The sequence below is a fragment of the Phocoena phocoena genome, chromosome 6, assembly GCF_963924675.1.
Source record: "Phocoena phocoena chromosome 6, mPhoPho1.1, whole genome shotgun sequence".
Taxonomy (NCBI): domain Eukaryota; kingdom Metazoa; phylum Chordata; class Mammalia; order Artiodactyla; family Phocoenidae; genus Phocoena; species Phocoena phocoena.
In genome coordinates, this window is record NC_089224.1 from 28187219 (window position 1) to 28259307 (window position 72089).

General features: G+C 42.2%; 1 protein-coding gene and 1 non-coding gene across 2 annotated transcripts; both read left to right on the top strand.

Moving 5' to 3' along the window:
• Positions 1-224: 224 nt before the first annotated feature.
• On the top strand, positions 225-37863 carry HSD17B3 (hydroxysteroid 17-beta dehydrogenase 3). The gene is made up of 11 exons (XM_065878836.1): positions 225-500; positions 4505-4551; positions 20811-20886; positions 23166-23273; positions 24288-24355; positions 25822-25857; positions 28749-28783; positions 29865-29946; positions 30575-30640; positions 33809-33958; positions 37594-37863. The coding sequence occupies exons 1-11, from the start codon at positions 347-349 to the stop codon at positions 37702-37704; spliced, it is 933 nt and encodes a 310-aa protein (XP_065734908.1). The 5' UTR covers positions 225-346; the 3' UTR covers positions 37705-37863.
• LOC136125277 (U6 spliceosomal RNA) lies at positions 19518-19619 on the top strand. The gene has a single exon (XR_010656039.1). It is a non-coding gene; the product is annotated as a U6 spliceosomal RNA (small nuclear RNA).
• Positions 37864-72089: the final 34226 nt, after the last annotated feature.

Here is a 72089-nt window from a genome sequence, read left to right on the forward strand (position 1 = left end):
ATCTTTTTTAGCTTCCAAATTCAGGGAGGGAATGCTGGGCTGCCATTTTTCTTTGTCCAGCCTTTATCTTTCTTTATGTCCACTTCTTCACCAACTCCCCTGTGTCACAAAAGCCCAACAGTGCTGTAAAGATATTAGAAACAATATTTTATTCCGAAGCCTGTGAATCAGAGGATTGTGTAAAGAAGTTACTCCAATCTGAATGCCTCGACACAGTGACGCGTTGGAATGTGCCCAGTGACTCCAGAAGGGGACTGACTGACACTCCTCCAGAGCAGTCACGCTCGCGCCTGGAGGCTGTGAGGGCCCCAACCAGGTCCAAAACAGCATCTGCTGCGGTGCCATCATGGGGGAGGTTCTGGAACAGTTCTTCATTTTTGTAGGGCTGCTGGTGTGCCTGGTCCATCTGGTGAAATGGGTGAGATTCTCCAAATGTATTTTCCTGCACTTCTGGAAAGTTTCGCCAAGGTCTTTCTTGAAGTCAATGGGACAGTGGGCAGGTAAAGAAAGTTTTCCATCTCTTGTTTTTTTTTGTTGTTCTTGCTTATTATCACTTAGGTCTCAAAAGATATATTGTATCTTTTCCTTTTGAGAGCAAAGATGTAATTCCTTTGGGGTATTTTAATTTGGGAGGCTGGAAGGCACGAATGAAATTAGGATTGTCTGAGAAATGAGGTGTGGGGCATCAGGAGGATAATTAGGGAACAACGTGACTCAGTCCTTGCCTGTGTGCTTCTCCTCTCATTCTCACTAGTTGGGTTTTCTTATTTTTGGAGTTTCTGATGATACAAGTAACAGATGCTGCAGGAAATTATCTATCCTCTTCTTCAGATTTTCAAAAGCCCAGGGTGCTTCCATTTTCTTAAAGGGTGTTTCAACATTCTGAAGTCCAATAATTTAAATTCATTTTATGAAAAAAAAATTTCTCTGAGCCCTTTCAAGAAGTGAGGGTAATACAAAATCAAGGCAATAAAGATCTCTGTGGAGACATGTTTTTAAAATGGTTATATATGGAATCTGGGTCTGGTTTGTGTCCCAAGTAGACTGATTAATTGCTGCCTCCCAATGGGATTTAGCTCCTGGAACTGCCATGCAGAATTTCAGCTCCATACTGAGTTTAAGGTGAAGGACGTGAGGCTATGGTTTCGGCATCTCCTTGAACGAGATGCTAAGTTTGCATTTCAAAGTTGGTGTTATGTGCTGGTGTCAGTCTATCAATAACCAATACTGTGGTCGGGCTGGCCCTTGTGGTTCTTACTGTGATTGCAAGGTGGCTTTCAGCAATAACCATCAGGACACTTTAAAAAAAAAAAAAAAGGTTTATTACTTTCAGGACCTGGAAATTATGTAGGACACCTGGTGCCACATAGCAAGGTCATGGGCGCAAAGAGAGAGAGAGAGTGAATGGGCCTGGAGTTCTGCTTTTATTTTATTCTGGGGTGGGGGCCTAGGGTTTCACACGCTCACTCTTTAATGGTGAATTTAAAACATAAAAGCAGGAATTTAAAGCACAGGAAGAGAAAAAACAAGTGGTCCAAATGGTCAGTTATTGAAATCAATCAAGATTTTTAAAACAAAGGAACCTCATTTGGGGGAGATGGCCTGGCTTTTTACATGATGGTGTGGCCAGCATAGCTTTTATTAGAAATCACCATCTTTAAAGTTGATGCCTCTTTGAAGTTGATGCCTCATTGGCAATCAAAGTCAGGCACTTGCATTACAAAAAAGAAAAAAACAAAACCAAAAACCCAACTGTCAGGTTTTACACTACAGTTGGGCACCAAGAAATCCAATGATTTTAAAAAAAATAAGAATTTGTGTGGCTTTAGACATACAATGCCAGGCTAAATAGGAAAGATTGTAAACAACCTTATAGGGCTGCCAGATAAAATACAGGATACTCAGTTATATTTGAATTTCAGATAAATAAAGAATAATTTTTTAGTACATGACACCCCCAATATTATGTGCAACATTCTTATACGAAAAAATCATTTGTTGTTTACCTGAAATTCAAGTTTAACTAGGCATCCTGTATCCTTATTTCCCAAAGCTAAAAAAATTACTATTTGAAAATTGTTTGGCATGAATAAAATGCGTTTTTAACTGTTGCTTGTTAATCTGGGGAGAGAGAGAGGGGGAGAGAGAGAGAGAGAGAGGGAGAGAGAGAGAGAGAGAGAGAGAGAGAATATGTGTGTGTGAGCACTCCCTCTCAGGGCAGTATGAGGTCTCCAGTGAACTTGCTAAGCAGTTTGAACTTGAATGTTCTGGATCCAAATACTCTGCATCACACAGATCCAAATGCCTGTGCTCTGAGGGGCTTAGAACTCTGCCCATCAGTGTACGGCAAAGCCCTTCTGAGGACACACATTCTAAAAGAAGTGCATGTGCGGTCATATGTGGTTGATTTCCTAATTTTGTCACTGGTATTTGTTGTTGTTTTTTTTTTTTTGGCTATGCTGGGTCTTCCTTGCTGCGTGCAGGCTTTCTCTAGTTGCTGCGAGTGGGGGCTACTCTTTCGTTGCGGTGCGCGGGCTTCTCATTGTGGTGACTTCTCTTGTTGCGGAGCGCGGGCTCTAGGCATGCGGGCCTCAGTTGTTGCGGCACGTGGGCTCAGTAGTTGTGGCTCGTGGGCTCTAGAGCGCAGGCTCAGTAGTTGGGGTGCACGGGCTCAGTTGCTCCGCAGCATGTGGGATCTTCCCGGACCAGGGCTCGAACCCGTGTCCCCTGCATTGGCAGGTGGATTCTTAACCACTGTGCCACCAGGGAAGTCCCATCACTGATATTCTTTATAGATTTGTGACCCTAAAGTCAGAGCCTGGGTTCAAATCCTGTAGTCATCATTTTTAGCAGTGTGGCCTTGATTGGGTTAAGAACTTTCTCTCCCTTAGCTTCCTCAAATATAAACTAAGGAAAATGATGTTCCCTGAATTATAGGCTTGTTTTGAATATCAGATGAGATGGTGGCTGTGGGGTTGCCCATCCACATGCTCTTTCTGCATTTCTGTAAGCCGGACACGGAAGAGCTTTATTGGACCTACAGTGCCTATTCCACTTTCTCCCTGAATTCCAGCAGCCTCATCTGTCACCCTCACCTAGACAAACTGATGCCTTCACATTCCCACCACCCGCCATGAAGAAGCTGCTAGTGGGAGCCCTGGTGCTCTGGGGTGTCAGAGCCAGAACCTCAGTCCTGGCTTGGAAGCTGTGTTCCGAGGCCTGACCTGGACACTGGGGCAGAGGCAGCACTGGAGACTTTGCTAGGCACCGAGGAGGGGGTGGAGGTGGCCGGGAACCTCAGGAGCCAGCTTCCTCCCCTCTTCTCCCTCCAGTCCATCTCATGCTGTGTAATTTAACTTGTAAATAATAAGGTCTAAGTGACTAAAAACAAAACCCAAAAATATAATGCGCGGCAGAAAGTAAACACTCAGTAGGTACCAGCCACTTATTGACGTTATCTTGACTATAGTTCAGGCCTTGTACTGGGTGATTTTGAGGATGCCTGTAATGGAGGGGAAGGTGAGGCAGAAGACAACAACCCTGAGCAAAATACCTCTACAGAGTAAAACAAGTCATATACGTGGAGTCACTTAAAAGTACCCAAATAAACAAGTAAAATCACTGGTAATAAGTAAATTGAGGGTACTTCTGCCCGAAGCACTGCCTGAAGCTTTTTTAGCTTGGTCTGCTCTCCCTCTCAAGTAAACTAAATGTATACATAGCTTTTGTACACACTTTTGGAAAGCATATCCTCCGATTGTTGGTGCAAAGGTAAACTGCAGCTATGTATATACTGAATTGTACTGTGTTTTGAAACTGTGACATTCACATGAATGACGTTTACCCTAGAGCTCAGTCATTAAATATGTATGTGCTGTTGGCTATAAAAGGACTAGAAGGCCCATCTCATTGTTATCTATTAATCAATAGATCCAGTGAGCACAAGTTCTTTAGGTTCCTCATGTCACTGCATCCTCTTTTTGTATTTCTGTATTTTCCTCTTTGTTAAGTTCTCTATCTTCAATGGGCTTTGATTGCTGCTGTCCTGTGAGAGTGAGGATAGGAAGTGGGGAGAACTCAGCTTTTAGTAGGAACCTTGAAATGTCCTTACAGTGATAATTGGGTGTGTGGGTAGAGAGATAATAGCATACACTGCTTGTCCTTGATGAATTAAGGCTTAGAAATGTCTAAGCCCTTATGGGGTCTGAATAAAATATTCGCTGGCTAATGTTCTTTGTTTCATTTTGGAGCATGTTTTTCATAGCCTCACCAACCCTTCCCCCCAAACCCCATCCAAAAAAAGAAAAAAAAGCTTCATTTTGAACATTTAGTGAAGGGAGTCAAGGCTGGAAACGTCACAGTTGAGCGGAGTAGGGCTGGAGAGCAGAAGGGCAGTGCTTTGGAATATTGTGTCCTAGAGAGTAGGCCTGCAAGAACATGTAGCCAGCAAGAAAGGGGTTTAAAGATTAATTCTATCCTTTAAAACCATTTCTGCTTTTTGCAGTGATCACTGGAGCAGGAGATGGGATTGGGAAAGCTTATTCATTCGAGGTAAGTTGTGTCCCTGGAGACTTTCTCCTCCCCTTTTATTAAACACATCATAGTCACATGACCCCATCCCAAACACTAGTTTTCTGATTATAAAAGAAATGGACATTCCCTTATGAAGGAAACTATTTTCTATAAAAAAAGAAATTTAAAAATCATAATCTCACCGCCTGGCTACCTTTTAAAAAAAATACAATGATATTCAAAGGTGGCAGTATCTCCCCTTAGGAGTTGTTTTAGGAATTTATGGAGACACTGTTATTTCCTAGGGTAATTGTACCATAAGCATTTATATACTTAAAGCAATAAAAAAATTATAAACTACTTTCCTTTTATAGCTAGGGCATATGTTGATTTAAAAATCATTTGTGTAGGTAGGAGATATGTATATATATAATTTTCACTTCAAGAAGATTAATGGGCATTAAAAAATATAATATAAAGAGAGAATCTGATAGGGCTGAGGGTCACTGGAGTGTGATTAGAGTCCTTGAGTGTTTCCTTCCAGGGTTTTTGTTTCTCTGTAGATAGATAGATAGATAGATAGTAGGTAGTTATGCTTTTCTAAAAATGTGTTTACAGCATATGTAGTTTTGTATGCCATTATTATTAGCATTATTACAAGTTTGACATTTTCACTAATGAAGTATTGTTTCCTGGAATTCCTATATATTTTCTTTCTTCCTTGCGCGTATTATACTAACCTCTAGAACCATGTAAAATACAATAGAAGAAATAGAATCCTAGAAATTATGAGGATGGCTGTTAAAAATCAATACCTTAAAAACATAATGAAAAGCACTTCAATTATGAAAACTACGTTCAACAATAGTGTAGTACTCATGTGTTTTCTTGTTCCTAAAGGCCTGTGTCATGAGAGAGGTCAAATCATCTTCTGTGAAATGAACATTGCAAGGTATATTGGAGGTACCTGATAGAAACTTCTGGTTTTCTTTTTAGTTAACAGAGCTGAACTATACCACTTAAAAGCTCCGAGTGCTGGTCTTTTGGGTCTACCCCCCATCCTCCATGCTCTGAAGATAATTTCTTTGGTACTGACATTCTATTTCAACTCTGTTTTTGTTGTTTTCTTGCAGCTAAAGAGTTCATCTTTGCTCTTATCCTAATTTGTATATAGGAACTTTCTGATAATCAGTAGTGCCCAACACTCAGTAGATGAGTGGTTATATTTGAGTGTTGAGGTTGGAGAGACCATGTGCCAACCCCTTTCCAAAGCCTTGTATCTTCCATACCCCAAATCAGAAGGAAAGCTTTTCTAGCTATTTGTGTTAAAACTATATCACCTCTTATATAACTGTTTTTTCACCTTAGACCAGTTTTCTGGAAAGGGTCTTATCTTTCATCCACAAGATCCAAGGCCTTACCTCTCAGTTCTCTGGAGAACTCAGGTTATTTCTTTATGATTTTCCAGATTCTTTCCTCAAATTCATGCTGACCTGATATACCTGTGGCCCCCTTGATATCTTAAGACTCAGACACTTTTCTTTCTTCTTAGAGGAGACCCATGTGCGGATTCTCCTTGGCAATTCATTTCCTTACTCTTTCCAAAAGCAATGGCCTGGGGGTCAGGAGCTATGAGTTCCAGTCCTCATTCAGACACTAACTGTCTGCAGATTTTGGACAAGTTACACATCCTTTCTGGGCTTCCAGGTCTTTATGAGCACAAAAGATGTCTCCTAAGAGCCTTCAAATTCTAAATTCTGTTTCTCTTCTAGACTAACTCTTGCTTTGCTCTTCTTGTAGAATCTTATTCTTTGTTTCCTTTTGTTCTTTTCTAAGGCTGTGTTAAACAATTTTCTGGGATCCCTACCTTTCTTTCATGCAGGATTCCCTCTCTCCCAGAGAGCCTGTTCTTTTCTCCCTGCTAATTGCTGCTTCAAGGAAAGCAGTTCAGAGTCTGGAATGCTATGGATTGTAATGGTTAAGAATTCGAGGTTGGGAATGGATCAGATGTCTGTTCAAACTCTGCCTCCAATATGCTCACTGCAGAATTTCCACATCAATAAAATGGAGGTGATGATAATTCCATCTGGGCTTTTGTAAAAGTTAAACGGGATGAGACGGGCAAAATGCTTTGCATAGAGTAAGCTCTCCAAGTTTAGCCACTATTATTGGATATTTAATCTGTGTTTTCTTTCCCATATATTGCTTTTTTCTTTCTCTTTTTGAGAAAGAAAATGTGTTGTACTTACCCATATTTTTACTCTTTCTATTGTTCTTTCTTCTTCCCTGATGTTCCAAGATTTTTTCTTTTGTTATTTCCTGTCTGTTTAGAGAAGTTCCTTTAGTTGTTCTTCTACAGTAGCTCTGCCAGTGACAAATTCTCTTTGTTTTCCTTCATCAGAGACTGTCCCCATTTCCCCTTCATTCCTGAAGGATAATTTTGCTGACTATAGGATTTATAGTTGACAATCCTTTCCTTTCAGCACTTGAAAAATGTTGTGCCACTTCCTTCTGGCCTCTATGATTTCTGAGGAGTCTGATGTTATTCAAATCATTTTCCCCTATAGGTAAGGTGTTGTTTCTCTTTCATTGCTTTCAAGATTTTTTTCTTTGTGTTCAGCTTTCAGGAGTTTAGTTATGTTTCTTGGTGTGGGTTTCTTTGGGTTTATCTTGTTTGAGATTCACTCAGTCTCTTGAATCTGTAGGTTTATACCTTGTCACAAATTTGGAAATTTTTCATTCATTCTTTCTTCAAATATTCTTTCTGAATATTTGAGCTGCCTAGCCCTCTCCTCTTCTTCTGGGACTCTAATGACACAAATGCAAGACCTTTCTTATAGTCTAGTGGGTCTCTGAGATGCTGTTCACATTTTTGCAGTGTATTTTTTCTCTGTTTAGATTGGGTAATTCCTGTTGTTTTATCTTTAAGTTCATGGATTCTTTCCTTGGTCTCTCCATTCTGCCATTGAGCCCATCCGTTGAGTTTTTAATTTCACTTTCTGTATTTTTCAGTTCTAAAATTTCCATTTCACTTTTCTTTATATCTTCTATTTCTTTGCTGAAATGTCCTATTTTTCATTTGTTTTAATTGTGTTTGTGATTGCTCTCTGAAGCATTTTTACGATAGCTGCTTTAAAATTCTAGTCAGATAATTCTAACATCTGTGTCATCTTGGTGTTAGCATTTGTCCATTGTTTTTATCTTACTCAGATTGAGATCTTCCTTATTCTTGGTGTGAGGAGTTTTTTTTTCTTTAATTGAATCTCGGACATTTTTGGTTTTACGTTATGAGACTCTGGATCATATTTAAATCTTCTGGTTTAGGTCTGTACTGACATTGCTTCAACAGGGGGAGGAGGGGGTGCTTTTTCCTACCAGGTGAGGTAGAAGCCCAGGTTTTCCACTTGGCCTCCTTTGGGGGGTGCTGCCTCCTTGTTACTGCTGGATGGGTGTAGGAGTTCTGGCTTCTCATGAGCCACTCTGGATTTTTGAGGCAAGAGTGCATGCTTACTGCTCCCCACAAGCAGTACTTGGAGGAGGTGGTCTCACTAACACTGCAGTGATGGTATAAGTCCTGAATCTTCACTAGGCTTCCTCTGTCATCATCCCAGGGGAAGGAAGAAGGGAGAGAGCAGAAGGGGTGCTCTGGCACTGTCAGGTGGAAGTGGAAGTTCAGGTCTCTGCTGACATGGTGGGTGGGGTGGCTGGGATGAAAGTCCCAGCTCCCTGCTCATCCTTCTCTGATGCCAACCTGGCAGGGGGTTGGAGTCCTTGTTGGGACTCACCAGAGTGGAAGTGTCAGCTCCCCACTCAGCCTTTGGAGGCAGGGGTGGCAATAGGAACATAGATTTTTTTTTTTGAGTTGTTTGTCTGGAGCACGACAGTTATTGTCTAAAGTTTTCTGCCTTGCTAGGCTGCCATGTTTTGGTTCTTTGGTTAGAAAGAGCAGGCTTTATTGGGACTTTTTATGTCTGCACTGTTGGTGTTTCTGAATATCCAGCTTCTCCAGCAATAAGTCTGGGATATATGAGGCAAAAAGAAAACCCAGGAGACTCACCACCGGTTTCCTCAGGTCTCAAGGCCCATAGCTGATCTTCTCACTATCTTTTGGAGTCTTTTTATATTTATTTTATGTATTATGTCCAGGTTGCATGTTTTAGTTGCATTTCATGGTAGAAATAGGGACTTTTACTCCAACTTTCCAGTAGCCTATTCTATATTACATTTTAACCTAATCTGTATTTGTATTTAGAGTGGCAATAGTGACTTTGCCTCCTTTTAAAGGAATTTCAAGCATTATTGGAAGCAGCGTGAAACAAATTGTGGAGAGGGATGGGCTGGAGGAGGAAGGACAAGAATGGGCCTGCTCTTCATGCCTCTGAAGCCTCTGTTTCACTCTGTATTTCACACCATTTCCATTCCTTTGGCACCTGAATTCAAGCCCTTTATTTTATTTACTGCCACACAGAAGAAGCCCTGTCTTCCCTGGCATTCCCACCACCTGTTATAGATTAGCAGCAACAAGCACCTTCCTTGACCTAGGCCCTAACACACAGCAGAAGGAAAATGGTCTATTCATCACAGCAGCAGCCATTCTTCTTTTAGCACAGTGCTTGGCAGGGAATTCTGGGAGAGGGCGTGCTTCTGGGGCTTAATTCCCTGAAGGGGGGTGATGGCAAAACCCACGTATGGAGCCTGTCAGCCTGGACATTCTAGAAAGAAGATTGAGCCCAGCTCAAAAGGACAAAGGGAACATGCTGGCCCAGACAGCCAAGTGTTCTCCATGTCCCCCTCCTGGCTCAGACCACTTCACATGGAACCTTTAAAAAGTCTATGGCTCTTGGGCTTCCCTGGTGCCGCAGTGGTTGAGAGTCCTCCTGCCGATGCAGGGGACATGGGTTCGTGCCCCGGTCCGGGAAGATCCCACATGCCGCGGAGCGGCTGGGCCCGTGAGCCATGGCCACTGAGCCCGCGCGTCCGGAGCCTGTGCTCTGCAACGGGAGAGGCCACAGCAGTGAGAGGCCTGCGTACCGCAAAAAAAAAAAAAAAAAGTCTATGGCTCTTGAGATAAATGGCACAATTCAGGAGAGGCTGGAAGCACACAAGGCAGAGAGCATCCTTTGTGTTGAAAATGCAAATTGTTTTCCATTTAATGGACAATCTCCCCCTCTGGAGGCTGATGAAGTGATTTGTGACTTAATTCTTTAGCCATCCTTTGATAGATTCCCAGACTGAAAATGAGGGCTGGAGGTGGGGGTGGGGAATTCTCCAGGAGAGAAAGAGAAGACTTCATGATATCATTGGCCTTAAAATGGGACAGTTCTTATTTTTTTATCTTTTAATTTTCTATTTATTTTTAAAGTTTTAAGATAGAGTTTATTTTTTAGAGCAGTTTTAGATTGACCACAAAATCTTGCAGAAGGTACAGCGAGTTCCCATATACCCCTGTCCGCACACACACCCCAGAGTGGGAAGTTTGCTACAGTGAATATACACTGGCACGTCATTATCACCCAGAGTCCATAGTTCACCTTGGGGTTCACTCTTCTTGGTTTAGTTTTTCCGTGGTGGTTGTTTTTCAGGGGAAAGTGTGTTACGGGCCCAGCTGAAGATGAGTTTCTCTTAGAGAACCTGCTTCCCACCTTCTCCTTTGCTCAGTCTGGTCTGAATGAAGCTTTCTTTACCTAGGGTCAGTCAAAATTGACACAAAAGTCTTTGAGACATTTTCTGTGGCTTATTTCTTTTTTCTTTTTTTTTTTTTTTGCGGTACGTGGGCCTCCCACTGTTGTGGCCTCTCCCGTTGCGGAGCACAGGCTCCGGACGCGCAGGCCCAGCGGCCATGGCCCACGGGCCCAGCCGCTCCGCGGCATGTGGGATCCTCCCAGACCGGGGCACGAACCCGTGTCCCCTGCATCGGCAGGCGGACTCTCAACCACTGCGCCACCAGGGAAGCCCTCTGTGGCTTATTTCTTTTCCATAACTGTGTTCCAGCCAAAATGTCTGAGTAAACTTCTTTTTATGTCATTTAAAAATATACTAGGAAATCAACTATTTAAAGGAACAACAGATGCAGAGTATCACCCCTAATTACATTCTATGTATGTCTAGATATTGACTGATTGTCTTTTTACAAAGTGAAACCTCACTAGATAGGATCCAGGCCCGGAGTGGGACTTGTTATAACACTTTATGGCTGAAGATCAGCTGTTAGACTGAATATAAGTTACTTTAAAATACTTCAGCATGCATAATATGATATGCACGTAAAAAATGCAGTTTTAAAATTTTAAACAGCTTCTTGAGATATAATTCATGTACCATAAAATTCACCTGTTTTAAGTGTATGGTACAATGATTTTTAGTAAATTAACCAAGGTTTTCACCATCGTCGCCATCCAGTTTTAGCACATTTCCATCATCCTAATAAGATCCTAATGAGGTCACTCACAACTGGTCACAGTTAATCCCCCATTCCCGTCCCTAGTCCTAGGCTGCCACTAATCTTTTCTGAACACTTCATATGAATGCCACCACACAATATGTAGTCTTTTGTGCCTGACTTCCTTCATTTAGCACAGGATTTTTGAGGTTCGTCCATGTTGTAGCATGTGTCAGTGGGTTCTTTCATTTTTATTGCAGAATAATATTCCATCGTATGGATATACCACAATTTGTTTATTCATTTCCTAGCTGATGAATGTTTGGGTTGTTCCCATTTTTTGGCTATATAATATGCTGCTGTGAACATTCTTATGTGCTTGTTTTCATGGACATATATTTCCATTTCTCCTTTTTTTTTGGCTGCATCGGGTCTTCGTTGCCGTGTGCGGGCTTTCTGTAGTTGTGGCGAGCGGGGGCTACTCTTTGTTGTGGTGCACAGGCTTCTCATTGCCGTGGCTTCTCTTGTTGGGGACCACGGGCTCTAGGCGCACGGGCTTCAGTAGTTGTGGCACATGGGCTCAGTAGTTGTGGTGCACGGGTTTAGTTGCTCCACGGCTTGTGGGATCTTCCCAGACCAGGGCTTGAACCCGTGTCCCCTGCATTGGCAGGCAGATTCTTAACCACTGGGCCACCAGGGAAGTCCCTCCATTTCTCTTGGGTAGATTACCTAGGAATGGAATACACCACCACATCTAGAGGTGGTGTGTGTTGAGTTTCTTCTACTTGCCCCTCGGGATTCACCCTCTGCCCCTTCTTCGCCCTGCTGTGTGCCCTAGGAGGCTGCCTTGCACCAAGGGCCTCAGATGGCTTCTGGTTTCAGTGGGGTTTGGTGGGGGTTGGGGGATACTGGCAACAGGTAAGAGAGAGAGAGAGGAGTGTGAGGTTGGGTTCCTTTCTGCTCTCTCCCTGTGGGCTGGCTGTATCCCTCTGCTGAAGGCCACAGCTCTGTCAGGCAGCCCTCTCCACCCTCTGGTTCTGGTAACTGTTCATCCCCCAACCCTTTCAGGTTCACAGGTGACAACAGCTCTGCCCTTATTAGCTCCAGAATCTCATGGGTTCTCTACACATTAGTCACACTTTGTAAATCATCCTTTTATTAAACTCTCTTCTAGTTACCCAATTTGAGTGTGCTGTTTTTGCCAGGACCTTGGCTAAATCCAGGTTTTAGTTAATTTTTAAAGATGCTAAATTAGAGTTCATCAATATCTGTGCTTTAGCTAACTTGACTTTCATTAGAGGGTTTGCCCCTTAGCCTAAGAGACGTTATAAATAATTTTCCTGAGGAAGTGCCTTCCAAGATATGTGGATTAGCTAGAAATATTGTACAGGTACTTCTGCCCTCCTGTGAACAAGGATGTAAAATCTGTGAGCATCGCAGAGTGGTGTTCCTTGGCCTTTGACTGATTTGGCCCCATGTCCTGCTGACAGTGGAGGATTCTCTCACCTTACCCTGCTAGAAGTTTGACTGCCCCCTGCCCCCAGAACATTATCATATCTGCCTGGGATGAGCCTTCACAGACTGCCTAAGGGACAGAAAGCTGGGACTCCACTGAGCTATAAGAATAGGTTCATGACTATCTTGATGCCAGCTTACTACTGAATGTTTCTGTTGGTAGGATTTGGTCTGAGGCTTGTTTAAATCTTATAACATACCATCTGCTGGCTGGTTGTTGGGGAGGAGATCTGTAGCCAAAATCTATCTCTAATTACTGGAGGCAACAAGAAAACCCAGTGATTATGAACAACCAAACAGGCTTGGGTAAGAGAAAGACATAATATTTAATGCCTCCCAAGGTTCCAGCCATTCAGGGTTCTAGTCAGCTCTGCCCAGTCCTTAGGAGCATGTGCAGCTGCTCTGGTCTGTACAAAAAGCAGCCCAGCTGGCCCCAAGCAGCGCCAGCCCCTCTGGCCTCCCAGCTCATCTCAGCCCCAGCTAAGCACTGTACAGCCCCATACAGCGTCTACTCACTTCACATCCCCAATTCTCTTTTAAAAAGCACTGTTACCTCATTTTCCTGTATCTATTTAGCTTCCTTTAGCTTCTTTTTTAAAATTAAACTCTTAATTTTGAGATAATTATAGATTCATATGCAGTTGTAAGAAAGAATACAGAGAGATCCCATGTACCCTTTACCCAATCTTGCAAAGCTATTCTACAACATCACACTCAGGATATCAACATAGATACAGTCAAGATACAGAACATTTCCATCACCGCAGGGATCCCTTGTGTGGCCGTTTTATAAACACCCCCACCACCTCCTTCCTCCCTCCCTCCCTCCCTCCCTCCCTCCCTCCCTTCCTTCCCTCCTTCTTTCTTTCATTATTTCTTTCTTGACGTATAGTTGATTTACAATGTTGTGTTACTTTCTACTGTTCAGCAAAATGATTCAGTTATACATATATATATATATATATATACATTATTTTTATATTCTTTTCCATTATGGTTTATTACAGGATATTGTTTCCAGTTTGGGGCAATACTTATAAAGCTTCTATAAACATTTGTATATAAGTTTTGTGTGAACGTAAGACTATTTTTTCTGGAATAAATGCTCAGGAGTGCAGTTGCTGGCTGGTATGATAGTTGCATGTTTCGTTTTTTAAGAAACTGCTAAACTGTTCCCCAAATTGTTTGTACCATTCTCACCAGCACTGTATGTGTGGTCCATTTTCTCCACATCTTCACCAGCATTTGGTGTTGCTATGTTTTATTTTAGCCATTCTGAGAGCTGTGTAGTAATATCTCATTGGGGTTTTAATTTGCACTTCCCTGACGGCTAATGATGTTTATGTATACATTTTTAATTCAAAGAAGTATAAGGAAGAAAACAACAAAAAGGCCATCATCTCTTTGCCCAGGTAATTTCCGTTAAAGATAAAATAATACAGGCATAAAATGAGAAAACTCAAGCAGCACCGAAAAGCATACAAAGGGAAATAAAGGCCTCTCCTCCCTCACCCCTGCCCTTACCTGGCCCTTCTCTGTAAAGGTCACCAGTGTTCACAATGTCTTGAGATTCCTTTCAGAAAAGGTAAAGGAAAACCGTGGCTATATTCATACTTACCTGTTGACATGGATGTTGATAGTACAGAGTAACTTCAGTGTAACAATCCAGAGACTTTCCTGATTAGTGGGTGGCTCTGTCCAGTTCCTTCTGTCTTGCTTCTTGTCTATCTTATAAGCCTTTGTGCTACTCTTCAAGGTTGGAGCTGGGTCATAAGCATGGGTGTGTCCTGCAGCCCACTGCCAGCACTCAGTCCTATGGCCAGACATAGGGCAAGAAAGGCCAGGAGTGTCATCTAGTCACATGCCCAGGAAGAAGGAAAGTAATTTATAGTCTCCTAGCAGAATTTACACCTGTATGTTTAGTTTTTGCCCACATGAGCACAGATGGGATCCTGCTTCACACACCATAAACCCTCTTCTAAACTTTGCTTTGTCCATTAAATAATGTAATATGGAGATCTTGCCACAGCAAAGGCATACAGATGGCCTTCATTCTTTTTAATGGTTTCAGGGTTATCCTATCCCAGGGATGTACTGTCTCTTTTATCGGCCTCTTAGGGATGGGCACTAGGGTTACTTTTTGTTTTTGTAGTTACAAATAATGTTTCAAGACACACCCTTGAAGATAAACTTACACATATCCAAGTATACATCCCTATCAGTAAGATGGCAGGCTCAATGGGTATGTGCATTTAAATACTGGATACCATTGCCAGATGGTCCTCTATATGATTGAACCAATTTTAACCCATCTTATATTACTATAAATTTTAATACTTATATACATATATATTTAAACATCATAAAACTTACTTTTTGTCACTTTAATATATATAAACATGCATTCTTGGCTATTAATGCCCACAGAATGCTAGAAGCAAAATATATGACTAAAGATTGTCTGGTTTAATTGCTCCATATCTGGGCAATTCTAGTGCCACCCCCAACGTCTGGGATGGTATGGATGCTACAAGCTCCAGTGTGACAGGCAAGGCAGTTAGAATGCTTCTCAAGACAGCACTCCTGTCAGTTACAGGTAATGGCACAGTGTGGCCCCTTGCATTAAAATCCCTTGGCTTAGCCCAACCCAAGAAAGAAACAACTGCTTTGCTCTATTCTTGAATATTATCACACATTTACTGTCAACATATGATGGTGTCTTATGCCATTTCAGCAAGGAAATTCTTCTTCCTGATGTCTAAATTACCCTAAACTACTCCAGCTGCACTCTAGGCTTATTCCCTTTCACCTTCCCTTAAATGAATGCATCAGCTTTTAACTATTTTTATGTTTCCTTGGATTCATTGCTTTGTTCCTGCGTGTCTTCACTTCAACCCTGTACTTTCTGAACCAGGCTTTGAGTATCCTAAATTCATTGTAGTATGTCATGGTTGTGTGCACATGTGTGTGTGTGTGTGTGTGTATGTGAGAGAGAGAGAGAGAGAGAGAGAGAGAGAGAGAGAGAGAGAGAGATGTACCAAACAAGAGTGTACATAATATCTAAGTGTGGTTACAAAAAAAATTAAAATGAGGACAGTGTCTCCTATCACCCAGCTTAAGAAACAGGGCATCACCAGTTTCCTTGAAGTTTGTCGTATAGGCACATATGTCATGCCTTTGTGTTTCCCCTCCTCACTCCCACAGATGTCAGCGCTATTAAGAATGCTGTGTTAGTAATTTCCTTGCTTTAAAAAAGTTGTTACACATGCGTGTATCCCTCAACAACATTTGGTTGCCTCATTTGTTTTGAACTTAATATAAATTGATTCATATGTCTTCTGTAATCTGCTTCTTACTGATCAATATTGTGCTTTTGAAATTCATCCATGCTGACGTGAGTAGAACCTGGTTCATTCATTTTCAGTATTGTATAGTATTCCATTATATAAATTGACCCAATTTAGTTATCCATAGTCATTTAATTCACAATGGCAACAGATAAACATAGGACATTGGTGGCAGGAACAGCTAAGTTTCCCCCCAGATCCCTATTCTCCCATTGTATAAAGTTGTAGCTAGTAAGTGGCTATCCAGCCAGGGAACTTCCCAGATTCCCTTACATATAGCTGGGGCTTTGTGACATTTTTCCAATGAAATCAGGCAGAAGCGATGTGTGTCATTTCTTGGTCAAGGTGGCTGAGAGAGGGGATATATCTTCTCTACCCTCTTCCGATCCTTGCACTGGCTGGATATCAACAGCCAGGGCAATCTTAGAAACCTGGTATTGAAGGTGGAAATGCCTTTCTCAGCTGTGGGTCCTGAAGGACTGTGTGGAATAGAGTCTGTTATACAAGACAAAAACCAAACTTCATTGCGTGAAGCCACTGAAATTTTGGAGTTATTTGTTACAGCAGCTTAAGTTATCCCAACTAATTTAAACTAACAAGAAATGTCCAAGATTTACATGAAGAAACTTCTAAAAGTTTTAGAAGAATGCATAAGATCTGAATAAATGGCATATTACGGATAACTGATTAATGCAAAGATGCAACTTTTCCCTTAAATATCTCTAATTTCAATATAAAACGTTAAAAAATATAATCTTATCATTTACTTGGAAAATTAAGAAGGTAACACAAGAACATTTTGAAAGAAAATAATAAATCATAGGGACTTCCTCTATGAGACACCAGATATCAAAGCCTATTATAAGATTATCAGAAGTGGCACTGGCACAGAAGTTAACAAATAGGCCAGTGGAACAGAACAGATAGATTAGAGACAGATCCACGTACATATGAGAATTTGGCATAAACATTTCACATCAAGAAAAGATGGACAAATAGAAAAATGCTGCCAAAACAATGAGCCACCCATTTTGAAAAAAATAATGCTAGATGATTTCAACCTCACACTATTCTCAAAAATAAACAACAACAAAAATAAAAAAACTACAAGTGTTACAGGAAAATGTATTTATATCCTTGAAGTTAGGGAAAATCATAAAGGAAATTTTAAAAAAAAATAAGGAAAATATTCACAAACTTGGTAACATTAAAATTAATATTATGTAATGTATGGAAAGAACACCATAAACAAAGGAGAAAATAATTACTGCATATATAGTAGGCAAATAATTAATACCAAGTATATGTAAAAATAAAGCTCCTACAAACTTATAAAAAAATGACAACCCAACAGTAGACTGGGCAACGGGTATATTCTGGTTATATCCAGACAAAACTATAATTCAGAAAGATACATGTACCTCTATGTTCATAACAACACTATTCACAATAGCCAAGACATGGAAACAACCTGAATGTCCATCAACATATGAATGGATAAAGAAGGTGTGGTACATATATACAATGGAATACTACACAGCCATAAAAAAGAATGAAATAATGCCATTTGCAGCAACATGGATGTGTCTAGAGTCGCAACATACTAAGTGAAGTAAGTCAGAAAACGACAAATATCATAGCATATCACTTGTATGTCTAGAGTTGCAACATACTAAGTGAAGTAAGTCAGAAAACGACAAATATCATACGATATCACTTGTATGTGGAATCTAAAATATGACACAATGAACTTATTTATGAAAGAGAAACAGAATCAGGGGCACAGAGAACAGAGCCGTGGTTGCCAAGGGGGAGGGGGTTAGGAGAGGGATGGATTGGGAGGTTGGGGTTAGCAGATGTATGCTTTTATATACAGAATGGATAAACAAGGTCCTGCTGTATAGTACAGAGAACTATATTCAATATTCTATGATATGATATGTACCATGTCTTCTTTATCCATTCCTCTGTCAATGGGCATATATACAATGGAATATTACTCAACCATAAAAAAGAACGAAATAGTGCCATTTGCAGCAACACTGATGGACCTAGAGATTGTCATACTGAGTGAAGTAAGTCTGACAGAGAAAGACAAATATCATATGATATCAGTTATATGTGGAATCCAAAAAAGTATGAATGGACTTATTTACAAAACAGAAATAGAGTCACAGATTTAGAAAACAGACTTATGGCTACCAGGGGAGAAAGGAGGGTAGGGAGGGATAAATTGGGAGATTGGGATTGACATACACACATTACTATATATAAGATAGGTAACTAATAACGACCTACTGTATAGCACAGGGAACTCTAGTCAATACTCTGTAATGACCTATATGGAAAAAGAATCTAAAAAAAATAGTGGATATATGTATATGTATAACTGATTCACTTGCTGTACAGCAGAAACGAACACAACATTGTAAATCAATTATACTCCAATAAAAATTAAAAAAAATAAACATACTGGGAAAATTTAAAAAAGAAGATGCACTTAAAAGTTCATTGATGATGAAGGAATAAACAAAACGTGGTGTAGGCATACAATGCAGTATTATTCAGCCTTGAAAAGGGAGGAAATTCTGACACATGTTACAATGTGGATGAACCTTGAGGACATTATGCTTAGTGAAATAAACCAGCCACAAAAAGAGAAAAACAAAAAACAAACGAACAAAATATTCTATGATAAACCATAATGGAAAAGAATATAAAAAAGAATTTATATATGTATAACTGAATCACTTTGCTGTACAGCAGAAATTAGCACAATGTTGTAAATCAACTATACTTCAACAAAAAGTTTAATAAAAAAGGGTATATGCAGGTAATTCACATATAAACATAAAAAAAAATCAGTCCCACTGATAGTTGGAAAAGTGCAAAGCAAAACAGTAGAGAGATGTAATTTCTTGACTTTTAGGTTGAAAAATTTGCTAATATAGTATATGGGCCAGAGTGTGGAGAAGTAGAAGCTGTATTTTTGATGGTACAGTTTTAAGGGAGGATATTTTGCCAATACTGTGAAAATTTAAAAAGCACGTACCTTTTAACACAGCAGTTCCACTTTTCCTTGGCTATCTACTCTGGGAATTAATTCACTTGTATATACAAAGAGCAGTATTGAAGGGCTTTCACTGTAGCAATATTGGTAATAGGAAAACTTCAAAACAACTTAAATGCTCACCCAAAAGTGAACTATAGAGCACTATGAAGCAATAAAAATGTGGCTCAGCATATGGACTGATGTAGAAATAGATACAGTACTTAGAGATGAGACACATCATTAAGTTAAAAAGACAAGCTTATAATGCCATTTATAAAGTGTGAAAAGAAAGAAATCCCACAAAACAAACTTCTATTTCTGTATGTACTTATAGATGCATGTAGATGCAGAGAGAAAGTTAGAAAGGAGGATCAATACCAAACTAAAGACAGCGGGAGCCTAGCGGTGGTGGGGAAATGGAACCGTGGGTGTGGCTTAGTGACAGCTTTTACAGTGAGAATGTACTTGTGCATTTAATAGTATAATTTAATAAATCAAAATAGAAAAAGATGTAAATGCTGAGGCTTCAGCTCCAGAGATTCTTAATTGGATGGTTCTGGTGGGAATTGGTGTTTATTTTTGACGTCTTCCTGAATGATTCTGATACCATAGGTTTGAATATTGGCTATTGGAGACCATATAGTAAAGTCTTCAATTCAGCTTCTTATGTGTTTTCTATAATAGAACTCCTTGTTAAAAGCTGGCATAGTGCTTGTTTTGGAAACATATACACTAAAACTGATGTGATACAGTGAAGATTAGCATGGGCCCTGTGTGAGGATGACACACAAATTGTGAAACATTCCGTAATTGTGAATCATTCCCTATAGGTAAATTTTATGTCATGTGTATTTTACCACAATTTAAAAATATAACAGTTTCATTTAATTAAAACCATAGAGAAGGATTTCAGTTTACTGGGCCCTTTGTCACTAACTCAAATGTTGTCTGTCTCTGTTTATTTTATTTTAATTAAAAAAATTTTTTTTGTCTCTTTTTTTAACATCTTTATTGGAGTATAATTGCTTTACAATGGTGTGTTAATTTCTGCTTTATAACAAAGTGAATCAGTGATACATATACATATGTTCCCATAACTCTTCCCTCTTGCATCTCCCTCCCTCCCACCCTCCCTATCCCACCCCTCTAGGTGGTCACAAAGCACTGAGCTGATCTCCCTGTGCTATGTGGCTGCTTCCCACTAGCTATCTATTTTACGTGTCTCTGTTTAAATGAGCATTGGTTTTCCCATTTGTCTTCAGGCAAAGCTCTATCTTTTCTCACCTGTAGCATTTTTAGGTGTGAGGAGTCTGGGCCTGTCCATGATAACTCAGCACATTGCGTTTACCTGTCTCCTATGCTATGTTCAAGCACACCACTTCTGCACTGTCGCTCAGCTCCCATGAGTCGGAGCAGTGTCCAATCTGAAGAGAGTTCCTTCTGATCTCAGGGAAGCGTCCGTTTACCCTCCAGTTTCCTATTCCATATTCTGTCCTGTTGGGAGCCAGAAAACGGAAAGAAAGGGCTCAGGTCCATGACCGTGCCCAAGTGAAGAGAACCACAGGAAGAACGTTCTTGTGAATAGGAGGCAGCTCACAAGGTCGCTGCAGAAATATTGTTTTTTATTATGGGATGCTACTCTAGACCCTGTTACATAAATTATAGTATAAAATCCTCCAAATTCTGAATTCCACCACACATCTGATCGTAGGTGGTTTAGATAGGAGGGCATTCAGATTGTGGATCTGTACAAAAAAGCACATAGTTCCAGGCACATAATAAACACATGCAAATAAATTACTGTTATGTCACATTTAGCCTGGCCCAGTGTGGCTGTTTTACTCATAACCCAGAAACCTTTGTCATATTCTGCATATTTAAACTCAGGAGAAGCAAGCACATCACGCTGTGACCAACTGAGTGATGCCCCAACTCACCTTTAATGTAACAAGCCTCCCCTGTCTGCTTATCATCTCCTTTTTGGTTTTCCCATCTCTACCCTCAGTTAGCAAGACAGGGACTCAATGTCGTGCTTATCAGCCGGACACCGGAAAAACTACAAGCCATTGCTACGGAGATTGGTGAGTGACCCCAAGAAATAAGGGAGATGTTTGTGGAGCCCACCAGCCAATTCTGCTCCTGTCCTGCCCATAGAGACATCTGTCAGCATCCCTACGTCTGCTCTCTGGAGGCTGCGGTACCAGCCTCCTTAGGGGACCCCAGTTTACAAAGTTAAGTGCAGGATATAAGTGGCTTTAGTTCACTTCAGTTTAGTTCACCAGGGGTTCTTCAGGCTGCATGAAGCAGGGGCAGACTCACCCCATGAATAGGTCTACTCTCTTCTTTGGTCTAGCGTCTCCATATCTAGGATCAGACTCCCTCATCCAGAGGCCTCAGCTGTCTGATTGCTTCTGCTACTCCCACCAAAAGCAGGATCTCAGCTTCCCTGGTGGCACAGTGGTTGAGAGTCCGCCTGCCGATGCAGGGGACACGGGTTCGTGCCCCGGTCTGGGAAGATCCCACATGCCGTGGAGCTGCTGGGCCCGTGAGCCATGGCTGCTGAGCCTGTGCGTCTGGAGCCTGTGCTCCGCAATGGGAGAGACCACAACAGTGAGAGGCCCGCGTACCACACACACGCACACACAAAAAAGCAGCATCTGTGTTTGGGACTTCACTTCCCTATGTCTATGCTGTGCTCCTTGCAGTAGGGTGAGGGACAATGCTTACTGCTAGTTGTTAGATTAAAAAAAAAAGGTTTGATCCAGGGCTGCCACATATGGTTTTGAAAGTTGTACACTATACAACCCCAAGAGACAGCATTTATATTATAAAGCTTTATTATTATGATCCACTCTGACATGTTCTTAGTTAATAATGATCATCATATCCCTTTCTGGGCATTTGCACTTTAATAGTAATTACTAATTTAGTAATTGATAAATTCCTTAACTCAAAGGAATGAGTCTTCAACTATGAAGACTCATGAAGACCATAGCAGGCTGTCTGGGGGAGAGCCTTATTTCTCTGGAGAGAATTTGGGCTAAGAGAAGGCTGTGGGAGGTGTGGGGTTGAGCAGTCACAACGAGGAGGCTCAGTGCCCTTGAACCAGTGAATTCTGCTTTTGTTTTCTGTCTGGATATCAGAAATAACTTTGACCCAGGACTAGGACATTCTTCAGTGTTTCCCTTACAGTGCTAAAGTGTACTTTTTATCGTCCTTTTGAAAAATAAGTAGCGTCTTTGAACTGCCCCCAAACTTTGCCTTAAGATCACTTGCCCCAGAAATACTGGGTCTAATTCCAGAGCTAAGCAGGCAGCATCTGGTGAGATATGCCCGTTGTTTTTATATCTAAGAAAGAGCTCCTGCACAAGGCAAGATCACATAAAACAGTGGAAAGAGGATTGAACTTGGAGGGAGCAGAGTTTGGGTGCCCTTGGTCAAGCTAGTAAGCTTCTCTGAGCCTTAATTTTCTCCTCTGAAAAATGGAGAAAATACCTACTTTACAAGGTTGTTGAGAGGATTAAAAAATATATTGTGCGGGCTTCCCTGGTGGCACAGTGGTTGAGAGTCTGCCTGCTGATGCAGGGGACATGGGTTCGTGCCCTGGTCCGGGAAGATCCCACACGCTGTGGAGCGGCTGGGCCCGTGAGCCATGGCCGCTGAGCCTGCGCGTCCAGAGCCTGTGCTCCGCAACGGGAGAGGCCACAACAGTGAGAGGCCCGAGTACCGGAAAAAAAAAAAAAAAAAAAAAAAAAAAAATATATATATATATATATATATATATATATATATATATATATATATATAGTGCATGTAAATGTTTTATAAATGCTAAGACATTGGACAAATACAAAGGATTTCTGAGTGTATGTGACAAGGACCTGACACTCACTGAGCAGAGGCATTGCACTTTGCTCTTACAGCCCTTAGTCCAGGGGTCTGAAACCTGAACATGTACCACAGTCACCCCTAGCACATGTGAAAACAGATCACCAGGCCAACTCCCAGGGTTTCCCGGTTCAGTAGGTCTGGGGTGGATCCTGAGATTTTGTGTTTCTAACAAGTTCTCAGTGATGCTGATGCTGTGGTCTGTGGACCTTGCTTTGAGAATCACTGCATTAAATCTGTTATAATGTCTTTACTTGTCACTGTAGTGACTCTTAGAATCACACAGAAACCATTCACAAATCTTTTAACACATCCCAGCATTTATCCGAGGCTATTTCTTGTTTCTAATTAAGGTGACAGGCTTGTGCTCTTAAGTGTCTGTTCAGGTAGTATAGGAGCATTGGGAGAACATGGGCAAGAGGGGAATTTGGACTCCTGTTCATTAAAAAAATAATTGTTGTCTCTAATGCAGAGTGGACGATAGGAAGTAGTGTGAAGATTATACAAGCAGATTTTACCAAAGATGACATCTATGAGTATATTAAAGAAAAACTTAAAGACTTAGAAATTGGAATTTTAGGTAAGTAAATTATAAAATGCAAAGCTTGTTGTAATAAATCAGTGAAACAATTATCTTAGTGATAATTGATTATTCAAGAGTAGCTTAAGCTTAACCCATGACGATAAGCTGTAGCATTAAACCAAATATTAAAGTTCAGTTCTTCAAGAGGAATTACTGGATTAACAAATTTGTATATGACTTTGAAATGGAGCAAATGTACATATTTCAATCTTCCCAACCATATTTCCTAGTATTAAAATATTTTTCTTTCACTGAACTGTATTGACATTCGGCAGGAAGAGGGAAACTCTGGCCTAAAGGAATTAGTTTAGCAAACAAACATCGCTGCAATTGACCCATGAAATAGTGAGTCAGTGTGGTTGTCTGAGGACTGACTTTCTCTTTTGGGAAATGAGATACAATTTTTTTCTGAGATAATTTATAGACAGTCTGTTTTGTAACCACATCACAGTACAGTGTTTGTATTGTACATAGAAAGAAGATTTTGATTTCTAGAATAATTACATTTTTACTGATAAAAGTGTAAAACATGTTGCAGGAAAATTGGAAAGAACAGATGAGCATGTAAAAGAGCTATGCATTTCTTGAAATCCTGACAGCCTGAGATAGCATCTTGGTATATATCCTTCCAAATACACACACACATAGTTTCAAAATCAGGCTTAAATGTATGTACTGTTTTGCAACATTACAAAAAATCATACATCGCTAATGTTCTCCCAGGTTTTTAAAACTCTGAGCGGTCATACTTTTGAATGCGACCATTGCATCCCACCACCATGATTCATTTTATGTGCATTGTATTATAGGACCACAATTTCTTTCTCTCCAGTTTCCTCACTGTTACCAAATGATGTTGCAATGAACAACCTTGTATATAAATCTTTTGTACATGTTTCCTTGGAAAACTTCCCAAGAATTCCTGGGTTGAATATGACAGTTTTTAAGGCTTTCAATTGACATTTGCCATGGGCTCTTCTGACATCTTTTTGTTTTGCCTCTTTTGGTCAGTCAACAATGTCGGCATGCTCCCAAACCTTCTCCCGCGTCATTTCCTTAACACGCCGGATGACATCCAGGTAGGCCTATACTCTTCTGTGGATGTTTTCCTCTCACGTGGTCCTGAGCACCCTGGCTGGGTAATCACCAGGGCCGGGAGGGGGTAATGGGATTGTATTCTGTATTCCAGGTGGATGACTGGAGGTCTCCCTTTCTTTTCGCCTGAGTACTTGATACACAGTCAAGGGTACTGCTGTTCATGACTATCTCTAGGATAAGGACAACTTCCCTCTTCTCCACACACCAAAATTTACCTGTGCCAGTCTTTCGGGGATCTGCACTTTGCTTTCTAAGGGGGTAATTCGGCCTAACAAATTCATAACTTTGTATTCATGGCTTTCTTTGTCTTCCCAGGTAATAAGATTCATTCCACTTTCAGTGTGATAGAAGCCCCTCGCACAGAATCTGTGGTTGGGGTTGTTGTCAGTTCAGCCAGCTTGACTCGGACCCATGACTGCCCTTGCTGGCCATGAGCAAATTTACTACGCATTTAACAGTCTTCGAAGACACTATATTTCGATACTTCCTCAGGCCCTGACCTTTGAAGTAGTGGGTTATAACAATTCTGAACAGGCTAGCATGCTTCTATTCCCCGATCCCGCAAGTATTCCTAAGGTTCTGTGTAGGCCCCACGTCTACTGCGTGGACAAATAATGCCAGATTCCTTGGACCCTGCTGAACATCCTCACCGGCCACACGTCTAACTCCATGGTCCCGGTTTCTGGCACAAGTTGGTGTCTCTCCATTAAGCAGGTTCCGTTCTTGCTTCTCTTTATTTACATCTGCATTTGTACTTGTCTATGTGTCTGACCCTCTTTTCCTCTCTGTCTGTCTTGGGTGATTCTAGCAGTTTCTTTAACTGCCCTCTGTAGCCCGGAACCTGTATACCTTGTGTTATACAACCATTCACCTTTCTAATGTCTATGCTATTGTCTTCTAGATCACATATACTAACCTCCCTTCCTTCAGCTGGAAATTAACCATCTCCCTTTGAAAAACTGTTTCCGTATTCCTGCCGAAATTTTCAAGGAAACTTTTGTCTTTTTTTTTTTTTTTTTTGGCGGTACGCGGGCCTCTCACTGTTGTGGCCTCTCCCGTTGCGGAGCACAGGCTCCGGACAGCAGGCTCAGCGGCCATGGCTCACGGGCCCAGCCGCTCCGCGGCATGTGGGATCTTCCCGGACCGGGGCACGAACCCGTGTCCCCTGCATCGGCAAGCGGACTCTCAACCACTGCGCCACCAGGGAAGCCCGAAACTCTTAATTGACTTCTATTCAAGATCACATTCTTACAGAATCACAGTGTGGATGTCAGATGTTTCCCTGTTCTAGTGCATTCTGAATATCAACTAGGAGCCTAATTTGCAGGCTGAGGCAACCACTCAGACACACACTTTTGCCCGCTTCATGGTTGTTTAGCACTGAATACTTCTCAAGAGAATTTCTCAAATGATCTGGCTGATTCATGATTGTGGTTATTTATTACAGAGCCTCATCCACTGCAACATCACCTCGGTAGTGAAGGTATGTGGTCAATGTATGTGCTCAGTGCATTAAAATGTAGTTGCTGTTGGATTTGGCAACTCAGGAGAATTGGCCCCTTCCCTGTAGATGCAGAATTCTTTAAAATTGAACTGTACTTTAAAATTGAAATGAGAGACCACGTAGTAACCTTTTAATTGTCTTGTCTGTTTTCATCAAGAAAATACAGTGGATTCACTCTTCCTAGCATCTGAATCCTTTTTCTGCATTCAGTTTTGTCCTATGTCAGAACATATTAGGCCTGACAGTGATGAAACTTATTCAGGATTCCAAAGCAACTTAAAAAAAAATAGTATCTTCTTGTGATTTGAGTCTTTGTAAATAGAAGAAAGCTCACTTGGTGTGGAAAAAGGACAGAGGGTGTGGTTTGGATTTTATAGACTCTTGTTGTTCAAAAACTATTTGTTGAAGTGAAGTTCAAGTTCATATGTATTCTGATTCCAGATCAGTTACTGGACAGCATTGGGCCTGCTATTTAGCCCCTTTGAACTTCAGATTCTTCATCTGCTATTAAAAGAGTATTGAACTAATTGATGTGTCAGGTGCCATTCAGCACTCAGGTCCTTTTATTAGAATTAACTGCATACGCATTTATAGGCATGAGTACCACAAAGCTATCCTATGCTGTGTCTTTGTGTGAATAAGAAAAACGGAGACAAATTGTCTGTGCAGACAATTTGGGGAAAGGTGCTGCTTAAGAGTGGACATAGCCCCATGCTTGGTGAGTAGATGATGCTTTTGTGTGGACACAATATTTCCCTTCTCTCTGAATGATGAGAGCCCTCTAAATGGCTTGTGAGTGAACCCTGGGCTTTCAGCGCACACTCACCCCCACAGCTGGGCACCTTGCTCGGTACACAAAGTTCACAGCTGTGCCTGGCAGCCCTCATAATCACTCTGGATGGTCCAATGGAACTTCAGCAATGACTCAGGTATGACTGATTTCATGGAACTGGGACCCTTATTGGGGAGCAGCGGGGGGCTATCTCGTCTTCACAGCATGGACTGGCGGGGAGAACTGGTTTCCCAGAGGAAAATAGGTTCCTATCAACATAAAAAGAGGGGATGGATGCTGAACAGACCAAAAAAAAAATGTTTTTCATGTGGCTAGAGTTGAGCTGACAAAAATTATTTTCACCATTGGTTGTTTTTTTTGTTTTTTGTTTTTGTAAGTATACTGGTATTTTATAGTTTCCTGCTCAGTTTTTATTGGTACATACATTCTTTTTATGCTGAGCAATCAATGGCTTTTTAAAATCCCCAGCTGATGTAATTGAAGGTTTTATATGTTCCACTGTTGTCTGCAGCCTTACCACTAAAATCTTTCACATTAATGGATACGTTGATCTTTCGGTCTTGGTTCATTTGATCACAGGGTTTCCCAAATGTATTTGACAACCCTCTGACTCTTTTAGCAGAGAAATGCTTTGATTTTCAAAAAAATTATTTTATATCTTGGTAGACACTAACTTCCTTAAGTAACAAAGAAAACAAATTGAAGTTTAGCTTCTAAGTATGCAATGCCCAAATTGGCCACGCTGGTTGGAAGCATGACTAGTATCATTTCATTATTCCAAGGGAACCATCTGGAAACACTAGAGTTCTCTATCAAGCGCAGAGATGGGAGAATGAGTTTGAGGGCAAAGGGAACGTGGGATAAGAGACTAAATACTGGAACCTTTGAGACAGGGACCCACAAAGTCCAGTGTTGTATCTCCAGTTGGGATCATTCACCCAGTCAGGCTTTTGGGAGACTGAGAAATGCTGTTCAACAATGCTCCAACTATATCCTTAATGAAGTTGGGAGAAGCAAGGAAAGGGTGTTGACATGATCTACTCCTCATGCTTCTCTCACCTCCCTCAAAATCCAGGGTTTCAGAAGGCAGTCCAGTCTAGGAAGCCCTCACCACTCCCACCCCTGCCTCTTCTCCAGAGCAGTGAAAACATTATTTGGAGGCTCCCAGGGATGAGCTTAGGGGCCTCCCTAGGAAATGCAGGGCCCCAGACAGCATGAAAAATTAGGCAAACTTGTCTTCTGGTCCCCAGTGTCCTCTATTTCTCAGCCTCTCCCTGTCTGTTTGGATGCTCTCTGTCTCAAACCTGCTCCCAAGACAGGGCCTGATTCCACTCAATTGTACTTTCAAGAACATTTTAGTCCATGGGTTTGCCTCTTTCTTAATTCTTAAAATGGGTGCCTTAAAATTATGACATGAAAAGCTTTCTTAATGAAATATTTAAGCTCCAGAACTGGCAGGGAAGACTTCTTCCAGGGACAGTAGGTTGGGGTGGGGAAGGGATTTTTCAACGCTGTTGTAATTCCAACAGACCAGCAGACATGTGGTGTCTAGGGAGCTACTTCACAGGCCACCTGCAGGCCGCCAGTGAGGCTGCTGTTGAATTGAAGAGACGTCCTTCTCCGTCTCATACCTTGTATGTGAGACACTCATGGACACTTGTTAGGTTTCCTGACAGTCCCCTAATTCTAACTCCTGTGTGAGTTTTGTAATGGCCAAACTACTTTTGCCTCTCTCCCAGAATGAAGGGTATCTGTGGAGCCTCAGTGTTGGTCCCACAGACATAAGCCAATTTCCATAGTTTTTCACTCCCTTCATTTTCCAGGAAGACTTCAGTTTTATGAAGGAGAAACCAGAGGCCTCTGAACCGTTTGCCATTTTTCTAAGTTGCCTTTTATGGGTTCCAGCCAGACTCTAGTGTTGTCAGAATTACCTCCAATGAGTGTCAGCAGATTTTCAAGGCCATCTGAGAAGATGAACCTGTTTCTCCAGTTTCCTCCAGCACCTACTTCCTAAGTCCCCACGGCACATTGCTACATAGTTCCTTTGTCAGGGCTTAACTTTGCCCTTCTCTTATAGATGACGCAGCTGATTCTGAAACACATGGAATCAAGGTAAGGTCTTTCCTTGGAAAAGCCATGGTCTGCCTGGCCTGGCACGGCACTCAGCTGACTTAAGGACCAGGGGGATAGGGTTCATCCGCTGCTGCTTTAACAAATGATAAAACTATGATGAAAGGACATGGAGATTATGGTTGGACCAGGCCAGCTTTGCAAGCAGATAAGCATATTTGCAGGTCAAATGTAGCATATACTGGAGGGAGGAAGAGAACAGCAGTTTCAGCAGACATTGTGTTAAAAAAATTAACTCACAGTGAGTATAAAAGAAACTTCAGAAGTTGGCCTGAGACCAAGACCATCTCTTTGTTATTATGCATTTCAGCTCTTGTCAGAATGAATACTCCGGTTTTGGGGTAAAAACCACCACCCCATCAGTGTCTCTATTTATTCCATGTTTTAAATCACCCTATTACAATGCCCATTTGGGAGCTGGTTTTTCTCAGGTGGTATTCACTAAAAGCAAATGGTCAATAGTTTTATCTTACCTAGAGAAAGAAGGGGCTTGGCCTTGTATTCCAATTTGCAGTTTCTTGATTTTTCTGGTTTGAATCCATCTAGTTGGGAAGGATTAAGGATATTGAATTTCAAAAGGGTAAGTAAGAACCCCAGAGACCTGTGTAGGAGTGCCTGTGTGAGCAGATGATGGACTGTCAAATTCCACCCAAGGCAGGATTCTGCGTATGACATCTGTCCCGTTGTGGGTCATCTTTATGAGTCAGAAGGGACCTTGAGCTCACGTGGTCACATTTGAGAGAGAAGGATCACTTCCCCCTTGAGTCTTGTCTGAGCTGAGTTGGTTCTCTGCATTTCGGTGGTGGAGCTTTGCTGTAGCAGAGCCCCTGTGTCCAGTAACAAGCTCTTGAAGTCAACTGACTGCCGAGTGACGTCATGGTGTGGTGTAGCTCATGACTGAGGTGAAGTTCCACTCACGGTTCTTGGAGGCAGAACACTTAGCACACGTGGAAACCTAGAGAGGATGGAAGTTTCCCAGCGTTCGCATGAGCCCCTTTATTTTCTTCCTTCTCAAGGTGTAATCAGGCAGCAAACAACTGAAACTTTGTTTCTTGCCCTTTAGGCGGAAAGGTCTCATCTTGAACATATCTTCCGGGGCGGCCCTCTTTCCCTGGCCTCTGTACTCTACGTATTCGGCTTCCAAGGTGAGTGACAGATGTAGTCCAAGCCTCCTTCTCCTTCTTCCTTTTGTTTTTCCCATTTAGCATTTTCCTTTGGATCATCTGGCAAGGCGATGGACTGATTTGCCTAGAGATACTCTTCTAGGTACAGGGAGGAGCGAGTCAGCCAGTATCTGGGTGCAAATTAGAAAAAGATGCTGCCCCTGGGCTGATGAAGACTCGCAGCAGCACAGCTGGGCAAGCGCAGCCCCCATGGAATTCCGGCTCCCACTCACTTCCTTGCCTGGGAGCCCTGCGCTCCTCTGGCCAGCAAGTAACATTGTAGTTTCCCTCCATCCCAGAGGCCTCATTAGGTGTCCTCTTGCCCTAGCCATAAATCTTTGGAACTGTGGGTGCTCTAGACAAGGCAGAGCTTCCCCCGGGTAGGGTATCTATATGCAGCGGCCCTAGGTATGTACTTATTACAAAACTTATGTTCCTTCTCATTGCGGGAGCTCTTCCCAGACCAAGAAATGAAGTTCTAACTCCCATCAAGATGAACTGCTGCATTTTAAGGTGAAGAAGATAAGCTCCCTGTGGTGTCCTTTGAAATCTGAGTGAATTGGCTCTGACAGAGAATCAAGTCCTTAGGTGTTTCTCCTTCTTGCTCCAGGCTTTTGTGTGCACATTTTCCAAGGCACTGCAAGCAGAATATAAAGAGAAAGGAATCATTATCCAGGTGAGGTCAACAGTTCTGAGTCCTTGGGAATGGGAACTCTGGATCCCCATGGAGCCTGTGCCACTGCTTCCTGCAGGACAGGCTGTGCATGTGTGACCAGGAGAAGGGGTCTGGATGACACCATGTGAATTCCTGTGACCATAGAGGTGGCAGTGGAGCCACCGTGGTTCTGCCTGCTGCTGCCCTCACCGTGCCCTGGGTGCTGGAGAAGGAAATGGGGTGGGATGAGTGAGTGCTCAGAAACACTTTCTACCCAATGCTGCGTCAGGACAGAAATAGGTTCTTGTCTAAGCATCCTCTACTCTCCGACCTAGATAGAGGAGACAGGCTCATGTGGGAGGAACTGTGGAGAAGGAACAAAAGAAAACTGGGCACTTGGTTAATGTTGGAAGAGGGGAGAGGGTGCTTCGCTTGGGGGCTGTTCATCTGTGATGGAACATAGAGATCTCCACACCCTGGTTCTTGAGCACTTGAGGAAGAGGTGCTCTGCTCTGCATCTCCCCTACAATGACAGAGTGGTCATGGAGTTGACCTTGTCCTGACTGTAAACAAAGCTGGGTTGTCACTGCTGTCTGTAGGCTGAGCAATATGACATGCTTCCTTCAGCAACACAATTAAGTGGTTTCTGGAACCTGGAATAAACAGTTTACAGAAGTTTTTGGTTAACTGGGAAGAAGTTCGATGACATACTATTAGGAATGAAAAAGGCACACTCAGTTATATTTTTAAAATTACTGGTGCACATACTGATTTTCAATTAAAATACCCAGGTGAGAGTATCTCAGTATAAATTAACCAGCTATAGGATGAAGCTTATTCAACAGGCAGATATGAGTTAATACTAGAAGCTTTGTAAATAACATCATCTTCCCAGTTGTAGTGAGTGGTTGTAACAGACTTGTCACTAGACTACAGTCCCATTCTCTGCCCTGCTGAACTAAAGTCTCACCTAAAAGAGATTCTTCCCTTCTATCCATTCTCCAACTTCCAGCTGAGGACGGATTCCTTTTGCAAGAGCTCTACCTTATAGATGCTAAGTTTTCTGCAGTAAAAAGTAATGCCTAAAATCTCATTGGCTTAAAACCACAAAGATTTATTTCTCATTCATGCTACACATTCACTGTGAACTGTCAGAGGGGATTAGCTCACTGTAGTGATGCAGGGACCTGGGCTGATGGGGCAGCCGCCATCTTGGATATTGTCAGTTGATATGTCAAAGAAAAAGTGGTAGGAGTTCAAGAGACTTGCTTTGATAATTAAGGGCTCTGATAACTACTGAGCCTGCACTTTAGAGCCTGCGAGCCACAACTACTGAAGCCTGCATGCTGCAACTACTGAAGCCCACGCACCTAGAGCCCGTGCTCCACAACAAAGAGAAGCCACCGCAATGAGAAGCCCGTGCACTGCAGTGAAGAGTAGCCCCCGTTCGCTGCAACTAGAGGAAGCCTGTGCACAGCAACAAAGACCTAACGGAGCCCCCCAAAAAAGGCCGCATGTCACTTTTGCTCATACTCATTGGTCAGATCTGGTCACATGGTCCCACCCAACCATAGGGACCCAGGAAGTGCAATTCTGTCATGTGTCTGGAAGAAAGAAGAACTAAAAATATTTGGTGAACAGCACTAAATATAAGTGTTGAGTGTCAGGTCTTAGCATCATCTCGATCTTGATAATTGTGGGCCAGAGATGCTGTAGCTGCTAAGTTAGTGGGTTCTGTGGGGCAGAAGATGTGGGAGGAGGTGAGGAAAGGGGAGGGAGCCCCTTGCCTCATGCAGAAGCCTCAGAGCTGCTCCAAGTCCTGGAAGAGACGCTGTGACATTCTGAAAACCAGCTAGTCTCTCCAAACACGCATGTAATTGGTGCTCAATAAATATTTGTAAAATTCCTGAGGAAGTATGTACTGTACTCTTGGGTTTGATTTTCAAATCCCAGTGCTTCCATCAACTGAGTGTTTTGGACAGCCTGCTTAAACTCTGTGAGTTTGTTTCCCCATCTGTAAAAAGGGGTTTATAATAGCTGCTTCTCTGGGTTACTGTGAAGATCTAATGAATAGATAAGTATACAAATTTAACCAAATATTTATTGAGCCCTTGTTTTATGCATAAAGGTGTTTTGTCAACCAAAACTCACTGTAAGAATGGAATCACTTTTTATTATTTCCCTATCTGAAAACTGGGTTTGAAAACACAAGCTTCTTATATTTTTCTAAGAATACACTTTGAGCTCTTTGGAAGAAAAGTGTTATGCAAATTAATAACTGCATTCATTTCCATGAGAACCAATTGAATTGAATTGACTGACATACATTGGATTAAATTATGAAACAATGTAATTTCAAGTATGATGAGGAAAAAAATGTGATGTGACAAAAATTTCAAAGGTGACGTGAAGAAAAAGAAAACAAGCATGGATTTTTTTTTTTTTCCCTAAAGATGCCAAGGTCTCTGTGTCTGGGAATAAAGTAAGAAACCCCATTATGAAACCTCATGCCAGGCCACAAGGTGGTGAGACCACCAGTGGAAACATGGTATTGGGTTTTCAGGGTACAGTGTGCTGTTGTTTATTTGTCTTACCATGACAGGAAAGATTATGAGGTATGTGCCACTCCTGGCTCCTAACCGAAGTGTGAAAGTGGGAATCTAAAATACTTGAAAGTGCTCCAATTTGGTTATACGTGTTAGAAATAAATTTCTGTGATAGGGTTGCCAGATAAAACACAGGACATCCAGTTAAATTTGAATTTCAGATAACAAATAATCTTTTGAGAATAAGTGTGTCCCATGCAATACTTGGGATATAATTAAACTGAAATATTTTCCCATTGTTTGTCTTCAAATATAACTGGGTGTCCTGCATTTTCACTTTCTAAGTTGGGGAAACGTGCTGTAAGACAGAGCTCCTCATTCACCCTGTGTGCATTTGAACCACTTGGTGTTGTGTGGCTAAGGCCTCATCTTGAGTTAGTTGCCACGTTAAGCCAGAAACTGACCTTTCTGATTCCCAGCTCTGTGCTCGTTCTATACCTTTAACTGTTCTATTATCATATAGTATCCTGAGACTTTTTAGGGGGAGAACAGAGTTGGAACATGAAGGGATGGTAAAATGGGTATTAGTTTCTCAGGGCTGGGCAGATTGCTCCTGTGTTACGGTCTTTATTTCCCATTGTAGGTGCTCACCCCGTATGCTGTTTCAACCCCGATGACAAAGTATCTAAATACAAACATGATAACCAAGACTGCTGAAGAGTTTGTTAAAGAATCACTGAATTATGTCACGATTGGAGACGAAACCTGTGGCTGCCTCGCCCATGAAATCTTGGTAATTGATAACTTCTCCTTTCTTGAAGCAAGGGAGGACAGACAAGCAGGGGGCCCTAGCAGGGCTTAGCCAGCTCTTCCTTGCTGTTGGAGCTTTCAGCCGTTCTCTGTCACGCAAGGATAGTGATGCCAGAGGTGTGCTGCTGAGGGTAATCCAGCCTGGGAAAAGGTGTATCTAGCAAGGGGAAGGAGAAGCTGAAGCGCTGGGTGCCCAGCCTATAGATAACTCTGAAGTTGGCAAATCTCACCCTTGGCCGCCTCACCTCTGCCCTCAGAAAGTAAGGCGGCTCCCAGAGCTTTGTGAAGGTCCGGCCAAAACACAGGGTGCTTCCCTGTAGGGGCTGTCGATGTCCTTGGCCCACTGTGCCGGTAAATGTTTAACTATCCAGGAAAAAACCAAAAATAAAACAAAACACCTTGATTTGTAGCATTTGCTGATTTGCATGACTGATGTTAAGTTACCAGTGTGTTGTCACCGCACATGAATTCAGGAGGGGAGCTCACAATTGGCTCTCGTGAGAAAGTACAAGCTGGTTCCTGTACACCACGGACTTCATCAAACATGGAAATAAAGTCTGAAGTATGTGGCACGAGGAGTTCTTATCATCCCTGGGCTGCTTTTAGGAAAAAACACAAACATGAAACAAAGGTAGACTTGAGTTTCACACTAAAACTGAAAACAAAGAAACAGTGTCAGGGTAGTTCTGTTTCCATCATCACCGAAGAATTTTAGACAGATCTTTACTTTCCCTTCACATGTCAACTTTCTCCTCTGCCTCATATGTTTTTCTACCATGGGAATTAGGCCTCTTTCTTTCTTTCTTTCTCTCTCTGATGCTAGAGAGATTCGTGGGTCAGTGCACTAAATCCTCCCAAAGCATTCAGCTGTCTCCTGGGACTCCGTACCGAGACTCCGGCAAGAGATACGGAATTGTCTTAGCTGATTACTTGCTGCTTTTACTGTAGAATGTCAACCATGTGCAGGATCACCATTTGAACACAGTGCAAAGTGGACAAGCAGAAAGAATATAAGATCTTTACTTTGCGTATTGCTGATCTGGTTTTTCTTCAGACCGCTACTTGCTGCATGGCACGAAAACAAATTAGTGGAATGTCTAATGAGTCTAAACTTAGTTTGATCTGATAATCTAAACTGTCCATTTAGGAAATAGGCTGTCCATTATTTAGAGAAAAATGTTCGGTCTTGCCTGAGTGTCCCTTCTTCTGGCCTCTCTCACTAAAATGACACTGGGGAAAGAGTCCCTATGAATTCCTGCTGGTCCTTAAGTGTGTGTGGCTGGTGTCCCTAATCTATCTGATGGTTGCTCACCTTGCTGGTTTATGTCTGTGGGGGGTGTGGGGATAACTCCTTCTGTCCTTTTGGCTAGGCCAATGCATTCCCCAGCTACTGATGGCTGAACATGCCTGAATCTCTGCTACCTCCCTCATCCAGCCAGAGGCCAGCTGTCCATCTGCAGCTTTGGTTCACAGAGGCCCTCTGGCTCTCTACTCTGCATCAGCACCAATTTGAACCTGAGGGATGCTGGAAAAGCAAGTCTCAGCACTTACCTCGCCACGCTGAGATAATATTCTGTGGCTGCACTCCAGAAGAGTGGAGGCAATAAACCCTCCTTTGCTACCATTCCTTATTTATCACACTTTCCTATCCTTCACCCCAGGCCCCCAGCCCTCCAGCATAAGCTCAGAGGACACACATATCAGAGGACACACATCTGGCCACGTCTTCCTCTTTCTCTCTTCTACCTCCCACCATCTCCAGGGCAGAAAAAGTACAGGCTTTTTGTATGCTTTCCCAGGGTCACATCCTGTTCATCTCAGAGGGATTTAGGTAGTTCCAGTGGATAAGACATCCTCCTCTCCTCTTAGCGGAACTCTATACTTTTAGTTCTCCAGGATATTGATGTTTTAAATGGAATCCATTAGCATTTAGAAAATGTTTTCTGGAGACAATAGCATGGCTTGCAAGACAATTGTCTTGCTACATACATACTGTAATCCAATTCTAGATGTCAAAAGTTGAATTTTTTTTTTTTTTTTTTTTTACTTTTCTCTTTGATTTCTTATGTAACAAATTCTAATCTCTACTGGTAAACAGATGCCAAAAACAGTAGGAAAAAGTCTTTGTGCCTGGTGAAGCAAAAGAGAAAACAAAGGAAAACACATCAATCATTAAAACCATTAAAACCAATTTTGAATTTGCCAGGGTTTAGAAAGATCATTGAATCTAAAGTTATGGATAATCAAGTGGAATCAACCAGTAAACAAGCAAGTCTTCCATTTCAAAGAGGTGAGGCAAAGACAGGATGCTCTCTACCCTCAAGGAGTTTTTGGGCAGCAGTTGAGGGGGGACTGGAGCCTCTACCTAAGAATCCGTGTGGAACTTGGGGCTTCATAGTTACCTCATTTAATTCTCCTAAACATCTTGTGAGACAGGACATTTGGCTCCCCTTTTACACTGAGGAAACCAAAGCTCAGAGCTGGATCAGATCAGATGAAGCTCAGATGGATCAGATGGCCCAAGACCACCTGGCTGGTAAAAGTGATGCAAGGGTTTAAGTCCATTTTTGCCTGATGCCAAACCTTTTCTGTTTCCTTCTACATGGTGTCTCCAGGTTGGAAGAAGGTAGATAAAGATGGGGATGGGAGAGGGGGCCTTTTAGAACATTTTCTGGGGACCTGGGATTTCAGTTTATTTTATTTATGGCTGACTTCAGTAAGCCAAACCATTTGGTTCAACACAAAGCTAATGGAAGGGCTTGATTTTGCTGCGAAATAAAAAAAGCTCTGTCTGGGAGAAAAATGAAGTTCTTGAAGAAGATGTTGCATTGATTCATAGACTTGGACAGTGGAAGAAGAGCTCTACTCTGGTTCCCAGGAACCACCTTTAGTCTCCTGCTTTGGGATACCTCAGAGGACTGCAAAAATCTGAAGGTTCAAGCTGCCTACAAGGCTCAAGTTTTCCTCTAGTTGAACTTCTGTTGTTTTGTAGGTAAATTGAGGAATGTTGGATTAACCGGATCACACTGTGGACAAAATGATTACTTCTGGGGGCCTGGACACAGAGTAATTTGAGGGCAAGAATCTTCCAAGGCCTGTGCCTCTTGCCTGAAAAGCAGTAGGCATTTGTGCCTCAACTTGAGGCTTCCCCCCCTTTTCAAAGCAAATACTCCATGATAATAATTTACACCTTGCTATGACTCATTTCCATTCATTAACTCTTTAAAAGAATTTTTTTCTTCCAGTTTTATTGAGATATAATTGGCATACAGCATTCTATAAGTTTAAGGTGTACATCAAAATGATTTGACTTACATGAAATGATTACCAAAGTAAGTTCAGTGAACATGCATCATCTCATATGGATACAAAATTAAGGAAATAAAAAAATTTTTTTCATTTGATAAGACCTCGTAGGATTTACTCTCTTAACAACTTTCATATATAACATACAACAGTGTTAACTATATTTATCTTAACAACTACTTAAAAGATTTGGGACTTAACTTCAGTCATCAGATATACATTTTTAAAGATGATGAATATAAATTGAGATGTTTTCTTGCAACTTCCTTGCTCTTCTTTTCTCCCAGACACTTACGTTTTTGTCTATTAAAGGCAAGCATTCTGAGCCTGATCCCATCATGGGCCTTCTACAGCAGTGTGTTTCAGAAGATGCTCCTGACTCGCTACATGGACTACCTCAAGCAGAATGCCAACATCACATAGTCCTGGTGGGCTGATGTGCCACCCAGCATTGCTTTCTTCACCAAGTTCTGCACTGGCTACAGAGGACCCAGGAACAGACCAGTACCTGTCACCTCCCTGAAGCTGGAGGGCCCATGTCACAGATCCAGTACTTAAAATTCAACTTTGTTTTGCAATTTTACTCAAGTCTGGAGATCTTTGGGAGAGCTGTGATGTAAAAACATGTGTTGTGCAATGGGGTTTTAATAGTTAGAGAAGGTGAGGGTGTCTATAGGTAAAACTGGAAAATTTTCTGTATGGGATTATAATGTGGTGAGAAGAAAGCCTCTGATTCTTTGAATATTGGGAACAATTATACCTAGTAATCTACTTTTATAGCTATATTAAAGAATGTCTGAAATCACTAAACTTTATCAAGACTGCTGTAGTCCTCGGGCACTCACTGGTTCTCAAACTGGCTTCCTCAGAGACCCAGGAAACTGTCTAGGAGAAGGGGTGGGGGCAACAGCTACATCAGGAGAGTTTCTGGGGACCCCTCATTTCAGCTAATGCAGCACCAGATTTTTCTATTTCAATTTTATTTGGGGTTCTATGGAAGACTGTGTCTATAAAAATAAAAACAGAAAATATGTTGCTAAAAGTAGTTTAAAAAAACATTGCTCTAATACAGGAGTTGGTATCTGTAGAAATGAGTTTTTACAGGCCTCCAGCCCTTGGCTTGCTGGACTGAGGGCTTTAATTGTTAATGCATATGAGGTGGTGTGTTAGGGAACTACTATCCTTCAACTCTTGAGGGAGTTGGGGGAGGATCATGCCAGCTGGTGACCCTGCGTTGTCTGACATTGGTCAAGAGTGCTTCCCCAAGACATCGTCATGTTCTAGGCACTGCCAATGCTTGGTGGCACTTATCTTTTCTGAGAAGGTCATCTGCATTTATGGTGTGAGCAAAGATTATGCGCTGCTGCTCTAGTTTTAAAAGGATTCTGGGATATTTGGTTGGAATTTATGGTACATTTTTATGTTCTGGAGGAAAGCAGAGGATAGAACATTTAAAACCTTGGTAAGCTTAGAAAGTGGACTATAAGGTCCTAGCTCTTATTAGACCTTCTCTGAGAAAAAAACTGGGAAAATTTGTCCATTTTAAAGTATAGATATCTACTTATATTTTCTCAGTTATGGGTAACAATAACAACTATAATACAGGACGCCTTTATGTGCTGATTATTAACCTGGTGTCTTTCAGTCCTAAGCTCCACCTTTTATGCTCTGATCTATGGTGATGGTCTGGGGAAGCTTCAAACTCGAGTCCTAAGACACTCACACCAGCTGGCTTTGGGTTGGCTTCTGCCTAGGGGAGGCAAATTTGGGAGAGTAAAAGGAGGTAGAAGGGGCTAGGGAAATTTCTTCGTGTTTGTACTTCTGTTGCCATCACTCTGCAGAGAGAACAGCTTTAGCCAGACTCAGCACCAATCACGAGGCAGCCTGTAAGGATCTGAGCACCAGCCCCACAAAGCCCTCTTTAGGTATCTGAGCATTACCATGCAGGGGTCCCCCTCTAAGCATCCAGTTCCCAGAAGCACCACCTCCTCCTTTTTGTTCCACCAGCCCTGCAGTTACTGATATCTGGGTTACTTAGTATCCTCTTTTTTGCTCTTTCAGCCTTTCAACTTTGGTGTTACCAGTTCCCTCTCTTAAATTCCCTCTGTCTGAAATACTCAGTGTGCTTCTGTTTTGTTTTTGTTTTTTGTGACTGGACGTAACTGAGCCTGGACCTGACATAGTCTGTCACATTGATTATTTTGCTCGATCTCTGAAGCAGCCTGGATGGGTGGAATTTCCATTTTACGATGAAGAATCAAAAACTCCTTATCAGTCAGTATCCCAAGAGGAAACGAAAGGCATGTTTGAGCAATCTGAGGGATTACTTGCAAATGTGTGGGAAGGGTGTAGGTAAGTCATCAGAGCTAGTGATAGAGGGGCGCTTTTCTACCCCAAGGCCTGAAGGGGCTGGGAAAGGACCAAATACTAGGAGAGAGAGAGAGAGAGAGAGAGAGAGAGAAAGGGAACTGTGTAAGAAGCACTGCCTCAGAGGAACTGCAACCTTTGGCTGAGAGATGCTGCCAGGCGGTGGCCACTCTATAGAGAGGCAGAGGGAAATTGCGATACTGTGGTTTAGAATGAGAAATATATATTTCTCATGAAATGAAATATATATTTCATTTTCATTCCCATTCTTTGGAATTTCCTAAGTGATAAGAGCAACAAATGTGTCAATTGTTATTCATAATGAGGTGACCTTTCAACTGCACTTGAGTTTAAGTTAATGAGGTGGCTTTTAGAAAGCCCCTAAAGTTGGTTGCCAGGGGAACCAATCATGTGATTAGAGTTTGGAACTTTTAGCCCCACTCTTCAACCTTTGGGGAGGAAAGAAGGGTGGAGATTGAGTTCAATCACCAATGGCCAATGATTTAATCAATCATACCTATCATGAAGCCTCCATAAAATATGAACTATAACTATGGGATTTAGAGAACTTCCGGGTTAGTGAACATGTGGAGGTGCTGGGAAGGTGTTGTGCCCACGGAGGGCATGGAAGCTCTACACCCCTTCCCACATACTTTAACCTATGCAGCTCTTTCCTCTGGCTGTTCCTGAGTTGTATTCCTTTATACATAAACTGGAAATCTAGGAAGTAAACAGGTTTCCTCAGTTCTGTGACCAATTCTAGCAAATGATCAAACCTGAGGAGGGGTTGTGGGAACTTCTTATTTACAGCCAGTTGGTCAGAAGCCCAGATAACAGCCTGGACTTGCAATTGACATATGAAGTGGGTGCAGTCTTGAGAGACTGAGCCCTTAACCTATGGGATCTGATGCTATCTTCAGGGAGATAGTGTCAGAATTGAGTTGAATTGTAGGACATCCAGTGGGTGTCCAAGAATTGCGTGCTGTGGGAAAATCTCCCTGCACAGTTGGTGATCAGAATTACTTGAGAGTAGAGAGAGGGTTGAGTGGAAAAACAGGGTTGTTTTACCTTTACTGGAATGATACCCAAACTTCATTCTCCTGCTGTCTTCTGGGCCTCCGGCTGGTGCCTCCCATTGGTCACATCCAACTGGAAGCTCACTGATGTAAATCATAAGGTTAATCTCCTGAGATACCAAGTTTGGGGTGGGGAGGGCGAAGGGTAGAGGCTGGATCTGGAGAAAAGGGATGCAACATAAGCCCCACATATTAGGTGATTTGTCCAAGTTGTACCATTAATAGTTGGTAGCACCTGGATTGGGACATTGGGCTTCTTTCTTACTCCACTTCACTCTGTGTTTCAAAAGGGTTAAAACTTTAAGCCCAAAGAGTAAGTATCTCATTGTGGAATTTACGATATCAGCAAAGTGAAGGGTATTTTACAGACATTAAAGGCTAATCTACTTAAACGTGAGACAATCGTGCTTGCTTGCTGTACCAGTTATTATTGCTGTGTAATAAGTGATGCCCAACTTAGTAGCATAAAATGACAACAATTTTCTCGTGCTTACAGATTCTGTGCGTCAGAAAGGGCACAGTGGGAAGGTTTGTTTTGCTCCATGATATCTGGGGGCTCAGCTGGGAAGGCTCAATGACTGGAAATGATTCAGCTTCCGGAGCTAGAATCATCTGAAGGGTTGCTTAGTTACGTGTCTGGCAATGGATGGGAGTTGCTGCCTGGGACCCCAGATGGGGCTGCAGGATGGAAACCTACGCATGGCTTCTCTAAATGCAGCTTGGTTTTCCTCACAGCATGGTGGCTGGGTTCCAAGAATGAGCATCCCAAAGAAAACTAGGAGGAAGCCATACTGTTTATATGACTTAACCTTGGAAGTCACATGGCATCATTTGAAAGCCCTCCCAGATTCAATGGGAGGGAACACAAACACCACCTCTTGATGGGAGAAGTATCACATGTAATAGGAAATATTGTTGTGACCATCTCTGGAAAATACAACGAGCCGCACTAATTAATTCTTGTTTGTCCTGGCCTATATCAATTATGGAGAGTTACTTGGCATTTCAACTATCGATGGAGCAACTTATAAAAGTGTAGATACTGTGTTTCAAAACCTTTACTTCAATCCCTGGTAAATTTGCCTTTGGGGAAGAACTTCTACAACCAGCAGCTTAGGTGAGAAAAGGAATGCAGTTCAGCTAATAAAACCTGGGGCAGATGTTAGAGATAAATTTTTAGTTGTGTGATATAGGGGTTTTTCCAATGTATTAATTCTGGGTAGATTTGAATGACTGATGATCTAACAACCTTTCTGAGGGTCTTTAAGAGAGCATTTCCTCATAGGAAAAGCCCTAAGATGTTGCACTGGATGAAATAAGGGTAGAAAAATTCTGTATTTTAAGATCTTTATTCCCATCACCACTAGCACTAGATAATAACTAACATTTCTTGAGTACTAATAATGTGTCAGGGACTATGTAAATCCTTCTTATATAATAACTTAGGAAGTAGGTAGGAAATCATATTATTATTGCCTTCATTTTACAGATGAGGAAACTGAGGCACAGAAAAGTTGAGTAACTCATACCGATTCACCTGACCAGTGAGTGACAGAGCTGGGATATGAACATGCGTCCTCTTCCAGCATCTGTAGGCTAAAGCACTATAGTATAGCCCTAACTGTCTGGATAAGGTTCTTTAATGTAATGGAGTAATGGCAAGGGGTGAACACTATTGCCCCCAACTTTGTATTTTTCACTTTCACATGTCCTGGAGAGAGGGGAGGAATTGGGCTTTGCAACCAGGCCCACGTGTCTCGATTTCAACACTGACCATTTTCCAAATTCACTATCATCTGGGAATCATTTGGGAACAGCGAGGCTTGCCAGACTTCACAGAACTTTTGTTTCCGCTAAAGAGTACTGAGCTCTTGTTTCTTGCCCGATTCTCTTCTTTTTGTTTGGAGGTCTTGGGAGACTGAGGAACGGCATCAGCAGCTGGTCATTCTTCCAGCCTTCCATCTGTATTACCTCCCTGGATGCCAAAGGCAGAAGAATCCCTCTGACAACACTTGGAGCAGGAAAATGAGGTGATTATGGGCTGCTGCTCCGAAAAAGTTGGGAGCTGTTGCTGGGGCAGTTCCCTGAGGCATCATCCATTTCTTGTTCTTGTGGGATGGGAACCAGAACGCCCCACTTCAAAAAGACTTTTTTAGCCAGAGCTTGCCAGAGAAAGCTGAAGACGGTCATCCCAAGGTCAGCATGATTTTAATCATGTTTGTCTGCTTCCGATGCCAAAAAAGATGACTATTCTCATTGTGGTTTATCCACCGTGCTTAGGGTGCAGTCTGTTTTAACTTGTGACTGCCCTCTAATGGTCTAGGACAGAGATTGTTGTTGTTTTTTTTTTTTTTTTTATATAATCCTATAGGAGTTTTAGAACAGAATTCAATTTGGGGAAAGAAATCTCTCAAGTTATTTTTAGTTCTTTTTTTTTTAAACTAAGGTATACTTGACATATAACATAATATTAGTTTCAAGTGTACAACATAATTCGATACATGTATATAAAATGATCAGCACCATACGTTTACTTAACATCCATCATCACACATGTTTACAAAAACTTTTTCTTGTGATGAGAACTTTTAAGATCTACTCTCTTAACCCCTTTCAAATATACAACACAGTATTGTTACCTTTAGTCACCATGCTGCACACTATATCACCAGGACTTGCTTATTTCATAACCTTTTGACCACTCTCACCCCCTCACCCTACACCATGCCTCTGCTAACCATCAATCTGCTCTCTGTATCTATGAATTTGGGTTTTTAAAAAAGATTCCACATATACAGGAGATCATACTGTATTTGTCTTTTCTGTCTGACTTGTTTGTCTTTCAAGTAAGTTTTGCAAATAAACTTTCTTTCTCAATCCTTAAAAAATAATTTTCCTGATTATAAAATTCATGTAGTATAGGAAATATAGAAACTATAGAAGAAAGAGAAGAAAATAAAAACCACCATTTATCCCACCACCCAATATTAGCCATTCTTCATTGATTATGGATTTTCTTTTATAAATTTTCTCTGTGTGTGTGTCTAAGTGCAGATTTTATATTCTGCCTCTCCCCTTAAGATTATAGCATGAGATTTCTTTGTGTTAATCAGTATTCAGAAAATGATTTACAATGGTTACTTAAATGACTCAACATCGTTTATTTTACCATCTTTTTTTTTGCTTTGCATTTAGGTATTTTCTTATTTTTAAAATCTTAAAAATAACTTACACCAATATGCATCCCCTTTTTTTTTTTTTTTCCAGTTATGTAGGCTTCTCACTGCTGTGGCCTCTCCTGTTGCAGCATGTGGGATCTTCCTGGACCGGGGCACGAACCCGTGTCCCCTGCATTGGCAGGTGGACTCTCAACCACTGCGCCACCAGGGAAGCCCCACCAGTATACATCCTTTATATGCATCTTTTTTACAGTTGTTGATGTTGATGTTTTGAGTATTTTTATAATGGCTTTACTAATTCACATACTATACAATTCACCCATTTAAAGCATACACTTTGATTGTTTTTAGTATATTCAAAAAGTTGTGCAGCCATTGGCACAATTAATTTTAGAACAATTTTTTTACATTTCATCACCCCACATAGGAACGCCATGCCTATCAGCAGTCACTCCCCATTCCACATGCCCCCTCCCCAGCCCCACGCAACCACTAATCTACTTTCTGTCTCTATGGATTTGCCTATTTTGGACTTTTAGTATAACTGGAGTCATATAATATGTGGGTTTTTTTATTGGCTTCTTTCACTTAGCATAATGTTTTCAAGGTTTATCCGTGTTGTAGCAGATATCAGTACTTCATTACTTTTTAATGCTGAATAATATTCTATTGTATGAATAATATCACATTTTGTCAGTTGATCAGTTGATGGACATTTAGATTATTTCTACTTTTTAGCTATTACAAATAATGCTACTATGAACATTTGCATACAAATTTTTGTGTGGACATATATTTTCATTTCTCTTGGGTATATACCTAGGAGTGGAATTGCTGGGTGGTGTGGCAACTCTATGTTTGACCTTTTGAGGAACTGCCACACCGTTTTCCAAAGTGGTGATACCATTTTTACATTACCACCAGCAGTGTATGAGTGTCCCAATTCCTCTACATCCTCACCAGCACTTGTTATTGTCTATCTTTTAAATTATAGCCATCCTAGTGGATATGAAGTGATACCTCACTGTGGTTTTGATTTTCATTTCCTTGGTGGCTAATGATGTTGAAAATCTTTTAAAGTCCTTATTGACCCTAAATTTTCTTTGGAGAAATATATACTCAGATTGTTTGCCCATTGTTTTTTTTAATTTAACATCTTTATTGGAGTATAATTGCTTTACAATGGTGTGTTAGTTTCTGCTTTATAACAAAGTGAATCAGTTACACATATACATATATCCCCATATCTCTTCCCTCTTGCGTCTCCCTCCCTCCCACCCTCCCTATCTGACCCCTCTAGGTGGTCACAAAGCACTGAGCTTATCTCCCTGTGCTATGCGGCTGCTTCCCACTAGCTATCTATTTTACATTTGGTAGTGTATATATGTCCATGACAATCTCTCACTTTGTCCAGGCTTACCCGTCCCCCTCCCTGTGTCCTCAAGTTCATTCTCTAGTAGGTCTGCATCTTTACTCCCATCTTGCCCCTAGGTTATGACCTTTTTTTTTTTTTTTAGATTCCATATATATGTGTTAGCATATGGTATTTGTTTTTCCCTTTCTGACTTACTTCACTCTGTATGAGAGACCCTAGGTCCATCCAACTCATTACAAATAACTAAAATTTTGTTTCTTTTTATGGCTGAGTAATATTCCATTGTATATATGTGCCACATCTTCTTTATCTATTCCTCTGTTGATGGACACCTAGGTTGCTTCCATGTCCTGGCTATGGTAAATAGACCTGCAATGAACATTGTGGTACATGACTTTTTGAATTATGGTTTTCTCAGGGTACAGGCCCAGTAGTAGGATTGCTGGGTCTTATGGTAGTTCTATTTGTAGTTTTTTAAGGAACCTCCATACTGTTCTCCATAGTGGCTGTATCAATTTACATTCCCACCAACAGTGCGAGAGTGTTCCATTTTCTCCACACCCTCGCCAGCATTTATTGTTTCTAGATTTTTTGATGATGGCCATTCTGACCGGTGTGAGATGATATCTCATTGTAGTTTTGATTTGCATTTCTCTAATGATTAATGATGTTGAGCATTCTTTCATGTGTTTGTTGGCAATCTGTATATCTTCTTTGGAGAAATGTCTATTTAGGTCTTCTGCCTTTTTTTGGATTGAGTTGTTTGTTTTTTTGATATTGAGCTGCATGAGCTGCTTGTAAATTTTGGAGATTAATCCTTTGTCTGCAAATATTTTCTCCCATTCTGAGGGTTGTCTTTTGGTCTTGTTTATGGTTTCCTTTGCTGTGCAAAAGATTTTAAGTTTCATTAGGTCCCATTTGTTTATTTGTGTTTTTATTTCCATTTCTCTAGGAGGTGGGTCAAAAAGGATCTTGCTGTGATTTATGTCATAGAGTGTTCTATGTTTTCCTCTAAGCGTTTGATAGTGTCTGGCCTTACATTTAGGTCTTTAATCCATTTTGAGTTTATTTTTGTGTATGGTGTTAGGCAGTGTTCTAATTTCATTCTTTTACATGTAGCTGTCCAGTTTTCAGAGCACCATTTATTAAAGAGGCTGTCTTTTCTCCACTGTATACTTTGCCTCCTTTATCAAAGATAAGTTGACCATATGTGCATGGGTTTATCTCTGGGCTTTCTATCCTGTTCCATTGATCTATATTTCTGTTTTTGTGCCAGTACCATACTGTCTTGATTACTGTAGCTTTGTAGTATAGTCTAAAGTCAGGAAGCCTGATTCCTCCAGCCTCATTTTTCATTCTCAAGCTTGCTTTGGCTATTCGGGGTCTTTTGTGTTTCCATACAAGTTGTAAAATTTTTTGTTCTAGTTCTTTGCAAAATGTCAGTGGTAGTTTGATAAGGATTGCATTGAATCTGTAGATTGCTTTGGGTAGTATAGTGATTTTCACAATGTTGATTATTCCAATCCAAAAACATGGTATATCTCTCCATCTGTAGGTATTGCCTTTAATTTATTTCATCAGTGTCTTAGAGTTTTCTGCATACAGGTCTTTTGTCTCCCAAGGTAGGTTTATTCCTAGGTATTTTATTCTTTTGGTGCAGTGGTAAATGGAAGTGTTTTCTTGATTTCACTTTCAGATTTTTCATCATTAGTGTATAGGAATGCCAGAGATTTCTGAGAATTAATTTTGTATCCTGATTCTTTACCAAATTCATTGATTTGCTCTAGTATCTTTCTGGTAGCATCTTTAGGATTCTCCATGTATAGTATCATGTCATCTGCAAAGAATGAAAGCTTTACTTCTTCTTTTCTGATTTGGATTGGTTTTATTTCTTTTTCTTCTCTGATTGCTGTGGCTAAAACTTCCAAAACTTTGTTGAATAATAGTGGTGAGAGTGGGCAAGCTTGTCTTGTTCCTGATCTTAGTGGAAATGGTTTCAGTTTTTCACCACCGAGGACGATGTTGGCTGTGGGTTTGTCATATATGGCCTTTATTATGTTGAGGTAAGTTCCCTCTCTGCCTACTTTCTGGAGGCTATTTTTTTAAATCACAAATGGGTGATGAATTTTGTCAAAAGCTTTCTCTGCATCTATTGAGATGATCATATGGCTCTTCTCCTTCAATTTGTTAATATAGTGTATCACATTGATTGATTTGCATATTTGAGAATCCTTGCATTCCTGGGATAAACCTCACTTGATCATGGTGTATGATCCTTTTAATGTGCTGTTGGATTCTCTTTGCTAGTATTTTGTTGAGGATTGTTGCATCTATATTCATCAGTGATATTGGCCTGTAGTTTTCTTTCCTTGTGACATCTTTGTCTGGTTTTGGTTTCAGGGTGATGGTGGCCCCATAGAATGAGTTTGGGAGTGTTCCCCCCTCTGCTATATTTTGGAAAAGTTTGAAAAGAATAGGTGTTAGCTCTTCTCTAAATGTTTGAAAGAATTTGCCTGTGAAGGCGTTTAGTCTTGGGGTTTTGTTTGTTGGAAGATTTTTAACCACAGTTTCAATTTCAGTGCTTGTCATTGGTCTGTTCATATTTTCTATTTCATCCTGGGTCAGTCTCGGAAGGTTGTGCATTTCTAAGAATTTGTCCATTTTATTGGCATATACTTTCTTGTAGTAATCTCTCATGATCCTTTGTATTTCTGCAGTATCAGTTGTTACTTCTCCTTTTTCATTTCTAATTCTATTGATTTGAGTCTTCTCCCTTTTTTTTCTTGATGAGTCTGACTAATGGTTTATCAATTTTGTTTTTCTTCTCAAAGAACCAGCTTTTAGTTTTGTTGATCTTTGCTATTATTTCCTTAATTTCTTTTTCATTTATTTCTGATCTGAGCTTTATGATTTCTTTCCTTCTGCTGACTTTGGGGGTGTTTTTGTTCTTCTCTCTCTAATTGCTTTAGGTGTAAGGTTAGGTTGTTTATTTGAGACGTTTCCTGTTTCTTAAGAAAGGATTGTATTGCTATAAACTTCCCTCTTAGAACTGCTTTTGCTGCATCCCATAGGTTTTGGATCATCGTGTCTTCATTGTCATTTGTTTCTAGGTTTTTTTTAATTTCCTCTTTGAGTTCTTCAGTGATCTCTTGGTTATTAAGTAGTGTATTGCTTAGCTTCCATGTGTTTGTATATTTTACAGATTTTTTTCCTGTAACTGATATCTAGTCACATAGAGTTGTGGTCAGAAAAGGTACTTGATCTGATTTCAATTTTCTTAAATTTACCAAGGCTTGATTTGTGAACCAAGATATGATCTATCCTGGAGATTGTTCCATGGCACTTGAGAAGAAAGTGTATTCTGTTGTTTTTGGATGGAATGTCCTATAAATATCAATTAAGCCCATATTGTTTAATGTATCATTTAAAGCTTGTGCTTCCTGATTTATTTTCATTTTGGATGATCTGTCCATTGGTGAAAGTGGGGTGTTAAAGTCCCCTACTATGACTGTGTTACTGTCGATTTCCCCTTTTATGGCTGTTAGCATGTGTTTGTCTTAAGTATTGAGGTGCTCCTATGTTGGGTGCATAAATATTTACAATTGTTATATCTTCTTCTTGGATTGATCCCTTGATCATTATGTAGTGTCCTTCTTTGTCTCTTGTAATAGTCTTTGTGTTAAAGTCTATTTTGTCTGATATGAGAACTGCTACTCCAGGTTTCTTTTGATTTCCATTTGCATGGAATATCTTTTTCCATCCCCTCACTTTCAGTTAGTATGTGCTCCTAGGTCTGAAATGGGTCTCTTGTAGATGACATATATATGGGTCTTGTTTTTGTATCCATTCAGCCAGTCTATTTCTTTTGGTTGGAGCATTTAATCCATTTACATTTACAGTCAATATTGATATGTATGTTCCTATTACCATTTTCTTAATTGTTTTGGATTTTTTTGTGTAGGTCTTTTCCTTCTCTTGTGTTTCCTGTCTAGAGAAGTACCTTTACCATTTGTCATAAAGGTGGTTTTGTGGTGCTGAATTCTCTTAGTTTTTGCTTGTCTGTAAAGATTTTAATTTCTCCATCAAATCTGAATGAGATCCTTACTGGGTAGAGTATTCTTGGTTGTAGATTTTTCCCTTTCATAACTTTAAATATGTCCTGCCACTCCCTTCTGGCTTGCAGACTTTTGCTGAAATATCAGCTGTTAACCTTATGGGGATTCCCTTTTATATTATTTGTTGTTTTTCCCTTCCTGGTTTTAATATTTTTTCTTTGTATTTAATTTTTGATAGTTTGATTAGTATGTGTCTTGTCGTGTTTCTTGTTGGATTTATCCTGTATGGGATTCTCTGTGCTTCCTGGACTTGATTAACTATTTCCTTTCCCATTTTAGGGCAGTTTTCAACTATAATCTCTTCAAATATTTTCTCATTCCCTTTATTTTTCTCTTCTTCTTCTGGGACCCCTATCATTCAAATGTTGGTGCATTTAATGTTGTCCCAGAGGTCTCTGAGACTGTCCTCAGTTCTTTTCATTCTTTTTTCTTTATTCTGCTCTGCAGTAGTTATTTCCACTGTTTTATCTTCCAGGTCACTTATCCGTTCTTCTGCCTCAGCTATTCTGCTATTGATCCCTTCGAGAGAATTTTTAATTTCATTTATTGCATTGTTCATCATTGTTTGTTTGCTCTTTAGTTCTTCTAGGTGCTTGTTAAATGTTTCTTGTATTTTTTCCATTCTGTTTCCAAGATTTGGATCATCTTTACTGTCATTATTCTGAATTCTTTTTCATGTAGACTGCCTATTTCCTCTTCATTTGTTAGGTCTGGTGTGTTTTTACCTTGCTCCTTCATCTGCTGTGTGTTTCTCTGTCTTCTCATTTTGCTTAACTTACTGAGTTTTGGGCCTCCTTTCACAGGCTCCAGGTTTGTAGTTCCTGTTGTTTTTTGTGTCTACCCTCAGTGGCTAAGGTTGCTTCTGTGGGTTGTGTAGGCTTCCTGGTGGAGGGGACTAGTGCCTGTGTTCTGGTGGATGAGGCTGGATCTTGTCTTTCTGGTGGGCAGGTCCACATCTTGTGGTGTGTTTTGGGGTGTCTGTGACCTTATAATGATTTTAGGCAACCTTTGTGCTAATGGGTGGGGTTGTGTTCCTGTGTTGCTAGTTGTTTACCATAGGGTGTCCAGCACTGCATCTTGCTGGTCGTTGAGTGGAGCTGGGTCTTGGTGTTGAGATGGAGATCTCCTGTAGATTTTTGCCATTTGATATTATGTGTAGCTGGGAGGTCTCATTGGACCAATGTCCTGAACTTGGCTCTTCCACCTCAGAGGCACAGCCCTGAGACCTGGATGGAGTACCAAGAGCCTGTCATCCATACAGCTCAGAATAAAAGGGAGAAAAAAATGAAAGAAAGAATGAAAAAGGTAAAATGAAATGAAATAAAGTTATTAAAATAAAAAATAATTATTAAAAAAAATTAAAAGTAATGAAAAAGAAAGAAAGAAGAGAGCAACGAAACCAAAAAAGAAATCCACCAATGATAACAAGTGCTAAAAACTATACTAAGAAGAAAAGAAAGAAAGAAAAAAAAATGGACAGACAGAACCCTAGGACAAATGGTAAAAGCAAAGCTATACAGACAAAATCACACCCAGAAGCATACATATACACACTCACAAAAAGAGAAAAAGGGAAGAAAAAATATATATCGTTGTTCCTAGAGTCCACCTCCTCAATTTGGGATGATTCATTGTCTATTCATGTATTCCAAAGATGCGGGGTACCTCAAGTTGACTGTGGGGATTTAATCCGCTGCTCCTGAGGCTGCTGGGAGAGATTTCCCTTTCTCTTCTTTGTTCTCACAGCTACTGGGGTTCAGCTTTGGATTTGGTCCTGCCTCTGCATGTAGGTCGCCTGAGGGCATCTGTTCTTCGCTCAGACAGGACGGGGTTAAAGGAGCCGCTGATTCGGGGGCTCTGGCTCACTCAGGCCGGGAGGAGGGAGGGATACGGATGCGGGGCGAGCCTGCGGCCGCAGAGACTAACATGACGTTGCACCAGCCTGAGGAGCGCTGTGCGTTCTCCCGGAGAAGTTGTCCCTGGATCACGGGACCCTGGCAGTGGTGGGCTGCACAGGCTCCCGGTAGGGGAGGTGTGGATAGTGACCTGTGCTTGCACACAGGCTTCTTGGTGGCTGCAGCAGCAGCCTTAGCATCTCATGCCCATCACTGGGGTCTGCGTTGATATCTGTGGCTTGCGCCAGTCTCTGGAGCTCCTTTACGCGGTGCTCTTAATGCCCTCTCCTCGCGCACCACGAAACAAAGAGGCAAGAAAAAGTCTGTTGCCTCTTTGGCAGTTCCAGACCTTTTCCCGGACTCCCTCCCGGCTAGCTGTGGCGCACTCGCCCCCTTCAGGCTGTGTCCACGCAGCCAACCCCAGTCCTCTCCCTGGGATCTGACCAAAGCACGAGCCTCAGCTCCCAGCCCCCGTTCCCCCCGGTGGATGAGCAGACAAGCCCCTCGGGCTGGTGAGTGCTGGTCGGCACCGATCCTCTGTGCGGGAATCTCTCCGCTTTGCCCTCCGCACCCCGGTGGCTGCGCTCTCCTCCATGTCTCTGAAGCTTCCCCCCTCCGCCACCCCCAGTCTCCACCCGCAAAGGGGCTTCCTAGTGTGTGGACACCTTTCCTCCTTCACAGCTCCCTCCCACTGGTGCAGGTCCCGTCCCTATTGTTTTGTCTCTGTTTCTTCTTTTTTTCTTTTGCCCTACCCAGGTACGTGGGGAGTTTCTTACCTTTTGGGAGGTCTGAGGTCTTCTGCCCGCGTTCAGTAGGTGTTCTGTAGGAGTTGTTCCACATGTAGATGTATTTCTGGTGTATTTGTGGGGAGGAACATGATCTCCACCTCTTACTCTTACGTCATATTGAAGCTACTTTTTCTGTTTGCCCATTTTTAAATGAGGTTGTCTTTTTTATTCATGTGTGTATAACTTTACTGATTATTTTTTTGAAGTAGGGTTTCTGGAGGAAAAGGTCTAAACATTAAAAAAAACTCCTAATGCTTATTTCTAAGTCGTTTGTAGAAAAGTTGTATAAATTTATACCTTCATCTTTAGCAGTGGTTCTCAACCGTGGGTGTGATTTTCTCCCCCAGGAACTTTTTGCAATATTTGGAGACATTTTTGGTTGCCTGATGTCAGGGAAGCAGGATACCCCTGCTATATCTCATGAGTAGAAGCCAGGGGTGCTTCTAAGCATCCTAACAGTGCACAGTATAGCCCCTTCCCTCCACCCAAGACAGAATTACCTGGCCCCAAATGTCAACAGTGCTGATGCTGAGGAACTCTGATCTTTGGTTTATGAGGGTGTCTATCTCAATGTACCCAGGTTCCTGCCAGCTTATTACTACTCTATTTCTAAGGTGTCCAAGACGGTGGCTGAATCTCCAGCCATCACATCCACACTTAGGTAGCAAAATGGAAGAAAGGGATGACAAAAAAGGAACAAGTGTATGCCAGTTTTGTTTTAAGGAAGATTCCTAGAAGCTGTCACATGATATATTCTTTTCTTTCTCATGGGCAGACCTTAGTTTCAGGACCACACTTATCTGTAAGAGAGGCTGGCATTCTGTGGCACCACATGAAAATCTCAAGACTTGTATTACTGTGAAAAAAGGGTAACCGAAATGGAGAGACAACAGCGGTCTGTGCACAGTTTTTGCCCTCTTTTTACAGGTAAGGATATGGAAGCTCAGGGACATACATAAATGTCAGACCTGAGATTTGACCCTAGCTCTGTCTGATAACAAAATTCATGGTTTTTTTTTCTGTTATATCATATCACATTTCACTTAAAGTTGTAATGATGTATCAAGACATGAATCAATTATAAAACAAGGCAGATATTTTTAAAGTGTTAGAATATGTGTCAGAGAGCAGTAGGCCCCCAGTTCTGGCTGTGGTTTTAAAAGCTCCCCTGTGCCAACCTCATGCCGGTGCTGTGACTCAGCCTTTGGAGAGAGCACATAGGAATCTGTGCGGCAGAGGCCCCTGTCTGGGGCAGGGAAAAAAAGCTGGTTAAACCTGGGATTCCTGGAGGATAACACATACCTTAAACATTTTAACTTAACAAATTATTATGGAAAATTCCAAACACACACAAAAGCAATCACAATAGTTTAAGGCACCCTCATTATACTTTTCAACAGTTATCAACATTTTGCTCTTCTTGCCTCATCTATAACTTCATTTTCTTCCCAGCCCCTACTTGAGTTTTAAAATTCCATTTTCTTTAGGTAAAATTTACATAATTAAAATATACAAATCTTAACTGTACAATTTTGAAAATGGCAGGTGTGTGATCCACAATCTTATCAAGATATCAAACATTTTCATTACCCCAGAAAGTTTCCTGAATTCCATCACTATAGATTAGCTTTGTCTGTGCTAGAATTTTATATAAGTGAAATCATACAGTCTGGGTTCCTTTGTGTCTGGCTTCTTTAACTCAGTATCATGTCTGTGAAGTTCACCCGTGTTATCTCACTCACTCCTTTTTACTTTTGAGTATTATTTCATGTAGGAACATATCACAATTTGTTTATCCACTCTTCTCTTGACGGACATTTGGTTTTCCAGTTTGGGTTATCATGACAAATGCTGCTATGAACATCTTTGCCTAAGTACTTTTGTGAACATATGTTTTCATTTCTCCTCGGTTTATGTCCAGGAGTGAATTTATTGGGTCAAAGGGTTGCTGTATTAAACATTTTATTTTAACTTAAAACATATAAAAGTGTATTTCTTTGCCAATCTTTTGATGTAGGGCCAAGTCCTTTCTTTTAAATATGGGTCCACTGATTGGAATTGCAACTTTACTTTCTTACATAAATCACACAATATAATGCGTCAATTACAGCATATATATTTTATTTCTTTAAAGGGAAATGAGAACTTGACATTTAAAAGCAATCTGAATGCAGAATCCTTTTGGAGTTTCAAAATCCCCCCAACGAGTCAGTATGTTTTTCAGAGAGAACTAAGAGTACCCGTTTGCTCTGGTTACTATTGCTGTGTAATGAATACCCCACAACTTAGCATAAAACTATTATGCTCGTGGATTTTGCAGGTTTTGAATTCAGACAGGATATAGTGGAAAAGACTTGTATCTGCTTCAAGATGCATGAGGCCTCACCTGGGCGGTTTGATTGATGGAAGTGACAGCGTCTAGCAATTGGCTGGGACCTCAGCTGGGGCTGTAAGTTGAAGCCTCCCCATGTGGCTTGAGCTTCCTCACAGCACAGAGATCTTGCTTGGCAACTTAGGGTTTCAACAGTGTCCCAGTGAATTTGTAGAATAGGCATTGTTTTTTGTTTTCCCCAAGTCTGTGCCTTGTCTTTTAATCCTCTTAACAGGGTCTTTTGCAGAGCAAGTATTTCTAATTTTGGTGAAGTCCAATGGATCCAAACTTTCTTTTGTGAATTGTGCCTTTGGTGTCATATCTAAAAATTTTATGCCTAATCCTAGGTCACAAACATTTTATCCTGTTTTCCTTTAGACGTTTTGCAGTTTTACATCTCAATTTATGGTCTACTTTCAGTTAATTTTTGTATGATGTGTGAAGTTTAGGTTGAAATTCATGTTTTTGCCTATAAATGTCCAATTGTTCAAATACCATTTGTTGAAAAGACCCTTTTCCATTGAGTTGCTATTGCATCTTTGTCAAAAATCAGTTTGCCATCCTTCTGTGGATCTATTTCTGAAAATTCTATCCTGTTTCATTGATTTATGTGTCTGTGCCTCTGCCAATACCACACTATCTTTGTTGCTATAGCCATAGTAAGTCCTTTTTTCTTTCTTTTATTTTTTTGTCTGTGGTGTGCAGGCTTCTCTCTAGTTGTGGCTTGCGGATTTTTCTCCCCCTAGATGTGGCACGCGGGCTCCAGGGTGCATGGGCTCTGTAGTTTGCGGCACACGGGCTCTCTCCTTGAGGCGCGTGAGCTCAGTAGTTGTGGCGTGAGGGCTTAGTTGCCCCGAGGCATGTGGGATCTTAGTTCCCTGACCAGGGATCGAACCCACGTCCCCTGCATTGGAAAGCGGATTCTTTACCACTGGACTACCAGGGAAGTCCCCATAGTAAGTGTTAAAATCAGGTAATACTTAAAAAAATCATTTTAGTGATTTAGTTACTTTGCCTTTTCATATAAATTTTAGATTTAGCTTGTCTGTATCTACAAAGAATCCTGTTAGGATTTTTTAATAGGAATTGTGTTAAACTCATAGATCAGTTTAAGAATTGACGTCTTTACTGAACTGAGTCTTAATAATCTATGAGCATGTTATGTCTTTCCAATTATTTAGATCTTCTTTGATTTCTTTCATCACAGTTGGGCAGTTTTCAGCATACAGATCCTGTACATTTTTTTTAGATTTATACCTAACTCTCTCCTTCTTTCTCTTTTCCCTCCACCAATTATAAATGGTTTTATGTTTGAATTTGTTTCCAATCATCCGTTGCTAGTATAGAGAAATGCAATTAATTTTTGTGTGCCGATCTTGTATCCTGCGGATTTGCTAAAGCCACTTATTGGTACTAGTAATGTTTTTGTAGATTCTTTGGTATTTTCTACAAAGACAGTCATGTCATTTGGAAATAACAGTTTTATTTCTTCTTTTCTAGTCTGTATGACTTTCTTTTCCTTGCATTATTGTACTGTCTAGGACTTCTGATACTATACTGAATAGGAGTGATGAAAGCAGGCATCCTTGCCTTGTTTCTGATCTTAGGTGGAAAATTCAGTCTTTATCATTAAGTAAAATGTTAGTTGTGGGCATATAACATCTCTTCTAATGTCTGCATAGCATTCTGGTACATTTAGCCAATGCTTCTTTTCGCATTTAGCTTGTTTTTTAGTTTTTGCTATTATAAACAATATTTCAATAAATATTCTTACTGCAAAAGCTTTATGCATTTCATAGTTGCACCCTCCTAAATGTCCACGCTCTCTATTTTCCTCCTTTTACTATGGATGAAAGGTCCCTGCTCTTATCCAAGACCACTGGTCCTCTGGTTTCCCTCCCACTTTTCCTATAATTATGTCCACTCCTTTCTTTACCATCAGTTAATCTCCCACTCCTGGATCACTCTCACAAACAAGCTCTAGCATGTGCCATTAAAAAATGTTTCTTCCTTGTCTCTATGTCATCCTTTGGCTGCTGCCTCCTCTCTCTGTCCCCTTTCACAGAGCTTCTCAAAAGAGTTTTCCTTTGTCACTGTCTCCACTTCCTCACCTCACATTTTCCCTTCAACCCATTCCAATCAGCCTTTGTTCTCACCTCTCCAATGAGACTATGCTTGTCAAGGACAGCACTGACCCTTATGTTGCTAATCCGGTGTTCAGTTTCTTATTGTGATTGTCACCCATATACTCTTCTCGGAACACTTTCTTTATGTGACTTTATGACACCACACCCTAGTTTTTTTTTACCTCCCTGGTTGCTCCAGCACATGTCTGCCAATTAATCCTCCCACCAACCATGGCATCAGGATTGTGTTAATTTAGTAAAATGAACCAGGACATTTTCCATTTGTTTTTATCCTACAGAACAGTTTAAAAACCAAAGGCATTTTCAATTCCCTGAAGGTTTGAAAGAACTTGCCTCTGAAACTGTCTGGGCCAGCATATGTTTTTCGGAGATGATTCTTAGCTAATAACACTCAGCTTGTTCTATAGCTATTGAGTCATCAACATTTTCCTCTTTTTCTTTTGCCCGATTGTTCCCAGCTTGTTTGATAATGACTTAAAGCGCGGACTACTAGATTAGAAGATTTTATTTATTTTCTTTACATTTAATAGTCCCTATTCTTTTAATTCTAATTTATTTTATTTCAGATAGGTCTAGAGGATGTTGTTGTATAAGGAGAATGAGGACATTTGTAAGGACATTTGTAAGGTGTGGGGCAAAATGAATTTGCCCCACACAGTCTGTAGAATTAAGGGAAACAAGACAGTTGAAGCATCTCCGTGGTCGTCTTCTCTCCTCTTCCACCTGGCACAAGTTGCAGAATTGTTCAAAGTGACCCTAAGACTCTGCTCTGCTTTGCCTGGAGAATGAGCTCTCTGGGATGTCTCCTCTCCTGGCAGGAGGTGCTGCATCAAACTTAGTCTCCCACAGGATCCTTAGCCTCTTCCCCTCTACTGGTTGGAATGGCTACAACTTCCCAAGGTCCCTAGGTATTGGGCAGTTAGCTTTCCCATATAACTCTGGCACCCAAATCCATACTGGTGCCCAAGTGGTTTGCACATCCCTTCGCTGAGCTGGTTCCTCTTGTGCTTTCCCTATAACAGAGGGCAACGAGGTGGGAGACCTTCCCCTGGAATGCAAACCCACACCACGTCTCCAGCAGAGAGCGTGGCCCTGGAGCTCACCTCATGGGAACAATGCTGCTCTTTCCTATTGAGTTTCCCCAGCGGTATGGGCTCAGTTGTGTCTCCCACATTTCATATGTGGAAGTCTTAATCCCTAGGAACTCAGAATGTGACTAGAGATAAAATCTTTAAAGAGGTGATTAAGCTAAAATGAGGCCATTATGGTAGGTCTTAATCCAATCTGTCTGCTGGCCTTATAGGAAGAGGAAATTTGGACACACAGAGACCCCAGGGGTACTCACAAAGAGGGAATGACCATGTGAGGACACAGGGAGAAGGTGGCCATCTTCAAGCCAAGGAGAGAGGCCTCGGTAGAAAACAAACCTGCTAACACCTTGATCTTGGACTTCTAGCTTCCAGAACTATGAGAAATAAATTTCTGTTGTTTAGTTGCCCAGTAGGTGGTATTTTGTTATGGCAGCTGAGAAGACTAAGACACCCAGTAAAGCCTGTTCCTTAGCCCATAGTATAGGGTGTGTGGAATTTATTCTAATCCTACTGGATTAGACTGGTTGACAGGTTGGTAGTGTCTGAAATGGGCCAGATTTGCATGACCTGAACCTAAACTTCTGCCTACTCCCACAGTAATGAAGCAAAACCGCTGGTGCATATCAAGAGATATCGATAGAAGATGTCAATATTATGAAGGTAGGAGGAGTAGCTGAGGGAGAGGGAGCTGCCACACTAATAGCATCAGCACTTTAGGGCAACCAGCCCAAAAGGTCTCATATTAAATTTATAGATAAGAAAACTGAAGTAACAAGTTAAGCAGACGGCCAGCGTTCTACCCTAAGTGTTAGAACTGAGACCGGAACTATTACAGCATGGTCTTGAACATGAAGGTGCTTTACTGAACACCCCCAGTAGGATCACATGTGCATGCTGGGAAGTTTACTATAGCTGAGAAGGACCTGTAGAGATCTAGTCATTACCTGCCCTGCTGGCCAATGGGTGCATGTTCAACAAGACTTAGAGATAATATGGGCAGGGTCCCAACATGAACTAACTGGGGAAGGATGTTTTATTTCCCAGATGACTTATGGTCATGAACCACAGTGCAGTGAGTATGGGTAGGAGTGTCAATCGGTGGCCAAGGCATGAGTTGATTCCTAAAGAGGAAAAAAGACTTTGTGGCTGAGAATTTCTATTTGAGAGAAAGGCAATGGATGCACCATTATACTTAGATTGTATGTCCCTGGGGTGGTTCAGGATGTGGAGAGATGGCGTTTTTGAAAGGCTCACTTTCCCAAACTGCCTTCTACTGTTTCCCTGTTTGGTGTTGCCTGTCAGGGAATGTGACTGTTGATTGTCCCCAAACATTTCTGAGACTTCCTGGGTGTGGACGGACATATATTTTCATTTCTCTTGGGTAGGCTTGGGTAGCCTAGGAGTAGAGGGGCTGGATCCTACGTTAAGTATGTGTTTAATTTTTTTAAGAAATGCCAGACTGTTTTCCAAAGTGGCTACACCATTTTATATTCCCACCATCAATGTGTGAAAGGCCGGCCGCTTCACATTCTTGCAGGATCTGAGTTTTGTACTAACCCCTTCTCCCCCCAGCAATTGTGAAGCAGCAGGCCCTCTACCACCCAAGACCAAACAGATCCAAGCAGTGTTTCTAGGGACCCCATCAGCTGGGAGGAGGCGGGGAGGGTTTGGACATAGAGTGAAGTGTCTCAGGCTGAGACATGATGCTGTAAGCTGCTGTAAGCTGCTCTAAGACCCTGCTGTTTTCTCGTCGGACATCCCTAACATCTATGCCAGTAGAAATCCTAACATCAAAGCCTATCTCAAATTCTCTCTTCTCACTCAGGACCTTCTTATCACTTGACACCTCTTCTATGTGATGCCACACACAGAAATACAAGGTTTAGAGGTAGGTACGTGTGAATTTTAAATAGTATTTAGTTTCTCATACTCAGTTATCTGCAAAATGAAGATAAGAGGATGTGGCAGTTGGATTGTTGTGAAATAATGCAGCCAGGAGAAGCCTCCGGTACCTGGCTCATGACAGGCAGCCAACAAATGTCATCTCTTTCCTCTTTTCTACTCTAGACATTTATACACTTGGCTTTTTTACCCTCAAGGGCAGAAACTGGGTCCACTCAACTTTTTTATATACTCAAGACTTTGTGTTTCTACAGCATGTGCTCCATAAACATGTGCTGGGTGGAGGAATATATCTGAGGAAGCTGCCTGGTCTTTCTCTCTTGGAAAGGACATTTTGGGTAACATTTGTTTGGGGGGCCATTAGAGTCACCGAATGGGGTCTGCCCTCCTGGGAGTCGCAGTGTCGTGACTCTGACCCTACTCCGGAGGCTTTGTCATCTTGCTGAGTTTTTCTTTTCTTTTTTTCATTCAGTCAACAAGTATTTATTGTGTCTAATATATACCTGGCAGTAAGCAAGGCACTGGAGATCCAGTGTAAGTTGTTCTGGAGCTGATGGTCCAATAGGGGAGACAGACAACCAAATCACTACAGAAACTAAGGTAGAATTACAGCTATGACAAGCATCGCAGAGAAGAGGGCCCGGTGCTGTGAAAAGCCTCCTGGAGATTTCTGCTAGTCAAGGTGGTTGAGAAGCAGGTCTGGGACTAGAGCGAGGCAAGCGAGGCGCCCAGGGTACAGAGTGTAAGGAGACCCCACTCTCAGTCGTGGCCTCACCGGCCTCTGCTCCAGGTGCTTCTTTCACATCTAGTTGGAAGTAAAGGCGAGCCACTGTTTGGGCACAGAAGAGCTTGCTGATTTTCTTTATGTGTGTGTGTGAGCGGAAACGATATGGAAAGAATGGGATTTAGAAAAAGATCTTGATGAATCGGAATCTTTTATCCGCGGTGAATGCATGCAAACTGCAAGGGGCGGAGGGTTCAGGTTTGGTTGTGGGGCGCTGAGAAGCTCGGTCTGTCCTCTCACCTCCCTGGTGGGGCTGAGAACGCACCTGGCTGAGCTCCCCGAGGCGCTGCTCCTCTAGGGGGCGCCGGAAGGCAGGCCCGCCCCGCTCCCGGCTATCAAAGCTTCCCCGCTGCCCACCGCGCCTTCTGCTCCCTGGAAGGTGTCTGTCTCTCCGAGGCTCACAGAACTTTCGTGAGGTGCAGTGGAGCCCCATCTTTCACAGTCATGAAGCTTTGCTCTCAGGGTGCCTTTGTAGCTCCTGGAACTCAATGAAAATCAAAGTAAAAAGCTTACAACGTTAGCATCCAAGACAGGGGCGAGGCCTTCACCCTCCGCACCTTCTACCTGAGTCTTGGCCCAAATCACCCCACTGTTTGACTCATGGTCCTGCAGAAAGGCACAAGCATATTTTATGCAAGGTCACACTATTTCTCTGGTCCTAGATGTGGTGCATCTGTAGGCTGGACAGTGAGGCCAGCGGCCCGGCTCTAAAAGATGAGAGGGGCTAAACACATTTCTCTTTCGGGAGTGTGGGGGTTGTACACGGAGAGGCTGAGGACAGTGGCAGTGTTTTGTTTTGTGTGAATGTGAACGGGATAGGATACTCTGAACTGAGACACAGCCTCTCTAAGCCAGGAGCCAGGAGCACAACAAAGCAGTGAGGTGGAGGAGGGCCACTTGGCATAGGCCATGATGTGGTACAGGCCCCAGCGAAGTGGACACTCAACAGAGGCTAGGCCTCCACTGCAGTTGAAGGACCGAGTCTGTCCTTGGATTTCACCAGCGCCCAGTCCAGTGCTACGGCACAAAACCCCACCCTGTCCTGGAGCCTCATGGAGGTGAGTGGAGAGGCCTCTGTTCCTTACAGCCAAAAGATTCCTGGTGAGCCTGAAAGCTGGAGTTGGAGAAGTGTTTTGTTGAAAATCCCTTTGAAACCACACGGTTACTATCTTGCTGTGTGTGTGGAGTGGTAAAGCCGATACCAGACACATTACCTTATGCAGTCTTTACAACAACACTGTGATGCAAACAACACAGCTTTAACTTATTTTGCTCCCTTTTCAGAGAACAGAGAATTCCAGCACCTTGTCCAGAGTTCTAGAGCCAGACCTTAAGCCTATGGCTTTAAATCCCCATTTGGAATGTTCTTCCCAGCTCCAGGTTGACCAGTTGCCCATACACCAATCTTAGTTGTGATACAAGCAAGCTATGGTTACAGTTTAACTTCCATACCTTTACGAGGCTGAGGCAAGGAGTGAGAGGCCACGGTGGGCATGCTGGCCACGAGGGTCGTGCCCAGAGCCACCGCACGAGGGCACTGTGTCTCCATGCTAGCGCCCCAGCGGCCGCCTCTCAGAGGCGGTTCACTGGCCCTAGAGACTTCTTCAGCCTCAGCGTTCATTCAGTTCTTTCTCAGGATGATGGCAAGGTATTGGAATGGGTTTGATTCATTGGTACATCTTCCAGAAGTTAAAAACAAAACAAAACAAAACACCTCTGGGCTGCATAATGAGGGGCCCCAATTAAAGTGGGGGAGAGAAACATCTTGTGTCTGTTGTGATCACAGCATCTGTTTGCTCTTACTGATCCAGCTGGGGTCTGTCTGTCCAGGGTCCCACCTAGCTGCCAAGCTCCAGCCTCTGCTTAAAGCGGGACCGGGCACAGACTTGACAGTGTTTCAATATACCACTTCCCTGGGACAACTACAATGTAGTCAGCCTGGCCTGGAAAACCATTCGTGGTTGATACGGAGAATTTGGTCCCTAGGCAATCAGTCCTCTGTTCTATAGCAAGCAGCGTCAGAGGTCAGTGGCCACTGAGCAGGCTGCAGCATCCACCCAGGCCTGGTGGGCATTGCCCAAAGGCTGGCAAAGGAAACGTTCTCCCAGGTCCACTCTGCACTGGACTTGATGAGAGAGATGCAGGTTTAGGTCACTGGTTAGTTTCTGTAGCTTATCTTTTTACTATAAGTGATGTGGGGATTTTGTTCAGTTTCCTGAACAGATCCAAACAGAATGCCATCCCTGTAAATCAGAAGGAGACTCTGGCTGTGACCTCCTGGCCTCTCTGGGAAGGGGCGCCAGCAGTGCCCCCACTCTGACGGGCACCCCGCTGAAGGGCTGCTCGTACCCAGGGGGGAGCACCAGCTGCAGCTTTTGACTTGAAAGAAACTTGCTCTGCTCTGGCTTATGTCGGACAGAGCTCTGGAAGGGCTGGCCTCCTCTCAGCTAGCTGGGCGGCCGGCGGCTGACGAAGATGACCTGCAGGCCTTATCAGCACTTATCTCTCAGTAAAGCCCCTCAGAGCCAGCTTTGTGTGTGTCTGGCACTCTGACAGCTCGGGAGAGCAGGGTGGGGCTTTTGTTTCTTGTTCTTCCCCAGCTGTTGGGAACTTTGCTGACAGCAAAAATCTATCCCATGGGTTCGTAGCACAGGCTATGAACATCGACACGTTTTCTTTCTGAAAAGTTCTTTAAAATTTTTTTTAAAGTTAATGCGCATTTTGTTTTTTAACTATTTTGAAATAAGTTTGGGCTTATAAAAAAGTGGAAAAATTATATACAGTGTGTCCCCTTCACCCAGACCCCCTCAATAATAGCATTTGAGAGCGAGTTGCAGACACGATGTCCCTTTACCTCTCAATGCTTCAGTCTGTATTACCTAAAATTATGACCAATCTAAAGATCAAATCGAGAAGTTAACATTGATACAGTACTATTATTTCATCTACAGACCTTATTCATATTTCCCCGTTGCCCCACTGATGTCCTTTTCTGGATCGCACCTTGGGTTAGCTGTTGGGTCTCTAGTTTCCTCTAATCTGGAATAGGTCCTCAATCTGGCTTTATCTTTTATGACCTAGACATTGTTGAAGAATATAGCCCAGTTATTTTGTAGGAAGTCCCTGAATTTGGGCTGCTTGGCATCCTTTCATGATTAGACAGGGTGGGATCCCACAGGACTCTACCCAGGGCATCCCATCAGGAGGCAGATAAGGTCCGTTTGTGCCATTACTAGAGCAGTTACTTTATCACGCGATTAAGGGGTGTCTGCCAGATTTCTCCACTGTCAAGTTATGGTTTCCCCTTCATAATTAATAAGTATCTTAGGGATATCCTGTTTTTCGTATACATTGTACATTTTAGATAATTTGAAAAGGAGAAGGGGGGAAAAAATCCCTCACGGGCCCCCACCCAGAGATCACCACTATTTTCATGTTGAGTGTTTACTCTTCTTGCTTTCTCTGGTATCTCTGCTGCCAATCCTCTAATCCAGCCAGAAGTGGTGGATCCCTGTGGCTGATGAGCTCATGTGCCCCGGCCCGGCACCCTGGTCCCATTCCTCTGTGGGCATTTGGAGACTACCTAAAACAGAGGTGCGATTCTATTGAAGTTTTAGGTCTGGCAGTGGGAGGAGGAGATGTTTTAAGTAGGTGAAGCTTTTTGTTCCTGCAGAACTGGGGCATCCCTCCAGGTGGAGAATGAAGGCAGCCACTCAGGCGACCTGGGCCCTCATCACTTGAGGACTACAGAGGGCTTGGAGTTGGCCCTATGTCCACGGGAAGGTGGCCAACAGCGGGTGAGCACTAAACACAGTGGAAGGTTGGAGCACAGTCCCATGGGGAAATTCGGGACACTCACATTTCAGAATTAGCCAACCCAGGGTGCAAGGGAGCCAGGGGACTGACATGTCAAATATAAGAGTAACTAACTTAGGATCATTAGTGGAGGTGGCAGGGTTGTATTACTTCCCCAGGCCTTCCTGCCTGCTGTAGGCACATGGCAGGGTGACTTCTAAGGTTCTGGAGGAAAAGACTAAGACCAGAGATGCAGATACTGTCAGTGGGAAGCCAGAGACCCTAGGGATGTGGCTGGGGCAGTGAGATGTATACTGTTTATCAGCAAGTCCAGTGAGCTCTATGTCCAAAGTATATCCTTGTCCACTCATTTCTCTCTAGTTCAACTGCTATGAGGGCCACTATCCTAGCCTAAGGCTCTCTCCCTGCAGTAATCTCTTAATGAGCCTCACTCCCATGGATCATTCTCCACACAGTAGCCAAAATAATGTTTTTGTTTGTTTGTGTTTGTTTGGCTGTGCCACACAGCTTGTGGGATCTTAGCTCCCCAGCCAGGGATCAAACACAGGCCCTTACCATATGACCCAGCAATCCCACTACTGGGCATATACCCAGAGAAAAGCATAATTCAAAAAGACACATGCACCCCAATGTTCATTGCAGCACTATTTACAATAGCCAGGTCACGGAAGCAACCTAAATGCCCATCCACAGACGAATGGATAAAGAAGATGTGGTACACATATACAATGGGATATTACTCAGCCATAAAAAGGAATGAACTTGGGTCACTTGTAGAGACATGGATGCATCTAGAGACTGTCCTACAGAGTGAAGTAAGTCAGAAAGAGAAAAACAAATATGGTATATTAACGCATATATGTGGAACCTAGAAAATGGTACAAATGAACCGGTTTGCAGAGCAGAAATTGAGACATGGAAGTAGAGAACAAATGTATGGACACCAAGGGGAGAAAGCTACGGGGGCGGCGGTGCTGGTGTGATGAATTGGGAGAGTGGCATCGACATGTGTACGCTAATATGTATAAAGTGGATGACTAATAAGAAAAAAATAAGAAATAAAAAATAAACATAAACAAACAAAGAAAAAAACACAGGCCCCTGGCAGTGAAAGGCCGGAATCCTAACCACTGGATCACCAGGGAATACCCCCAAAATGATTTTCTAAGAATCTGGTTCAGACTAGCTATTTCCTTGCTTGAAACTCTCTGCCAGCTTTCCATGGGATCAGGGTGAAGTCCAAGGCTTTGTCCTAGTCTTTTGTCCCTGTGTGATCTGCCACATTTGACTGTACTTTCAATGCAAGAAACTTGGGAGTGTTTGGATACCATTGTACAGAGAAGGAAAGGAAATACAAGTCTAATGAACATGTGCTAGTGCCAATCCCTAAGCTGTGTTTTCACAGGTATATATCTGTTTAGTATTGCTTCTTGTTCTCCTGCCACACCTCCCTCATTCACCCCCATCCAGGGCTCTGGCCTCTTTTATGTTTCTTGGACCTCCTAAGCTTGTCCCTACCTCAGGGCCTTTGTACCTGCTTACTGTTCTGCCTGGAGTCCTCCTGCCTTAGATTTTTGCATTCAGGTCTCAGCGGAGAGGTTAGCAAACCTAGCATAGATTCCCCCAGTGGGGGGCAGTGTTACAGTGATGGGCCAGGAGCTCAGGCTTGGTAGAGAAATCAGCTAAAGAGAGGTGAAGGGGCAGGGTATGGAGTACCCAGTCGCTTCAGCAGTGGGGAGGTAGAAGGGCCCTGAGCTGCAAGGGGACGGCTGGAAGAGACCAGGGAGCCCTGCTTGGTTCTGAGAGGTTGAGGGCCAGTGGTGCCATGGGTGGTTGACTTGAGTGCTGGTGAAAATTGTGGGGGTCAAGAAAATAGAGGGAGTATGAACCAGACCTCACGAAGAGAAAATGGTTATTCAGAAAAGACTGTCAGTATCTTGAGGTAGATAAGATGGTTTTTGATCACCATTAGCCAAGCTGGTCAGATTGGCAGAAAACTCATTAGTTTCCATGGAATGAACTTTGGCCAGATTAATCTTGAGGGTGTCATGAATGAGGGAAGCCTTCCAGGTCTTGGGGCACTAAGAGCAGGCTCTGGCAGGTTACTTAAAGAAAGGAGGTGGGTCGATCATTTAAGGAGGAGCAGAGGATTGCTGGCTGTGGGAAATATAAGGAATGTGGCAGCTTCTCTCGCGATTTAGGTGGGAGTGAAAACAGCAGGGGAACAAAGAAAGGGACAGAAGAACCTCCCAAAGCACATCTTTAATTTTCCAGCAATTTTAAATTTCAGGGAATCAAGCTACCAGTCGACCAGTGTGAAGCTGTGTGTTGGAGACAATTCCCTGTTCTAATGCTCTGTTCTTTTTTTGGCTCAGATGTTCTCAGGTCTTGGTGTGGTTGGATGTGGTCCATGTGGCTCTTCGGTAATAGACCTTGTAGGCTCTAAACGAAAGCCTGGCACCTTGACTTTGTTTCTGCTGCCTCTCACTCATGATGCCTTTGTCCTGGTGTGCTTGGTTATTTTTTACTGTGTTACTTTTTGCCCTTAGAAAAGTATCTGTGGGAATTCTTTGAGGCCTAGAATGAGGGAGTTTCTTCAGAGACCATCTGTACTTTTCTCTGCCATCTGAGGCCACTGTCCATCTGGAGCACTTTTTAAAAAATAATTAATTAATTTTTGGCTGTGTTGGGTCTTTGTTGCTGTGTGCGGGCTTTCTTTAGCTGCAGCGAGCAGGGGCTACTCTTTGTTGCGGTGCCCAGGCTTCTCATTGTGGTGGCTTCTCTTGTTGTGGAGCATGGGCTCTAGGCGTGTGGGCTTCAGTAGTTGTGGCGCATGGGATCAGTAGTTGTGGCACACTGGCTTAGTTGCTCCGAGGCATGTGGCATCTTTCCGGACCAGGGCTTGAACCCGTGTCCCCTGTATTGGCAGGCGGATTCTTAACCACTGCGCCACCAGGGAAGTCCCTGGAGCACTTTTAACTAAATTCACAGCTTGACGTTTTGCACGTTTGTCTGCAAACACTACTGAGGGCAGGCTGGTTGGTACAACTTCTCCATGATGCTTCTCCCTCCCCCTGCTCTGCTCAGCACCGAGGCAACTTTTCTTTGATGTTCCCTGGGAGAGGAGTGGGGCAGCCTCATGGGTCACACTTTTATACTAGACTTCCCACCTTGGGTGGTTCCTAGGTGTCATCTTCTTCCCCAGTGCTTCCTGGGGCTGTAAAAATTGGAGCTCAAATGTGCCAGGTTCAGCAAATGCCCCCAAAACCAAGAGCTTCAGATCACAGCTCTCTCTTGGGTTTCTGGTTTCATTTAGATTTGGCCTGATAATGATCGATTCTTTGATGCTTTTAAAGGGTAAAGCAGTCATCAGCATTTTGGGACGTTTTCAGGGTGTCTGTGTGTGGTTTAAATACTAGCTAGCCATAGTACCAGAAGTCTTAGCAACTCCACCTTGAGATCTCATGCTGTTCACCTTTTACCCCTGGGTCTTGCACTCTATCAGTAGTGCGGGCAGTGGCTATGAAGCAAAATTAGGCTGCCCCAAATGGATTTCGCCTTCTACCTTCCGCATCTTGATGCCTTTCACGGTAACCCATGAGCTGAGCGATTCCTAAGTGCTCAGTAGTTTGGGGCAACTCATGTGTTGGGCCTGGTAGTTGTGGGAAACGGCTTTCTTTTCCCTCCACCCCCAAACCTGAGATGTTGTAAGTGGCTTGTTTGACACCCAAGGGGCTTCCACTCTAGGGATTTTATACAAAGCTCAAGAAAGACAATGTTCTTTTCCTGGGGCATGAGACAGACTCTGAACAAAGGACTTTATACTCTAAGGTTTTAAACAAGGATTCCATAAAGCATCTTTTCCTCAATCTTACTTTAAACCAGATTTAAAGAACTTGCTCGGCTCATCCCCGGAAAGGAGGATTTCATTTTATTATTACTGTTTTGTGCCTGTCACAATTATTCCTGGAGCCATTGGGTGGTGATGGGTCCTTTATGTTTTGTGTGTTTGTGTGTGTGCATAAGTGTGTCTGTTATAGATAATGGAAGACTCAGAATTTCCCTGTCCATTTGATCTCTCACCATACAGTCCCTGGTTAGACAAATTCTTCAGTCTTTGGTAGATGATGAACAAAATTTAGGACTCAGAAGTGCCCCACTAATTACTGAGTGAATTTTGAATGATTCACTTAGCTTTTCCGTAAATTGAGAGGAATAACACACACCTCTCTGGGTTGTTGTAGGTATTATGAGATAGAGTATGTGGAAGGACTCTGATGCTCTCCCCACTATGTTGTTGCCGTTTTGACTGACTGTATTTCTGCCTGTGCCAAGCATCTTCTGTGTTAGGTTCTCTGTTCTAGGTTCAGGGCATTCAGAGCTGAGTGGGAGGTTGTTTTATACGTCAGGACACAGGTCAGCCCGGTGTGTTATAAGGCCTTGTAGTGTGGCATGGGTACAGCGTCTTCAAACCATGAGAGGTTTGACAGTACAGCTTCTCACAATGATCATTAGACTTCAGGAAAACTCATAGACAATAAGAAGATAATAATACATTGCATTTGTTTAATATTTTAAAATTTTAATAGTATTGGATTTTAACTCAGTCGATTCTCATATTAGTCCTGAGTGATGGGCAGGGACCTGTATCTCCATTTTACAAGCAAGGAAACTGAAATTCAAAGGAAACCAGGGATTTATGTGACAAGCGATCACCCAGGCCTGTAACCCAAGTTTTAAGTACTGCCCAAGAGAGACTGCTGGTGTGCCAGTGAACATGCTATCCTGGGTTAGCCCGGCGGTCCAGTGTCATTTCTAACAAGAATATCAAATATTCTTTCACGAAAGAATGTGATAGTTTTCTTCTACCGTGTTAGCCATGAAAGCTTAATGACCCTTTCACCGTAGTCTCACGGAGTCCATCTTTGATTCTTCTGAGTTGGTGTAGTTGAGGATGCTGTTCATTACATGGGGTCTCCGTGAAAACTCAATGCATGAGCAGTTATTATTCTCCTGACAATGGGCAGAGGCTGATAATTTAACTTTCTCAAGGCAGATTCTGTCTGGGTGCTCATATTTGAATAAGTGGACTAGTTTCCCCGTTTGTATTGACTACTAGAAAACTCAAGCCAGTTTTAAGGTCCACCCACCAAAAATGTAGGACTCAATACATGATAGTGTGCGCTCTTATACTGGTTCCACTTTACATGTCTCCTCTGGCTTGTCCCTTTTCTTTCCTATACTCTTGTAATGTGTGTTAGTTATGATATTAGTTGTATTATAATGGTTAATTATATTTTATTCCCCCTAATAAACCACCTAAAAAAACTTTTAGAAACAAGTTAAAGAATGACTGCCTAAATAAAGAAATAAATAGGGTTCGAATATATGGTACAAGACATAGATGTTAGAAGAATTTGAAAACAAATGTTATTATGAGCTGAACCAGTCACTGAATACTTCATGAGGACAGTGATATTTGAGGTCAAATTAATTCAATAAATATGGAAGTGATACCAAGTGAAGAAAGCAATGTGACCAAAAGATTGAAGTTGGGAATGGGTGTGGCATTTGCTTAGAGTTAAAAGTCTGTATGACTAGATAGTGGGAAACAAGAGTGGGTATATAAGTGGGGCCAGTCAATGGATAAAAGCTGTGTAGAGAACTTGAATTTGATTTTAAAAACAAAGGTGTCTTATTAGACATGGTGAATTTGGCCATATGTGCTTATCTCCTATCCCTCCAAAAAACTCACCAAGGTGACAAAAAAGGAAATACAACCTACAAGGGCCAACATAAGAGGAGAAGAGAGATTTGGGGGAATCTTTGAAAGACAGAGACCTGCGAGAGAAGTAGTAACAGACAGAGCAGGACCCAAATTATCCATTCTAAGGGTCAGCAGAGGGGAGACAGGTAAGAAGAGAGCTTACTTATCACCCAGAACCTGTCGAGTCTCAAAGGCATCAGGAACTGTGGAAGGTGAGAAGCCAAAAGCTAAGGGTTGATAGAGGTCTGGATGAAGTTGCCCATATACCCAGCAGTTATGGAGGCTTATTTGTAGAGACATTGAGCCAGATCATCCCTGGGGTAGAAGACACTAGGCACAGCAGAGAAGAGAAGAAGGGGCAGATGTGGGTTGAAAACGGGAGGATATGGTGAAAGACGTCATATGGAGAGGTGGGAGCTCCAGATTTCTTAACCTTCTTTGTTCTCAGAACATGAGAAAACAGACACACACCACTGGCCCTGGCCGATCACAGGCAAGAGACTAAAGGAGACTTCTCTTAGGAAACCAAATGGCCTCAGACAAAAGAGCTCCCAATACTGACATGAAGGATCACCATCAAAAATGTGGGCTTGGGCTTCCCTGGTGGCGCAGTGGTTGAGAGTCCGCCTGCCGATGCAGGGGACACGGGTTCGTGCCCCAGTCTGGGAGGATCCCACGTGCCGCGGAGCGGCTGAGCCCGTGGGCCGTGGCCGCTGGCCCTGCGCGTCTGGAGGCTGTGCTCCGCAGCAGGGGAGGCCACGACAGTGAGAGGCCCGCGTGCCACAAAACAAAACAAAACAAAACAAACAACAAAAAAACGTGGGCTTCTCACCTGATGACCTAAAGGGAGCTCCACCAGTTGAGATGCGCTGGCCTCACAAAAAGCTTTCAGTCAGACTTTAACACCTAAGTTTTAAATATAAGCAAATAGCCCTGGATCATCAGACATTTAAGGAATATCGCTGACATAACAGAGGCAGAATCAAGGAACCTAGAGGAAAGAGAGAAAATAATGCACAGAACACAAGAAAACTTAAGAAAAAAACCCCCAAAAATCCTAAGAAAAAAGTAATACAATATGTCATAAACCAAGTATAGGAACTCTTTTTAAAAGAAACAATATGAGAACCAGACAATAAGAAGAACTTCTGAAACTTAACCAAAAAAGCAAAAATATTAATAGAAAAGTTAAACTAGAAAATAAACGTCCCAGAAGGAAGAACAAAGAAACAGAGGTGGAAAAAAAGAAGATAAAATATAAGAAACTTAGGAGGATCCATCAATGGTGTTAAAAAAAATGAAAAATACAAAGATGGAACCTGAAAAAGAAGAAATAAAAAATAAAAAGACATTTTATCAGAATTTATGGATGCATCTCTAGAGCTACACTGTCCAATATGGTTACCGTTAACCACCAAGGCTAAGTAAATTAAAAGTCATTGAAATGAAATGAAATTAGGATTTCTGTTCCTCTTTCACACTGGCGACACTCTGAGCGCTCAGCGGCCCTGTGTGGCTAATAGCTGCCCTATTGGACAGTACAGGTTTCCATCGCTGTGATGAGTTGTATCAGATGGTGTTGCTCTAGACTAGGCACCCAGCTCAATGAGTGAGAACACACTCGCTCTACGTTGTATTGCATAATTTCCTCTAACTCCAGGGATAGAGATAATATATAAGGCCCTCTGAGGGCAAGGGCCCCTCCTGGCTGCTGATTGACCTGGCCCCATCTGACCACACCAGCCACAGGAGAGGGAAGTGTGAAAGCTCTTTTCCCTGGCTTAGTTACATCCTCTCATAAAAGGCTTCACATTTAAGGATAGAAGGAGCTCAGGGCTCACGCGACCGTCTCTAGGGGCCAGGCACTGCTGATGAGCATGTAACATACCTTGTGTTGTTTTTCTGTCATTCTAAGCCCAAGAAGTTGGTTTCTCTGTGCTCATTTTCGTTAAAAGAGAAGGAAAATTAAGTAACTTGCCCGAGGTCACACAGCTAGGCCTTCTGCTTCTAGGATATTCTACCCTAACCATTGGACTCAACTACTGCCTGTAGGCTGTGTCTTGGGGTGGAGGTGGAGGGGTGTCTTTTTTTTTTTTTTGCTGTACGGGGGCCTTTCACCGCTGTGGCCTCTCCTG

Excerpts from the sequence above, each read along its gene's own strand:
- HSD17B3 (XM_065878836.1), top strand. The coding sequence starts at position 347 with ATGGGGGAGGTTCTGGAACAGTTCTTCATTTTTGTAGGGCTGCTGGTG. Across the intron at positions 501-4,504 it reads GTCAATGGGACAGTGGGCAG|TGATCACTGGAGCAGGAGAT; the intron begins GTAAAGAAAGTT and ends TGCTTTTTGCAG. Across the intron at positions 33,959-37,593 it reads GCCTCGCCCATGAAATCTTG|GCAAGCATTCTGAGCCTGAT; the intron begins GTAATTGATAAC and ends TGTCTATTAAAG.